General features: G+C 37.6%; 1 protein-coding gene and 1 long non-coding RNA gene across 2 annotated transcripts; both read left to right on the top strand.

Annotated features, from left to right (window-relative positions):
* The first annotated feature begins 32541 nt into the window (after nucleotides 1-32541).
* Nucleotides 32542-40786, top strand: LOC121980441 (arogenate dehydratase 2-like). Its single transcript, XM_042532474.1, has 12 exons — nucleotides 32542-32879; nucleotides 32963-33027; nucleotides 33139-33231; nucleotides 38352-38552; nucleotides 38656-38736; nucleotides 38918-39013; nucleotides 39093-39170; nucleotides 39291-39380; nucleotides 39469-39536; nucleotides 39621-39702; nucleotides 39776-39865; nucleotides 40617-40786. The coding sequence occupies exons 1-11, from the start codon at nucleotides 32618-32620 to the stop codon at nucleotides 39833-39835; spliced, it is 1176 nt and encodes a 391-aa protein (XP_042388408.1). The 5' UTR covers nucleotides 32542-32617; the 3' UTR covers nucleotides 39836-39865; nucleotides 40617-40786.
* Nucleotides 40787-48489: 7703 nt separating this feature from the next.
* LOC121980442 lies at nucleotides 48490-52787 on the top strand. The gene is made up of 4 exons (XR_006111535.1): nucleotides 48490-49307; nucleotides 49387-49542; nucleotides 49626-49684; nucleotides 52464-52787. It is a non-coding gene; the product is annotated as an uncharacterized LOC121980442 (long non-coding RNA).
* Nucleotides 52788-72089: the final 19302 nt, after the last annotated feature.

The following is a 72089-nucleotide window of genomic DNA, read 5'->3' on the forward strand; positions in this document are numbered from 1 at the left end:
CGAAGATAGAGAGCTGGCCAGCTTGGCCAGCTCGTCCGCAGCCTGATTTTCTGCTCGAGGGATCTTCTATATGACGACCTCCTGGAAGTTAGCCTTCAGCTTTTCAAAAGCCTCAGCGTAGAGCTTGATCCTTGTGTTACTTATCTCGAATGACCCGACCAACTGTTGAGCGGCTAGTTGTGAATCCGAATGAATTAGGACTTTGAGGGCTCTGACATGTCGAGCGGCATGTAGCCCGACTATAAGCGCTTCGTACTCGGTTTCGTTGTTGGTAGCCCGATAATTCATCCGAACGGATAGCTGCATCCGCTTTTCCTGGGGGGAGATCAGTAGTATGCCGATCATGCTTCCCTGCCGAGTGGACGATCCATCCACATATATTTTCCAGATTGAGTCGGGCTCAGGATTTTGTACCTCCGTGAGGAAATCCACCATGGACTGTGCCTTGATGGTCGCTCGAGGCTGATACTGGATGTCGAACTCACTGAGCTCTGTTGTCCACTTGATCAGTCGCCTAGAAGCCTCAAGATTGAGGAGGATTCTTCTTAAAGGACTATTGGTCATCACAATGATAGTGTGTGCGAGTAAATATGGGCAGAATCACCGAGCGGCGAGTACCAATGCGAAAGCAAGCTTCTCGAGAATAGTGTAGCGGGACTCAGTGTCTTTTAATATATGACTTAGGAAATACACTGGTTGTTCTTCACTGTTCTGATGGACAAGTGCTAAGCCGACAGCATGCTTAGTCGAGGATAGATATATTCGGAGCGGCTTACCGACAGTTGACTTAGCCAGTACAGGCAACAAGTTCAGATACGCCTTGAGTTCCTCAAATGTCTGATCGCACTCCTCGTCCCACTGAAATTTGGTGGCTCAGCGTAATATCTTGAAGAAGGGCAGGTTCCTATCGGATGATTTGGAAAAGAACCGAGACAATGCAGTTATCCGACCAGTGAGACGTTGGGCTTCCTTCAGGTTTCTGGGGGGCAGCATATCTTGTAGCGCCTTCAACTTGCTAGGGTTTGCTTCGATTCCCCGTTCGGTAATGATGTAGACCAGAAATCGTCCGCTCTTCGTGCCGAACAGACACTTGTTTAGATTTAGCTTGATCTCGTACATCCTCAGCGTCTGGCATGTCTCTGTGACATCTGCACATAGATCAACAGCTCGGAGGGACTTAATTAGTATATCGTCCACATATACCTCCATATTGCGATCGATCTGCCGCCGAAACACTTTGTTCATCAGTCTTTGATATGTAGCCCCAGCATTCTTCAGTCCGAACGACATAACATTATAGTAGTACGTACCGTCGGCTATGATGAAGCTGACCTTCTCTTGATCTTCCCGGGCGAGCGATACTTAATGGTATCCTTGATACGCGTCCAGCATGCATATCAACTCACACCCGGCAGTGGAGTCCACCAGCTGGTTGATCTGAGGTAGGGGTAGAAGTCCTTTGGACAAGCCTTATTGAGGTCCATGAAGTCGATGCAGACGCTCCACTTATTCCTGGGCTTGGAGACCAACACCACATTGGCAAGCCAGCTCGGGAACTGAACTTCATGTATGTGGTCGGCCTCCATGAGCTTTTCTATCTCTGCTCGGATGATCAAATTCTGCTCAGCATTGAAGTCTCTCTTCCTCTGCTTCATCGGCCAAGCGTCCGGTCGGACGTGCAACTCGTGCTGGGTGATGTTCGGGGAGATGTCAGGCAGTTCATGTGTCGACCATGTGAACATGTCGTGGTTCTGCTAGAGACATGCGATCAGCTCAGCTTTCTGCTCGGCCTCTAGATCGACGGCAATGAAGGTAGTTACTTCCGCTCGACTCGGGTGGATCTGTACTTCCTCCTTCTCCTTGTAAACCAAAGTAGGGGCTTTTCAGTTACGACGTTTACCTCCAGCCGAGGTGCTTTCCGTGCGAACTTTGCCTCCATCTTGACCATCTCGACATAGCAACGTCGAGCGGCCAATTGATCATCCTTTACCTCTCCTACCTGATCTTCCACCGGGAATTTGATCATCTGACAGAAGGTTGAGACGACCGCTCGGAATTAATTGAGGGTCGGTCGGCCCAAAATGACATTGTAGGCTGAGGAGGTGTCTACCACGATGAAGTTCGTGGCCTTCATCCTTCAGAGTGGCTCCTCTCTAAGTGATATGGCCAGCTTGATTTGGTCGATCGGTTGGACCTCATTGTCGGTGAACTCGTATAGCGGGGTTGTCATCGGCAACAGCTCGCCCCGATTGATTTGGAGTTGATCAAACGCCTTCTTGAAGATGATATTGACCGAGCTACCAGTGCCAACGAATACACGGTGAATGGTATGTTGGTGCAATATCCCTCAGGTCAAGGTTGACCTGGTTGACCAAGCCTGAGTCTTGGTTTGTGTTTCAATGCTTGACAATACAAGACTTCGATGATATGGACAAGTGCAGGTGCAGTTGTTCATGTGGGGAGATTGTTGGTGCAATTCTCCACTGATCAGGACTTGATCAGTTTGGTTGTAGAAGAGTCAAGTAGGTCAAGATTGATTGGATACTTGACTAGGAAATACTGGTGAGTGAAGCCAGGCAGATAAGAAATCCTAGTGAGTGAAGTTAGGTGAAAGTCCTGGTGAGTGAAGCCAGGTGAAAGACCTAGTGAGTGAAGCTAGGTAGTTTGGAAGTCCTGGTGAATAAAGCCAGACAGATGAGAAATCCTAGTGAGTGAAGCTAGGTGAAAGTCCTGGTGAGTGAAGCTAGGCAAGGGAAAATCTAGATGGATCAAGGCTGATCTGACATCTGGTGTTGGGAAGTCCAAGTAGGTCAAAGGATTGACTGGATACTTGGCACGAGGAAAACTAGATGGGTCAAGGTTGACCAGACATCTGGTGGAAGTACAAGTAGGTCAAAGGAGTGATCGGATACTTGGCACGAAGAGAAAAAGTCCAAGTGGGTCAAAGGGATTGACCGGACACTTGGTGAGGGAGTCCTGGCAGGTCAAGGTTGACCGGATGTTAGGCATGATGTACCAACAGGTCATGGATTGACCGGATGTTGGTTTAGGGTGTTTGGGACTTGGTTTTGGACAAAACCAATGTCTGGATCGATCAGCTGATCGATTAGCTGATGCCCAATCGATCGGCCGATCGATGGGAAGGTCCCCCCGACAAGCCTTGAGCGGGCAAGTCACAGAGCGCACAAAATGTCTCTGGATCGATCAGCCGATCGATCCAGAGACCCCAATCGATCAGTGGATCGATTGAGGTGGCGTGTTTTTGCACGATAAAGGCGGGATCGATCAGCCGATCGATCCAGGCATTTCCCGCAGAGCACAGAGGCACTCTGGATCGATCGTCCGATCGATCCAAAGCCTCCCCGATTGATTGGAAGCAATCCAATCGATCAGGATCCGACCGTTGGCGTCGTATTTAGCTACAGGCGTTCGATTCCTTCAGTAGAACTCTTGGCCACTTCTCTCGATCTTCACCAGCGATCACAGAGCTTCTCCACAGGGTTCTCACCGCCAGTTCTTAAAGCTCTTAGAGGTTTTTCCAAGTCAAGAGGCGGATCTACAGCAAGAGGAAGAAAGCTAGGGTTAGGGTTTTCTATACTCATTGTAAGCTTTTGCTTGTATTTGTGTATCCTTTCCCTTTCTTCTTGTAGTGTGAACTTGTAGGGCTTCTCCGCCTTCGGTAGTTACTGAAAAGGAGTGTTTATTAGTGGAGGTGTGTGTGAGTGTGTGGATCCTTGGACTAGTCACCTCCTTTGGAGGTGGATACCAAGTAAATCTACTTGTTAGCGTTGTGTGTGTTGTTTCTTGTATATTTCCGCTGCACATCTTTGAAGAAACAAGCAACACCGACCACGAGCACACGACGAGCTATTCACCCCCCCTCTAGCTACATAATTGGTCCCAACAAGTGGTATCAGAGCGAGGTCGCTCTTCACCGGAATCATCGTCGGAAGGGGCAACAAAGCTAGAGGGTGAAGAAGTTGAAGCAAATTCATCAAGTCCAAGAATTCAAGAAGCTCAACTTCAAATGGAATTCCGAGATGGACTCGGATTTGACACGAGGGTGCCTCCACCATTCACCACAATAAGCTTCGATCGTTGGAGATCAAGGATCGAGAATTTCTTGATGGTTGAGATAGAGCAATGGTTTGCTCTCATGGAAGGGTTCGAGGCTCCAACAAATTCCAAGGGAAAAGTCCTCAAGAAAAACAAATGGAGCCAAGAACAAATCCAAAGATGTGAGGCCAATGATAAAGTGACCAAACTTTTGGTCAATCTATTGTCTAGCCACATCCTTGGAAAAATTAGAGAGTTCAAGGATGCCAAGGAGCTTTGGAGCAAATTGGCGTCAATTCATGAGATCCCCTCCACTGTACCAGACCAAGAAAAATCCAAAGAGGGTGACTCATTAGATCAAAATAAAGAGCAAGAGGACTCCGAAGTTGAGAGATGCTCAACTCCCGAAGAAGAGGAAGTCCAAGAAGCTTCATCTTCAAAGGAATGCAATGAAGAAGGCATGGAGGGAGCATACTCCTTGTTCCATGTACAAGATGAGGATGAGGAAGCCTCCACCTCTAGGATTGAGGGGGAGCAAGTTTCATTGACACCGGATCAAGAACAAGAAGAAGCCTCCACATCCGGGTCAAAAGAAGAAGAGGATGAAGAAGCTTCCACCTCCACAAGTCAAGACAAATCTATTGGAGAAGTATTAAGTTCGGATCAAGAGGAAGTTTCTACCTTCGGATCCAAAGGAGAAGATGTCATCCCTACACATGAAGGTATAAATGTTTCAATTAAAAATAAAAATCATATTATATGTTTTGAATGTAGGGAACATGGGCATTACAAGAGCAAATGCCCTAAATTGGCTAAGAAGAAGAGCCAAGTGGACCTAAAGGGCAAGGAGAAACCCAAAGAGACCGCTCCGGGAACAAAGAAGAGCAAGAAGCACATTGTGTGTTTTTCTTGCAATCAAAAGGGACATTATAGGAGCCAATGTCCCAAGGGAAAGAAAGCGGTCAAGGCTCATGGAGGAAGCACAACTCAAGGGGGAGCCTCCAAGGTAAAAAGAAAGGTATCATTCATTGAGCCTATTTGCTTGAATAATGGTAAAAAGCATGCTAGTTCTAATTTTTATCATTTTAATGCTATTTACCATAAGAATAGAAAGCATGAGAGCTTTAAGGAAAAACTGTTAGCTAGAGCCCTAGAGCCAATCATTTGATGATTGTATTTTGGACTTGTTGTATCATATTTTATATAAATAAAGGCATTTGGTTTTTGGTTATTATACTTACTTGTATTGGTGCCAAATAAACTAAGTATAATAACATCCTTGAGTAGAAGGTTCTTACCTATATCAATCGATTGGTTGAATCGATAGTGAGATGCTATAGGGAATACTACTCTTAATCATTCCTAGTCGAGTATTAACATTTAGGGACAATGTTAATGCAATAAGACTAGCATGTAGGTCAACTCGATGACTTGATCTCACAAGTCATGGATATAGAGATATCAAGTTGACACATGGGTATGCATTAGAGAATGTATACTGAATGACCCGCCATGAGAAAGTATCATGGATCGTTATATGAGTGTCATATACTTTCTCATATGGCTATTAGTATGACTACTAGTCCTTAGACCTGAAGTCACCATGGTTCCCTATATAAGGAGTTATGTACTTTGGTTTCGTCAAACGTCACCCGTAACTGGGTGGACTATAAAGGCGATTACTGGGTATGTAACAAATTATGCGGAGGGATGTGAGTGATGTAGATGGGATCTATCCCTCCTATATGACGGGAGAGACATCGGTATTCTTGATAGAGTGAGACCACGAAGTGCATGCCATGCCCAAATGAGTCAATATGAGATATTGAGCTCATTTGATTTAGTGAGTCTACTTGGAGTTCAGGATTTAGATTGATCCGAGGATAACATGGTCTATGCCTTACATTGATCAATCTAGATGTCTAGGATAGAAGGACACTTGTCATATATTACGAGGAGTCACAATTAGTAGTCACAAGGTGATGTTGGATCTCAACATTCTTATAACTTGGGTAGTAATGATGTGTTGCTAGATACCGCTCATTACTTATGCTCCTAAATGAGTTTAGGGGCATTGGCAACGTTACAAGAACCTATAGGGTCACACACTAAGGACAATTAGATGGAGATTAGGTTCATATGATGAACCAAGAGGATTATATTCATTTGATGAATCAAATTGGATTAAGAGTAATCCTAATTGGGCTAATTGAGTTGGACTCAAGTTGATTCATGTGTTCAATGAGTCTAATTTAGATTATGACTCATTGAATCAATTTAATTAAATGAATTAGATTCATTATATTAAATTGGCTTGAATTAAATAGTTTGATTAGATCAACCATAAGAGAGATTAAGTCAAGTTTGACTTGACTTGAGAGGAAGATGAAGAGTCAAGTTTGACTTGACTCTATGCCACCTCATTGGTGAGTTGGTATTAAGTGGCCAATGATGAGGTGCCACATCATCATGTTTAGCACATGTGTGTGCCACCTCATGGAGGTTACAAATCTCTTAATGGCCACACTTAATGCAAAAATGGGGGTTACACTTTGGAAAGTGGCCGGCCACTTTTGTTGTGAATGAGAATTCATTTTTCTCATTCAAGGCAATTCACTTCATCCTCTTCCTCAAGCTCTCCCTCTCCCTCTCTTCCTCTACTATTGTCGAGACCCTTTGGAGAGCTAGCACACTCTAAGGCTCTCTCTCCATTGAGTTGTTCGTGTGGACACGTATAGAGAGTTGTCTACGTTGACAACTTCGAGATCCGGCAAGCCGTTGGACGAGCGGGAACGCGAAGGGCTTCGCTTCAAAGGTATAACCTTTTCCCCTTGTAGATCTAAGTGTAGGTCTAGGTAAACTCGTACTCGTAGTTTTTCGAAATTTTTCTTTGCACAGATTCGTTGGCTAGGGAGTTTCGGGGTTTCCGCGACGCGAAAAGCGGTTTTTGCGGCCCGAAAAATCCAACAGTGGTATCAGAGCCACGTGCGAAGATGAATACGAGTTTATTTTGGTTTTTATGAAAAATAAACATTCTGTGAATTTCTGTAATTTTAAGTTTTTAATGGTTTTTATGAGTATTTTTCTCGTAAAAGCGAAGCACAAGTGTTTCGACACTCGTAGGCTTCGACTACCGAGAAGAATTTTCCAAAACGGCATAGTTTAGCCCCAAAATTTTTTGGGACAGCAGGCTAAGGCGCTGTTGGATCGCAAAGGAACCCTCACGATGGTTAGATCGCAGGTAGGGGCGCTGCCCCTGGCCCCGCAAGGGGATTCGTTCCGCGATTGCGCCCGAAATCGCTAATCGGGACCGCCGGGAAAAATTTACTCATAAAAATTTGTAAAAATTATGAAAAATTACAGAAAATTATGAAAATATATAATTTAGAATTATATATTATTTTTGTGATAGTCATGGCCCAAAAAGACCCAATATGATTGAATTTATGTTGTAATTTATAATACGGCCTGCGTGCCGTCATGTGTTTGTGTGTGCTGTATTTGATACGCGACCTGCGCGTCGTGCCTCCCTATTTATATTCTGGTTGTAAATTAGATTTAGACTCGAATGTAACTCGAGTTTCAAAATTTAATGTAAATTTTGAAGCGGTGGAAGGTCCACTCAAGACAGAGTTACGAGGAGGGCGCGAGCAACACGAGGTGGTCAAAGGAAGGAGCTTGAGAAGCTGTTGACCTTAGGTTGACCATTTGATCTTCTCATTGGCTTGAGAAGATCGTAGTAGGGCCATGACATAATCACAAATTTTAGTTAATTACTTGTGTATGTGATGCATGTTTAATTAAGTAATTAATTAGTGCCTAACGATTAAGATTAGATCTAAATCGTGCACAAGATGCACCCTTACGATTAGATTAGATCTACATCGTGTACAAGATGTACCCTATCGATTAGATTAGATCTATATCGAGTATATGATACAACATCGACGTTTAGATTAGATCTAAATCACGTCAACTCTAATGTCTACCGTGCCATGATACCTATCACTACCTCAATCACATGTGTTGTTGAATCTGCCAAAGCAGAGCAACACATATTATCTTGGTAGGGTACGGAGGGACAATCTTGGTCCCGCTTATCAACGCATGGGCGAGTACAAACTCAATTAGATTGAGTATTCCTAGTTTACTCGGTTGGATCGAGTACAACTATAGGCATTCTTCCAACGGTTGGAAAGGTAAGACAAAATCACGTTTATATTAATTCTCGGGCGTATTAGCCAAAGCTAACTCGAGTTTTAATATCAATGCGGATCTTGATCCTATAAACAAGAGTTGCATAGAGATGTAATTGGTAATCATTACCTACCAATCATACTAAAACTTGGGCGTATTAGCCAAAGCTAACTCAAGGGTTAGTATGATGTGGATCTTGTCCCACATGAATTATAGAATTCAGTGGGAGCATCATTTAGTTAAAGGCCTAATTAAATGATTTAAAAGAATATGATATTTATTTCTACATTTATTTTTGTTGTAGAATTTCCATGACGTCAAACACGAACAACTTCTCTCTGCGTTCTGTCCTTAAGAAGGACAAGCTCAACGGAGCAAATTTCCTGGACTGGTACAGGAACCTGAGAATAGTTCTCACCCAAGAACGTAAACTGTACGTTCTGGAGCAGCCCATTCCGAAGGCTCCTCCTACCACTGCCACACGAGCAGACCGAGATGCTTACAAGAAGCATCAAGATGACGCATTAGATGTATCCTATCTTATGCTCGCGACCATGAACTCTGAGCTTCAGAAGCAACATGAGTTGATGGGCACTTACGATATGGTTGAACATCTTTGTCACCTATATCAAGGACAAGCAAGGCACTGGAAGAGAAATTCCAAAGAATACCTAGAAGATCTTAAGAAGAAGAGAAATAAGATTTCTACTTCATGTATACATGTTATAGAAGTCAACCTTTCTATTTCTTCATCATGGGTATTAGATACCGGATGTGCTTTGCACATTTGTACTAATGTACAAACGCTGAGAAATAGCAGGGCATTGACAAAGGGTGAGGTAGACCTACAAGTAGGCAATGGAGCACGGGTTGCTGCTATTGCTGTAGGAACTTACTATCTATCTCTACCCTGTGGGCTTATACTATAATTAGATGATTATTGTTATGTGCCTGCCTTGACTAAGAACATAATTTCAGTTTCTTGTTTGGACAAGAAAGAATTTTCGTTTATAATAAAGAACAAATGTTGTTCCGTCTATTTAAACGATATGTTCTATTGTAGTGCACCTCTGATGAACGGACTCTATATTCTAGACCTTGAGAGCCCTATCTATAACATAAATACCAAGAGGTTCAAGTCAAATGACATGAACCAAACCTACCTCTGGCACTGTCGCTTAGGTCATATAAATGACAAGCGCTTATCCCAGCTCCATAAGGATGGTTTGCTGGACTCATTTGATTTTGAATCATATGAGATATGCGAGTCATGCTTACGAGGCAAGATGACCAAGACTCCCTTTAGTGGGCACAGCGAGAGAGCGACTGATTTGTTAGGACTTATACATAGTGATGTATGTGGCCCTTTCAATGTCACTGCTAGAGGCGGTTATAGGTACTTCATCACATTTACTGATAACTTCAGTAGATATGGTTATGTGTACTTGATGACACATAAGTCTGAATCCTTTGAAAAGTTCAAAGAATTCAAGAATGAAGTACAGAACCAGCTTGGCAAGAGTATTAAGATACTTCAATCAGATCGAGGTGGAGAATACTTTAGCCATGAGTTTCGTGACTATCTAGCTGAGTGTGAGATTCTATCCCAACTCACTCCTCCTGGAACACCACAGTGGAATGGTGTATCCAAAAGGAGGAATCGTACCTTATTAGATATGGTACGGTCTATGATGAGTTACACAGATCTTCCGACATTCCTTTGGGGTTATGCTCTAGACACGGCAGCTTTTATACTCAATCGAGTTCCATCCAAGGCCGTGATAAAGACACCATATAGGATATGGACTGGGAGAGATGCCCAGGTGTCTTTCATGAGGATTTGGGGTTGTGAGGCTTACGATCGACGTCAAGTCTCAGACAAGTTAGGACCCAAATCTGAAAAGTGCTATTTCATTGGATATCCCAAGGAAACTAAGGGATATTACTTCTACATTCCCAGTCAGCACAAGGTAGTTGTGGCAAAGACTGGAGTCTTTCTAGAAAGGGACTTTGTTTCTAGAAAGACTAGTGGGAGTACGTTCGATCTTGAAGAAGTTCAAGATGCGAACAGTAGCACTGAAGCCTCGATGGAAGTTGAACTGGAACCACAAAGTGTTGTGGATGATGTTGTTCCACAAGGAGTTGAGGAACAACAACCAGTTCAAGTAGACATACCTCTTCACAGGTCTGATAGGGTACGTCGTCAGCCTGAGAGATACTCATTTCTCTTGTCTGACCATGATGACGTTGTGCTCATAGAGGATGAGCCTACCACCTATCAAGAAGCTGTGATGAGACCAGATTCCGAGAAATGGCTAGAGGCTATAAGATCCGAGATGGAATCCATGTACACCAACCAAGTATGGACTTTGGTTGATCCACCTGAAGGGGTTAAATCCATTGGGTGTAAGTGGGTCTTTAAGAGAAAGACTGACATGGATGAACTTATCTATAAGGGTCGCTTGATAGCTAAAGGTTTCAAGCAGATTCATGGTATTGACTATGATGAAACCATTTCTCCAGTAGCGATGTTTAAGTCCATTCGGATCATGCTTGCTATTGTAGCTTACCACGATTACGAGATCTGGCAGATGGACGTCAAAACCGTGTTTCTGAATGGAAACCTACTCGATGATATGTACATGACACAACCTGAGGGCTTTGTAGATCCACAGCATACTAGCAGAGTATGCAAGCTGCATAGGTTCATTTATGGACTAAAGCAAGCATCTCGGAGCTGGAATCTTCGATTCGATGATGCAATCAAATAGTTTGTTTCATCAAGAACGAAGATGAACCTTGTGTCTACAAGAAGGTTGTAGGGGACGTAGTTGTCTTCCTCATATTGTATGTGGATGGCATACTGCTCATTGGGAAAGACATCCCTTTGCTACAGTCTGTCAAGACTTGGCTAGGGACTTGTTTCTCAATGAAAGACTTAGGTGAAGCATCCCGCATTCTAAGGATACAGATCTATAGAGATAGATCTAAGAGATTGCTTGGCCTAAATCAGAGTACATACATTGACAAGGTACTTCTTCGGTTTGCCATGCAGAACTCCAAGAAGGGATTTCTGCCGATGTCACATGGCGTGAGTCTTTTGAAGACTCAAGGTCCCTCTTCTAGAGAGGAGAGAGACCGCATGGATCAGATCTCTTATACCTCAGCCATAGGATCGATCATGTATGTCATGCTATGTACTCGACCTGATGTCTCGTATGCTTTGAGCATGATGAGCAGATACCAGTTAGATCCAGGTGAAAGTCACTGGATAGCGGTCAAGAATATTCTTAAATACTTAAGAAGGACTAAAGAATATTTCTTAATATATGGAGGCAATGATGAGCTAGCTGTAAAGGGTTACAGTGATGCTAGCTCCCAGACTGACCAGGATGATTATCGATCGCAGTCAGGGTTCGTGTTTTGCATAAATGGTGGTGCTGTGAGCTGGAAGAGTTAGAAGAAGGACACAGTAGCTGATTCTACGACAGAGGCCGAGTATATTGCTGCATCAGAGGCAGCAAAGGAGGCAGTTTGGATTTGCAAGTTCGTCACTGAACTTGGGGTGGTTCCCAGTATCGCTGACCCTATTGAGCTCTATTGTGACAACAATGGAGCTATAGCATAGGCGAAGGAACCTCACTCACACCAGCGGACCAAACATATACTACGGCGCTTCCATCTCATTCGAGAGATTATCGAGAGAGGAGATGTGAAGATATGCAGAGTACCAACAGAGGCTAACATCGCAGATCCCTTGACCAAGGCTTTGGCACAGAGGAAGCATGATGGTCACACTAGGTCATTGGGGCTTAGAGCCTACATTGATTGGCACCAGTGCTAGTGGGAGATTGTTAGCTAGAGCCCTAGAGCCAATCATTTGATGATTGTATTTTGGACATGTTGTATCATATTCTATATAAATAAAGGCATTTGGTTTTTGGTTATTATACTTACTTGTATTGGTGTCAAATAAACTAAGTATAATAACGTCCTTGAGTAGAAGGTTCTTACCTATATCAATCGATTGGTTGAATCGATAGTGAGATGCTATAGGGAATACTACTCTTAATCATTCCTAGTCGAGTATTAACATTCAGGGACAATGTTAATGCAATAAGACTAGCATGTAGGTCAACTCGATGACTTGATCTCACAAGTCATGGATATAGAGATATCAAGTTGACACATGGGTATGCATTAGAGAATGTATACTGAATGACCCGCCATGAGAAAGTATCATGGATCGTTATATGAGTGTCATATACTTTCTCATATGGCTATTAGTATGACTACTAGTCCTTAGACCTGAAGTCACCATGGTTCCCTATATAAGGAGTTATGTACTTTGGTTTCGTCAAACGTCACCCGTAACTGGGTGGACTATAAAGGCGATTACTGGGTATGTAACAAATTATGCGGAGGGATGTGAGTGATGTAGATGGGATCTATCCCTCCTATATGACGGGAGAGACATCGGTATTCTTGATAGAGTGAGACCACGAAGTGCATGGTCATGCCCAAATGAGTCAATATGAGATATTGAGCTCATTTGATTTAGTGAGTCTACTTGGAGTTCAGGATTTAGTTTGATCAGAGGATAACACGGTCTATGCCTCACATTAATCAATCTAGATGTCTAGGATAGAATGACACTTGTCATATATTGTGAGGAGTTACAATTAGTAGTCACAAGGTGATGTTGGATCTCAACATTCTTATAACTTGGGTAGTAATGATGTGTTGCTAGATACCGCTCATTACTTATGCTCCTAAATGGGTTTAGGGGTATTACCAACGTTACAAGAACCTATAAGGTCACACACTAAGGACAATTAGATGGAGATTAGGTTCATATGATGAACCAAGAGGATTATATTCATTTGATGAATCAAATTGGATTAAGAGTAATCCTAATTGGGCTAATTGAGTTGGACTCAAGTTGATTCATGTGTTCAATGAGTCTAATTTAGATTATGACTCATTGAATCAATTTAATTAAATGAATTAGATTCATTATATTAAATTGGCTTGAATTAAATGGTTAGATTAGATCAACCATAAGAGAGATTAAGTCAAGTTTGACATGACTTGAGAGGAAGATGAAGAGTCAAGTTTGACTTGACTCTATGCCACCTCATTGGTGAGTTGACATTAAGTGGTCAATGATGAGGTGCCACATCATCATGTTTAGCACATGTGTGTGCCACCTCATGGAGGTTACAAATCTCTTAATGGCCACACTTAATGCAAAAATGGGGGTTACACTTTGGAAAGTGGTTGGCCACTTTTGTTGTGAATGAGAATTCATTTTTCTCATTCAAGGCAATTCACTTCATCCTCTTCCTCAAGCTCTCCCTCTCCCTCTCTTCCTCTACTATTGCCGAGACCCTTTGGAGTGCTAGCACACTCTAAGGCTCTCTCTCTATTGAGTTGTTTGTGTGGACACGTATAGAGAGTTGTCTACGTTGACAACTTCGAAATCCGGCAAGCCGTTGGACGAGCGGGAACGCAAAGGGCTTCGCTTCAAAGGTATAACATTTTTCCTTTGTAGATCTAAGTGTAGATCTAGGTAAACTCGTACTCGTAGTTTTTCAAAAAAAAATTTTTGCACGGATCCGTTGGCTAGGGAGTTTCAGGGTTTCCGCGACGCGAAAAGCGGTTTTCGCGGCCCGAAAAACCCAACAAAAACATGTGGCTCTACATGCTAAAACTACCACACCTAGGGTTAGGAAGGTAGATGAAAATCTAGGCAAGAAAACAAAGAATTTTAGGTATGTGTCTAGAAACAAAAATGCTCATGGATTCAATGAAAAACCAAAAACTAAGGACTTAATGGTGGAAAATCAAGTCTTGAGGTCAAGACTTGATAAATTAGAAAAGACCCTAAAAGGATGAAAAATATCCTAAAAGGGCAAATTGAGCATAGCCTAGGTCTAGGAGTACAAAAGTCATCCAATTGCCATAGAGGTTTGGGATATATACCTAAGGCTAAGAAGGATGTAATTTCTTACCATAGGGTTCCATATAGTTATGGAACCAACCCTAGGTTAAATGGTCAAGTCAAAAATATTAGGAGGGTTATTCCTAAGAGTATTTTTGCAACTAAGGTGACTAAGACTTCTAAGAAGTCTAACAAAGTCACTAAAAAGATCACAAGGGAAGAAATCCCTAGGGTTGCTCTAGAAAATGTGACCAAGGCTCCTAAGAAGCCTAACAAGGTCACTAGGAAGGTATCTAGGGAAGTTATCCCTAGTGAGTACCTAGAGCATCCAAGGAGCACAAATAGGTTTTGGGTTCCTAGGAGCATTTTCTCTATCCCATAAATGGGTTAGAGAGTGTCAACTCTAAGAAGAAGGGTAGTTAACCCAACTTTGAAGAAATTGACACTCAAGGAGCATTTTCAAGGTTATTATTAACCTTTGAAAATGAAATAGATTTATCATTTACTCTTTGGAAGAGTAAAATGTGCCTAATTCCGGATATATTGATTTTAATCTTAATTGGCACAATTTGGGAAAACATAAGAAATACCAAGTTGGGACTTTGGTATTTTCTTAGTAATTTAAGGCAAATCTAAGCCTTAATTTAAAGTGCTACTTTTGTGGAAAAATGAAATATGCCAACACTTGAGGAATATGCTTAATTTCAATTGGAATAAATTAATCAAGAGAATTAGAAATGCCAATTTAGGTTTTGGCACTTTCTTGAAGCACTTTGGACAAATCTAGGTTAGATTTTAAGTTAGCTAAGATTAAGGATACTTAGATAGGTAATCTAGGTATTTTATTTATGCTAGTTTGCCATGTTTTGTTTGCCCATTATATGCCATGACATCATGATTATTTTTGCATTCATACCTTATGATGAAAAACACAAAAATATCATGTCATGACATACATACATCATGTAGTTATAGGAAATTCTCTTTTGAAAATTATTTCTTTTTGATGTATGTCATAACATTATCATGCATTATGTTTATTTCCTTAAAATTAAGGACAAATGGCATTTATCAACAGGTGGTATCAACAAGTGACATCCTAGGTGGATGTTCAATATCCACAAAATACCTAGACAGATATGCATAATCCCTAGATTAGGGCAAAACCAAATTTTACATCTCACAAAGACCTATAAGATGACTTGTATGTGTTTTTTGCACAGTAGATACAAGTGAGATGTTAGGATGATGAACAAAACTCAACATGCTGATTTAGTGCATTTCCTTGAGTTTTAAGTTCATCAAAACACATAGTTATGTGTTTTCCAATCATTGGGAAAGCTAATGTACAAGTTATGTACATTGAGCCCAAGGAATATGGTTGGATATTGGTTTTGAAAATATTTTTAAAATGATTTTGGAAAACCTTGGTGAAGGTTACCTTTTGATAGTAATCACCATTGAATATTTAGACACAAACTTGAAGAAAACACTAAAGCTTTTGCAAGTTTTCAAGTTTGTGTCAATCTTTGAAAATATGATGTATTTTCATAGAAAACTATTTTCCATGATAAAGTATACCCTAAATAATGTCTACACAAATTTTCATGATTTTTGGAATTTTGTAGATTTTTCTAGGGGTTTCTGAAATTCACTGAAAGTGAATTTCAGAACTATCAAGCCTTCAATCGATCACCCGATCGATTGAAGGGTCTCAATCGATCGGGAAATCGATTGAGGGCAGGCTTCTCGCGAATAGAAGCCATCTGGATCGATCCACCGATCGATCCAGCCCTTCTGAATTGATCAGTGGATCGATTCAAGCTGCTTCAATCGATTGGAACCCAACTCCAATCGATCGAAGATGCTGATTTTGGCTGAGAAAATTTATTTTCATCATTTTAAACCTATTTTAGTCTAGGTAACCATTCCAAACGCCTAAAAATATATTTGTATACATAAAAAGGGTGTTTTCATGTTGAAAACAAGGATGGATTGATTAATGGAGACTAAGTAGAAGTTTACGTTGAGGTTGATTCAAATTTTGAACTTTTGAACCTCAAAACTTCTAAATTTGGGTTTCCTAAAGGTTTAGCGATTCCAAGTCATTGTTGGTGCAATGACAGAAGGTACGACCATGTCTTTAGGGGGAAGTACTCTTTAAAGACATGAAAACTATTTTTCATGAACCTTGGAAGGTGGTTAACCTTCTTTTAAGAACATGCTCAAGGTTGAGCGTTTGAACTTTAATGGGGAGTGGATATCTTCATTGTTCAAGTGGTTCAAGTTGGTATATGCTCATGGATGAGCATTCGATACAAATGAAGGGTATGAGACCTTCATTTGGGTTATTGGACCTTGTTAATGCTCAAGGGCGAGCATTGATGATAATGAAGGGTATTGGACCTTCATTATTGTGTTGATCACAACGAGTGAAGTTGTGAACAACGATGAACAACTCTTCAGGGGGAAAGTCTCAAACGGGAGAGTTTTTAACAAGTAAAGTTGTTTGATGTGTGCCAATAGGGGGAGAATGTAGGATTTAAGTTAGGCCTTCATTATCTAAGAGGGAGTCTACCTTCTTAGAGGGAGAATGTATGTTGTAACTCAAGCCTTCATTATCTAAGAGGGAGTCTGCCTTCTTAGAGGGAAAATGTAGGTTGTAACTCAAGCCTTCATTACCTAGTGGCATGAAGGAAGTTGAGGCGATGGAAATTAGCCTAACTTAAATGAGGTATTGTCAAACATCAAAAAGGGGGAGATTGTTGGTGCAATATCCCTCAGGTCAAGGTTAACCTGGTTGACCAAACCTGAGTCTTGGTTTGAGTTTCGATGTTTGACAATACAAGACTTCGATGATATGGATAAGTGCAGGTGCAGTTGTTCATATGGGGAGATTGTTGGTGCAATTCTTCACTGATCAGGACTTGATCAGTTTGGTTGTAGAAGAGTCAAGTAGGTCAAGATTGACTGAATAATTGACTGGGAAATCCTGGTGAGTGAAGCCAGACAAATGAGAAATCCTAGTGAGTGAAGCTAGGTGAAAGTCCTGGTGAGTGAAGCCAGGTGAAAAACCTAGTGAGTGAAGCTAGGTAGTTTGGAAGTCCTGGTGAGTGAAGCCAAGCAGATGAGAAATCCTAGTGAGTGAAGCTAGGTGAAAGTCCTGGTGAGTGAAGCTAGGAAAGAGAAAATCCAGATGGATCAAGACTGATCTGACATCTGGTGTTGGGAAGTCCAAGTAGGTCAAAGGATTGACTGGATACTTGGCACGAGGAAAATCAGATGGGTCAAGGTTGACCAGACATCTGGTGGAAGTCCAAGTAGGTCAAGGGAGTGACCAGATACTTGGCACGAAGAGAAAAAGTCCAAGTGGGTCAAAGGGATTGACCGGACACTTGGTGAGTGAGTCCTGGCAGGTCAAGGTTGACCGGATGCTAGGCATGATGTACCAACAGGTCATGGATTGACCGGATGTTGGTTTAGGAGGTTTGGGACATGGTTTTGGGCAAAAACCAATGTCTGGATCGATCAGCCGATCGATTAGCTGATGCCCAATCGATCGACCGATCGATTGGGTAGGTCCCGGCGACAAGCCTTGAGCGGACAAGTCACAGAGTGCACAGAACGTCTCTGGATCAATCAGCCGATCGATCCAGAGACCTCAATCGATCAGTGGATCGATTGGGGTGGCGTGTTTTTGCGCGATAAAGGCGGGATCGATCAGCCGATCGATCCAGACATTTCCCGCAGAGCACAGAGGTTCTCTGGATCGATCGTCCGATCGATCCAAAGCCTCCCCGATCGATTGGGAGCAATCCGATCGATCGGGATCCGACCGTTGGCGTCGTATTTAGCTGCAGGCGTTCGATTCCTTCAGTAGAACTCTTGGCCACTTCTCTCGATCTTCACCAGCGATCACAGAGCTTCTCCACAGGGTTCTCACCGCTAGTTCTTGAAGCTCTTGGAGGTTTTTCCAAGTCAAGAGGCGGATCTACAGCAAGAGGAAGAAAGCTAGGGTTAGGGTTTTCTATACTCATTGTAAGCTTTTGCTTGTATTTGTGTATCCTTTCCCTTTCTTCTTGTAGTGTGAACTTGTAGGGCTTCTCCGCCTTCGGTAGTTACCGAAAAGGTGTGTTTATTAGTGGAGGTGTGTGGATCCTTGGACTAGTCACCTCCTTTGGAGGTGGATACCAAGTAAATCTACTTGTTAGCGTTGTGTGTGTTGTTTCTTGTATATTTCCGCTGCACATCTTTGAAGAAACAAGCAACGCCGACCACGAGCACGAGACGAGCTATTCAGTCCCCCCTTTAGCTACATAATCGGTGCCAACATGGTATAGTTTGCAATTACCGTTCGGATAATGAGAGTGTCGTCGTGCGGCGGCACTTCGACTCCTTCGAGATCTCTAGGGCTGAAGCTGATCTCGGGCCCGCTCGCATTCTCTCTGCTGCAGTGAACGACGTGGATCTCCAGCCGCCGAACCTATGATTTTTGGGCTCGGTTAGAGTCTCCGCTGGTCGGTTCGCTACTATAATGTTGATCTCGCCTCGCGCCGCGTTGCTCCTGTTCTCCTCCTCCCGAGCGAACGGTCTGCTTCGCTCGTGTGCAGCTCGATCGGGCTCGATGCTTCTTCGATGGGGCTGCTGCGATGATCTCCTTACTTCCTCTCGTCGTTCGGCACTGTGGTGCCCATGTCGCCGGTCAAGAGAGGGAGACCGGCGACGATAACTTCTGGGCGCTGGTTGAGTGACCGAATTGAATCTGCGACAATCGCGGGTGTTGTGAGTTGCTGACTGGTGGAAGGAACAGAACATAGGGGTCCATACCTTTCCTTTTGGTTTTGGACGCTCGGAGGCCAGGTGTTGAACAGCGTGTGGCCTTGCTTCTTGATGTGGTTGTGCTCCCTCGGCCCGAGGCTTGTGTAGTGGTTGATGGCTGACCGGTGGCCTTCGTTCGGTTGGCGCTGACGACTCGGATGGTGTTTCCTTTCTTCTTGCCGCCTGGGCCTCTTCCACGTTTATGTATTCATTGGCCTTTTTCAACATGTGGTCGTAGTCCAGAGGCAGCTTTCGGATGAGTGCCCGGAAGAAGTCCCCATCTACGAGCCCTTGGGTGAAGGCGTTTATCATGGTCTCCGAGGAGACTGAGGGGATGCCCATGGCCACCTGGTTGAAGCGTTGGATGTATGCCCGGAGGAACTCTCTGGGACCTTGCTTCATGGTGAATAGCCTAACGCTCGTCTTTTGGTAGCACCTGCTGCTAGCGAAATGATGTAGGAAGGCCGTCCGAAATTCCTTGAAGCTTTCGATGGACCCGTCCAACAGCCTTCTAAACCATCGTTGTGCTGAGCCGAAGAGCGTGGTGAGGAAAACTCGGCACTTGACTCCCTCTGTGTACTGATGAAGAGTAGTAGCGTTATCGAACTTACCAAGATGGTCGTCCGGGTCGGTCGACCCGTTATATTCTCCGATCGGCAAGGGAGCGTAGTGCCTTGCCAGCGAATCTTGTAGGATTACCTTAGAGATCAACTAGCGGTTGATATGCTCTGGAGATGAATCAACTCGGGGCGCCTTACCTTTCCTTGCGTCTCGCACGGGTGCTTCATCTGAAGAAGAGTCCCTTCCTTGATTGGCTTGAGCAATCTCGCAAGGCTCGGTGGAATGGAATAAGCACGGGTGGAGCCTCCCCGTGAGTGTCGGTCGACCCTTTATTCTGCCCCCAGATGGAAGATTGCTCCGGTCAGTCTTCATGGGCCGCTCGGTCTCCCGAAGCCGATGTTGCTTATTGAGCCAGCCGATCGGCTAGCGCTCTTTGCTGCTGCTGCTTGACTAATTTTGTCGCTCGCAATTGTACAAGTGCATTGAGCTCCTCTTGAGTGAGCGTCACCGTGTGAAGTCGTCTAGCTTCTTCCATCTTCTCGGCTCGGATGCAGGTGCGTTCTCATAGACGGCTCCAAATTTGATCCTGTCCAAGAGTCGAGGTGACGGACATAGGGGATGTGGCGCTTTTGTTGACCATGCATGGACCTCCGATGAGACTAGTCTGCAAGCACAAAAGCGTCAGTGCTGAGGCAGGGAGTGGTTCCCGGGCGATGGTCCTTCGACGCTCAAGTCAGATTTCTGGCGAAAACAACAAGAAAGCAAAGAAGCGAAAGTGGCAGCGTAATTGTAGCTATAGTAGAATCCGCCTACCTTCGTCGAAGCTTGGGGTCCTTTATATAGAGTTCCTAGGGGTACGCGTGCATGCTCCTTGAGGTGTGCATGTTGGGTTTTTCGGACCGCGAAAACCGCTTTTCGCGTCGCGGAAACCCCGAATCGCCCAAGCCACGGATCTCGTGCAAGGTAAAACTTTCGAAAAATACGAGTACGAGTTTAAAACACGATCGACTCTTAGATCTACGAGGGAAAAACATTTATCCTTGATGCGTGCCCTTCGTAATCCCGCAACGTCCAAAGGTAGCCGGATCTCGAGACCGTCAAGCGAACGGTCCTCTAGCGGTATCCACACGAACAAGGAGTGGTCTTCTACCACTCAAAGATGGAGAGGAGAACCCACAAGTGTGCTAGCACTTTCTAGGGCTCTCGGATTGGATCTAAAAGGTGAGAAAAGAGAGAAGGGAAAAAGGAACTCATACACTCCTCTAGGTACTCTCCTTTTATGACCTTCACACCACCTAGTTGCTTGGAATCAACTCTCACTTCTTCTCCACCATGAAGCCACGACCAAAAGCAAGCTTGAGAGAGGGAGAAGCACCCAAGGAAGAAGAAGCATTGAACGCCATTCAATTGCCACCAAATGAAACATTCTCCTCACTTAGTGTGGCCGGCCACACTAGTGTAACTCCCACATTAATGTGGCCGGCCACATTAATGCATTTGGTGTGTAACCTCCATGAGGTGGCACACCATTAAATGAGGAGATGATGTGGCTAATGATGTGGCTAGATTGGTCATACCAAGTAGGATGAGTCAACCTTCATGATGATGTGGCAAGACATCAAGTCAAACTTGATGTTTCAACTTCCATTTGGTCAAGTCAAACATGACCAATTTTCTTCCTTGTTGAGTTAAATTCAACCTTTGATTCAAGTCAATTTTAATTTAATGAATCTCAATTCATTAATATAAATTGACTCATGAATCAAATTTAAATTAGACTAATTCAACAATTGAATCTAATTGAGTCTAACTCAATAAGTCTAATTTGAATCCAATCTTTGATTCATCATATGAATCTAATCCTATTGGTTCATCATATGAACCTAATCTCCATGCACATGTTCTTTGTGTGTGACCCAATAGGTTCTTGTAACGTTGGTAATGTTTCTAAACTCCTTTAGAAACATAAGCAATGAGCGGCATCTAGCAATACATCATTGCTACCCAAGTTACAAGAAATGTTGAGATCCAACATCACCTTGTGACTACTAATTGTGACTCCTCACAATATGTGACAAGTGTCCTTCTATCCTAGACATCTAGATTGATCAATGTGAGGCATAGACCGTGTCATCCTCTGACCAATCTAAATCTTGAACTCCGAGTAGACTCACTCAATCAAATGAGCTCAATATCTCATATTGACTCATTTGGGTATGGCCATACACTTCGTGGTCTCACTCTATCAAGAATATCGATGTCTCTCCGTCATATAGGAGGATAGATCCCATCTACATCACTCACATCCCTCTGCATAATTTGTTATATACCCAGTAATCGCCTTTATAGTCCACCCATTCACGGGTGACGTTTGACGAAACTAAAGTACATAACTCCTTATGTAGGGATCCATGGTGACTTCAGGTCTAAGGACTAATAGTCATACTAATAGCCACATGAGAAAGTATATGACACTCATATAACGATCCATGATACTTTCTCATGGCGGGTCATTCAGTATACATTCTCTAATGCATACCCATGTGTCAGCTTGATATCTCTATATCCATGACTTGTGAGATCAAGTCATCGAGCTGACCTACATGCTAGTCTTATTGTATTAACATTGTCCCTGAATGTTAATACTCGACTAGGAATGATTTAGAGTAGTGTTCCCTATATCATCTCACTATCGATTCAACTAATCGATTGATATAGGTATGAACGTTCTACTCAAGGACGTTACTATACTTATTTTATCTGACACTAATACAAATAAGCATAATAACCAAAAACCAATGCCTTTATTAATATACAAAATATGATATACATGAGTCCATACAATCATCAAATGATTGGCTTTAGGGCTCTAACTAACAGTGCACGCATCTCAAAGCTTTTCCCTGATAGGATGTGTCAGAAAAGTGTACTTGATATCATACCTCAACAGTCCGAGCATATGCTAACAAGACAGTGGAAGCTAGGCTATTTCCACTATCTAGGTTTGCTGGGTCAGGTCTGCACTTCACTAGCTGTGATCTGATCTGTGGTCGATCCGGATGTCTGCCCCGCACATGCCCAGTCGCTGAGCACATGACTTGTCTGTCGGCGCCTGCTTTGGTGATAGTCTTCGAGCGTCGAAGCTCGGTGCGAGACCGAGCTGTAATAACGTCGAACCGGTCATTCCTTAGTCCGACCGGCTGATGGGGTCGCCAGGTCGGACGCTAGCCTGGGGGCATTGACCGCCTTGACCTTGACCTTCCACGTGGCGCTGACCTCCTGCGGGGCGGAGCCCTACCTTACCACCGAATCACCACCAATCGAACAGGGGGATTCTTTTTTCAAAAATAAAATTACATACGTTAAACAAAATTACGCCTTTCATTTTTTCCTTCCAAAACTATTTTTGAAAAATTAGTTTTCATATTTTCACCATTTATTAGTATTGATAAAATATCACATTTAACAAAATTTGAAATAATATTTTTTATTAATATTTTATTGTTTTTTTCTAAAATTAGTGAATTGTTATTTTTATTTTTCTCCCACACTACTAATCCAAGACCAAGTCTTGGAACATTTGTCATTATTTTTTGTATGTGCGAGATTTCTTTAATGGCCTACCATGAGGGATATAATACTGTATGCCCTCTCCTCTTCACTAGCGAAGACTTCGGCTACTGGAAGAGTCGAATGGAATACCACCTCAAGATGCAAGTCAAAATATGGATAATCATCCAGACGGGATTCGCATATCCCACCGAAGATGGAGTCCTTATCCCATGCGACAAATGGGATGCTCCAACAAGAAAAAGGATCGAGGCTGACGCAAGGGCTACCTAGACTCTACAATGTGGCCTGACAAAAGAAGAGCTGAACCGAGTCAGCCCGTTCTCAAGCGCGAAAGAACTATGGGAGAAGTTGATCGAGTTGCACGAGGGAACTTCGGATGCAAAGGTAAGCAAATGTGATTTAATTTTAAATAAACTGTATAACAAAAAAATGCAGGAAGGTGAGTCAGCAAGCCAACTTCACGTGTGGATTCAGGACCTGCTGAACATCCTTCAAGCAATTGGTCAGAAGGTGAAAAACCATGATATAATTAGGTATGCACTCAATGCATTTCCGAGGAACACCTTGTGGGCATCCATGGTAGATGCTTACAAAGTATCCAAGGACCTTTCCTTAATAAAATTAGATGAATTATTTTCTGAATTCGAGCTTCATGAACAAACTAATACTACTCAGGTCGAGAAAGGTATTGCTTTTATTATAGGAATGAGCAAAACGCAGGAATCAAAAGCAAAGTGCAGAACTAAACCCGAGTCCGAAGATAAACTTGTTGGAGGATCGGTGGCCGGCTTGAAGGGGGGTTGGATAGATGGCACCCCCAAATCGTTAGCTTCCTACGTATTCGTTAGTGCGCAAGCGGAAATACAAATACTAATTACGAATACGAAAGCTAAAGACAAGGAAAAGAAATGGCAAACCAAGCTAACACGTTCGTTTACGTGGTTCGGAGATAACTTGCTCCTACTCCACGGCTGTCCGTAAGGTGGACGATCCCTCAATCCGTCGGTAGATTAATCCCCGGAAACTCCGGCTAGCACAATCCTCCTTGTCGGTGGAGAAACCTCACCACAACTCGATCAAGAGCACTTGGATTGCTAGGGCACTAGTTGACTACTAATTAGAGGTTACCCACCACTAATTTCGTCAACTTTGGCCGGCCAAACCAAGCTCCCTCTTATAGAGCTCGGGGAAACAGCCATGCTGTTTTGCCCGTTACCAGTCGACTGGTCCATGCACCAGTCGACTGGTGCCAGCCACAACGGCACTCCAACGGCTATCTATCAGTCGACTGGTCCCATGACCAGTCGACTGATCCCAGCCATTTCGGGCACAGAATGCTTCTGTGCTCACCACCAGTCGACTGGTCCCAGTACCAGTCGACTGGTACAACCCTAAACTTAGGGTTTCCCATCCCGAGTACATTTCACTCGCACTCGGACCCTCACGACTCACTTGACTCTTCTTTGCAGCCTTGACCTCTTGCCTTCAAGCCTACTTCCTTTGGCTCTCGTCCCTCGGATGCATCCAAGCCCGCGGCTTGTCTCCAATGCCATCCTTCGCGTATGCCTCGAAGTCGCTTCCCTCGGCCCTTGTCCTTGCTGCCTTGTCCACGATCCCTCAGATGCATTCAAGCCCGCGGCTTGTCCTCAATGCCATCCTTCATCGGACCCGAAGCCGTCAACCTGAGTCACATGTGTCACCTGCAGTCCTGCACAACTCAAGTACACATATCAAATAACGAGGGTAATCCTAACTTAAACCCTTTGCCCAAACACCAAAACACATGGTCCCACGAACCATTGGGATTGCTCCAACAATCTCCCCCTTTTTGGTGTTTGGCAATACGTTTAAGTTAGGGAAAACATATAGCAAATAAGCATGCTAAAAACAATGGACTTACGATGCCAAGGCTACACACTTGGACTTACACCGCCGAATGGACTTACGATGCCAAGGCTACACACTTGGACTTATAACGCCGAATGGACTTACGTTGCCAAGGCTACACACTTAGCAACCGCCGAATGGACTTACATTGCCAAGGCTACACACTTGGCAATCGCCGAAACAAGTATCGGGACCTATCACAAGGCTCCCCCTACACCTACGCTCCCCATTGAGCTAGGATTTTACCACGGGCTTTTTAAGAACCTATCCCAAGGCTCCCCCTACACCTAAACTCCCCAATGAGCTAGGATTTTACCACGGGCTTTTTAAGAACCTATCCCAAGGCTCCCCCTACACCTAAACTCCCCAATGAGCTAGGATTTTACCACGGGCTTTTTAAGAACCTATCCCAAGGCTCCCCCTATACAAATGCACTTAAGGTTTTCCCAATTTAAACCTTACTTCTCCCCCTTTGCCTAACATCCAAAAAGTTCTCCAACAATATCCCAATTGTTGAAAACTTGTCATCTAAACTGACCCTAAACTCATGTATTAATCCCCCTTGGATCCCATACATCTACGCGAGTTGACATGGTCAAGAACAGCGCTGAAAAACACTTTCAGGCTGGTATCAGTCGACTGCCCCAAGTGCCAGTCGACTGCCCCCTTCGACACAACCTTACAGAAGCATTCTGTGGTCGAAAAACACTGTTACCAGTCGACTGGTATCTGTACCTATTTCTGAAAAAATCAGCCTTTTCAGGCCAACTTCAGAAATGCACCAGTAATTCCCTAGACCTCCAAAAATTCCCAAATTTTGTGGAGAGGTCTATTGTACCCTTGTCTACTTGGGAAAAATACATTACAAAATGTATCTATCACCAATCCCAAGATTGACACAAAATCCAAAACTAGCTAAATGGTTCAATTGAACCTTGACCTAAAGTCCTAGTTTTGCCTTCCTTTTGATGTATTTGCCCATACTAACCCACAATGCATCCCTAGCATTGGTTTATATGGCATCTATACATCCAAAACCAATTATCATGCTATATGACCCCAATGCCATATTTTCAAGCATGAAACACAACCCATGTGTGCCAAATCCCTAGGTTTGAGACTCAAATCCATCTCCAAACCTTTTGGCACACTCCATGGCTCCTCTAGACCCCCAAGTAGAACCCACCTGAGATCCATTGGCCATGGGTCCCAAATTGACATTTGGAGCTCCCCCTAGAGCTCTTTACCTTAGTCACCTCCCTAGGTGACTCATCTATTGTGACCAACCCACAATGATGTCCCTTAGAAGATCTCCTTATCTTCTTGACCTTGGACACATCATCCTTGCCATAATCATATGCAACCCTAGCATATTTATTTTTATTGGCCTTGGATGACTCTCCCTTGCTTTTATCATGTGCCACCTTAGCACATGGTCTCCTTTTGACCTTGGAGACACTAGATCGGTATCCCAAACCCGATCTATCATTGTTGGGTTTTTGACTCCCCAACACCATACTTAATCCCTTAGATCCAATAGTGAATCTCTTAAGGAATTTCTCTAAACCATCAAGCTTTGCCTTCAAAGCTTGATTCTCCCTTTCTAGGTTCCTAAACCTAGAGTCAACATGTCCACCTTGGACATTCCTAGACCTACCCTTTCTAGGCATATGTCTCCCCTTCTTGGGATTAATGCCTTGGGCCTCCTTAGGTCTACCATTCCTAGGTTTTTCATGAATTGGTCTCCTAGGGTTTTGATCTACATTAACCCTATTCCTATCATGATACTTAAATCCAAAATTTTGCATTGCTACATAATGATAATCATTATTTTTCCTAGCATGCATGAGAACATAAGAATTTGCATTGCATTTCAAATTAGGGTATACCTCCCTTACCCTTGAAGCTCCCCCTTGACTTAAGCTCCTCTTCTTCTCCCATTTCTTTAGATGCGCTAGCTTCTTAATTTCTCCCTTTTGGGGGCATTTGGTGTGGAAGTGACCCTTCATTCCACATGTGAAGCATACAATGTGCATCCTCTTCTTTTGGGTTTCTTCATTCCTACCACCCATGTTAGCATTTAAAATAACTTGATTGGGTTTAGGAATTACCTTCTTACCCATTGGACACCTACTCTTGTAGTGTCCCTTCTCATTGCATCCGAAGCACACAATGTGGTCCTTTGACTTTGCTTCGGTGGAGGTGCTTGCTAGATTAACCACTTCCAAGACCTCTTCTTCTTCTTCACTTGCCTTGGAATTTTCTTCAATTCTTGAGGATGTAGATGATGCCTCATCTTCATTCTCCTCCTCGGATGTTGAGCATGGCTCAACTTCCGTTTGCTCCTCTTCAACTTGAGCAATTAAACCCATCTCCTTGGGTTCTTCTTCTTCTTGTGTAGGTTTAGGTTCTTCTTGTAGAACCATCTTAACTTTGCTCCACAACTCATGGGCGTTCTCATATTTACCTACACCACTTATCACATTAGGAGGCAATAAATCAATTAAAATTGCTATTACCTTTGAGTTTGCCTCCGATCGTGAGGTTTGCTCCTCCGTCCAATGTCGTGTTCGGAGTCTTTTTCCTTTCTTGTCCTTTGGAACTTTGAATGGCTCCCTTACCACCATCATTGTGTCCCAATCCGTGTTGAAGAAAACCTCCATCCTCATCATCCAATACGCGATGTCCCCAAGGCTTCCTCCTTCGAACTTTGGAGGGATAATCAACCCGGCCATCTTGTGCTTCCTTAGCGGTTAGTCCAACGGAGAGCGTCCTCGCTCTGATACCACTTGTTGGAGGATCGGTGGCCGGCTTGAAGGGGGGTTGGATAGACGGCACCCCCAAATCGTTAGCTTCCTACGTATTCGTTAGTGCGCAAGCGGAAATACAAATACTAATTACGAATATGAAAGCTAAAGACAAGGAAAAGAAATGGAAAACCAAGCTAACACGTTCGTTTACGTGGTTCGGAGATAACTTGCTCCTACTCCACGGCTGTCCGTAAGGTGGACGATCCCTCAATCCGTCGGTAGATTAATCCCCGGAAACTCCGGCTAGCACAATCCTCCTTGTCGGTGGAGAAACCTCACCACAACTCGATCAAGAGCACTTGGATTGCTAGGGCACTAGTTGACTACTAATTAGAGGTTACCCACCACTAATTTCGTCAACTTTGGCCGGCCAAACCAAGCTCCCTCTTATAGAGCTCGGGGAAACAGCCATGCTGTTTTGCCCGTTACCAGTCGACTGGTCCATGCACCAGTCGACTGGTGCCAGCCACAACGGCACTCCAACGGCTATCTATCAGTCGACTGGTCCCATGACCAGTCGACTGATCCCAGCCATTTCGGGCACAGAATGCTTCTGTGCTCACCACCAGTCGACTGGTCCCAGTACCAGTCGACTGGTACAACCCTAAACTTAGGGTTTCCCATCCCGAGTACATTTCACTTGCACTCGGACCCTCACGACTCACTTGACTCTTCTTTGCAGCCTTGACCTCTTGCCTTCAAGCCTACTTCCTTTGGCTCTCGTCCCTCGGATGCATCCAAGCCCGCGGCTTGTCTCCAATGCCATCCTTCGCGTATGCCTCGAAGTCGCTTCCCTCGGCCCTTGTCCTTGCTGCCTTGTCCACGATCCCTCAGATGCATTCAAGCCCGCGGCTTGTCCTCAATGCCATCCTTCATCGGACCCGAAGCCGTCAACCTGAGTCACATGTGTCACCTGCAGTCCTGCACAACTCAAGTACACATATCAAATAACGAGGGTAATCCTAACTTAAACCCTTTGCCCAAACACCAAAACACATGGTCCCACGAACCATTGGGATTGCTCCAACAAAACTGACTTAGAAGACAACAAAGACGAGATTACATCTGAACTTGTTAACCTTGTACGAAAACTCTACAAAAAGAAGAAAGGATTCACCAAGAAAGGCATCAAGAAAGTGATTCAATCCAAGATGGTCCAATCAAGTCCAAAAGTGAAGTCCGAAGTAACTTGCTATGTCTGCAACAAAAAGGGACACATCAAAGCCAACTGTCTGAACCAAAAAGAAATGAAGAAGCAAAGGAAGAAGAAAGCACTACAGGCGACATGGGATGAGTCTTCTTCAGAAGACTCTAATGAATAACTCGAACAGACGAGCTTCCTCGCGCTTACAGCCCGAGAACAAGTCGACGAATATGAAACTGAGAGCGAGTTAGAAACAGAATCTGAGAGAAGCCGTGGATCCATATCCATTTTTGAAGGGCCTAACCCCACTGTAAGAACTTCTCAGATAGATAAATTGCATAACTTAGTTAACTACCTCATGCGTAAGTTAGCCAAATCCAACCTCCGAGTTAAGTCACTCAAAAAGGAGGTAACAATCCTTAAGAAGGAGACTAAACTAAGTCTTTTGACTGAGCTAGTTCAAAATGGAAGTTCAACTCAAGTCCAACAACTTGAGGAAGAAAATTTTAATTTGATAACTCAAGTTAAAGAACTTAAGGACACGTTGGAACAGTTCACTGTGGGTTCCAAAAATCTTACATTGATTCTTGGAAAATAAAGCTCCGTTTATAATCGATCCAGACTTGGATTTAATCCGGTTATTGTCTGTAGGTAGCGTTGACCAGAGACCTTCTGATTTATTTTCTTCATTAAATAGATTTAATTTGATTTTTAAAAATTATAATTGTTTTTTTTAATTTTTATAATAAATTCATTAGAAGGTGCAAAGCTTATGTAAGGTTTAATAATTTAAACTATTAATTATTACAAAAATTCTTTGATGTTTGTAGGACCGTCTTAAGATTCTTTGAGACCCTAGGATAAAATTTTTAAAAAATAAGGTTCTTTAATATATTTTTAAAATTTTCTTAATATTTTTCGTTTGGATTTGGAATCCAAAGTGATAGGCTTAAAAAATTGTTTTTTTTTAAAAAAGTTAAAGATTATTTTTTTAAAAAATAAATGTTTATATAAAATTTAGTTTTTGGATATTTTGATAATATTTTTATTTTTTATTAATAAAATTATTAAATTATTTAATTTTTTCAGTAATTGTTGAATGTAAATAAAATTTTATAAATTTTAATTTTAAATATTCGATTTTTACTAAAATATTTTACTTTGTGTTGTATGAATAAAAAAAAATCTTTAATTCATATTATTATCGAGAAAGAAAAAGAGAGAGCGAGAAAGAAATATTATCGATAAGGAAAGAGAAGGTCGTTTTCTAAAAGTATCATCGGCGAGAAAGGAGAAAGAATCCTTGATAAGAAAATAAAAAGGGCGCGAACACTGATAAATATAAGATATATAATTGAATAGAATAGTGTTGCTAAACGAACTAGAAAATGAACATAAAATATTTCATTTAATACATATCATCTTAACTAATACATGTCAGGTCAGCTTAAAAATAAATATAAAATATTTTATTCTAATTGGTTAAATTCTTATCATTTAACATTATCCTTAATTAAGGATATAAGATGCAAATTAGCTTGACATTTATAAATAATTAATATTAATGATGTCAATTTAATTTTTTCAATATCTTTAATTAATTAATTAATTAATGGATTCCAATAAAATTTGAGACCCTAGGTACGAGCCTTAATGACCTATACATGTTGCCAACGGTGGTTCAATGTACCAATGTTTGGTAAAATAAATTTTCTTACTATTAAAATTAGTGTTTACTAATTTTTATTTCATCTTTATATTCTTTTATAAATTATTTTTCTCTTTGAAACATTTGAAAAGCATACCCTTTTATATTAATTGCCTAATTTTTTTTTAAAAAAATATTACTTTGTCCTTAATTTAGAATTTTAAAATGATCAAAATGAATAGAATTTTTAATCTTTATTTTTTTTTATGGATGAAAGCTCGACTCAACATAATGTATACATAATGTATGCTATGAGCTATATATTTAACATATGAGTAAATATATCAAGTTGTGTCAAATAGAGCTTATAATATAAATTCATACTAACAATGAGGTAAAAGATGGGAGACTCAGCTTAACCTCATATTAAATAAAAAATGTTGGATTTCTGGGTTAATCTTTATGTACTTCTTGATTTATTCTGATGATCGGTAAAAAAATTTTGTGAGATCAAATCGATCATCCCAAAAATAATCAATGAGCCTAATTGAAATTATCATTTTTATTTATTTTATAAGTAGTCCCAATCCTAACACAGATTTAACTCAACATTTTTAATATAAAAATTAATTATTAATATTATATGTTTTTTATAAATAATATCTAATAGTAATTATTTTAAATTTTATTAATGTTTTTAAAATGTGTTGTTACTCTTATATAGAATAAAATATTGTTAAAGTAGGTTTTTTTAAAACTTTTTAATAATTTAAAAAAAATTTAAGAATTATTTTGAAAGAAACAAAGTAAAAAAAAAAAAAAATCCACGCATTCAATCGGGTAAAATAGGTGGGGCCCGGAATCATAATCAGTAGCCAATTCAATTGATCGGAGCCAGCTAGAGATGGGCCTATTTTGGATTAGGTCTAAATTTAATTAGTGAATGGAAGGGTTCACTCGGTGGTTCAATTGGTCGTTAATAGTTGGTTCAATTAGCAGTTAACAATAGTTTAAATCGTCAATTCAATCTATAGTTAATCGTCGATTCATGTATATTTTTATAAAAATATTTTTTTTTATTTTTTTCGAATCTCATATTTAATAATATTATAATTCGATATAAATCAAATCTTTTGCTTTAAAATTTTCATAAGAGACTATTCCACCTTTTCATCTAAACTAATTTTTTTAACTTATTTATTCTAAATTTCTTTTATACGAGACTATTTCATGTTTTATTAAACTAATTTTTCAACTTATTTCCTCTTAATTTTTTAATATGAAACTATTACATGTTTAAATTATTAAATTTATCACTCTTATTTAACTCTTTTAATAAGTGATCTTACTTTATTTTTTATCCATTCAATACCTAACTAATTAATTTCTTAACTATTCCTAGTACCGAATATGGAAAGATTTAAATATAAATATACAGGTCATAGGTACATCATGAGATAAATCTTTAATCATTAATTTCTAAAAATCAATGTCAATATACTAGAAATATCATGTGTCTAAAAAAACAAAACATAATGCATATCTAAATAGGACAACTTAAATAAGTTCAAATATTTTTAATTTTTTTCATATTTATAAATTTTTAAACTTGTTTAAAAAATAAAAATATAATTAATAATCTTGAGTCGTCATTAATAGTAAATCGAATTATAATCATGATTTTGAACGGTTAATAATAATCATCTTGAAAAAAACATTAAGATTAAGGATCAACATTTTTCTATCCATCGAATTAGACCGCTGAACTATTATTGATTCTTCTGAACCATGGTGCCGTGTAGGTCAATTAAATAACAAAGGTTTAAATAAAATATTTGTAAATTTGAAGATTGAAATAAAACAAATGATAAAACTTTTTAGGGGTAAAGTGAATATTTCTCAATCAGCCGTTTCCTCCGCTGTCCGCCCTCGCTCGCCACTATAATCTCAATCCGCCTGGAGAGCGGACGAATCTCTCCATGTATTCTGCTCCAGTCGCGCGCGGGCTATCGTTCCAACTACGGTTTGGGTCTGACGGCCGCCGGAAACCCTTCACTAAGCAGCCTTCCCAGTTCACGTCTGGCCGATGCCTGAAAGCCCTCTCGATGGCATCGAACCAGGGAGGTGCTACCGCTGCTGCCGACAATGGAGGGAGACGAGACTCCGGGGCTCTCGATTTGAAGCCGATTTTGGATGAGATCCACGTCGATTATGCCTGCAAGGACCCCCAATCTCTGCGTAGTGGGTGCATTAAAAATCTCATTTGGGCAATTCTAATTCTTTCCTCTCCCTTTCATTTGGATCTTATTCTCTTCTTCGTTTAGGGCCTCTGTCCATTTCCGACTCATCTGGCTTGTCTGAGGGAGCACAGTTTCGTGTTGCATACCAGGTTCGGATTGTGATTCATGTATCTGTTATTTATCTTATTTTGCAATTGGTTGCTTTGCTTCCTTTGATCTGTTGCTATGTGCTTTGTTGAAACTGCATTCATTTTCCTTAGGGCCTCCCAGGGGCTTATAGCGAAGCTGCAGCAGCAAAGGCATATCCTAAATGCGAAGCAGTTCCGTGCGAGCTGTTTGAGACTGCTTTTGATGTGAGCTTTGCCTTATTTCATTTTCCCCCCAGAATTCTATGGTGTTTTTCCAGAACCATAAATAATGATCTTGCAAATTTTGTGCAATGTTATCCAATACCTTCATTTTTGATACCTAAATGGAATTTCCATTCCTTTAAAAACTTCCTACATTTAGATTTCAATTGTCATAGATTCTCACAGTCCTCCAGAAAACTGTCCCAAAAATCGGATGTTGTGGTGGCGTGTTTAAAAAGAAAAGTCAATATTATGATACTAAATCATGAAAAAAAAATCAAAGGAATTCCCTTCTTGTTTTGAAACATCAAATAGCAAGCACCCCCCTTGATTTATCATCAAAAGAACATCCCAATAGAATGGCATATCGTCTGATTGTGGAAAAGCCTTAAATATCTTTAAACCTATAAAATCCATCACCCGTTTATCCAAAAGAATCAGATGGCCGACCCAACTAGCCTAATGTGTGCCCCTAGTCTAAATGGAGATATTTAGCAATTTTGTCAAATTGTTAAATTCATCTAGAAATGTTACATTTACATTTCAATCATAATTGCTTTGAGCATCTAGTAGTTTTGACCAATGCTGCATGAGTTATAAATTTTAAAATAGAATTACCATGAAAAATATTTTTTAAAAAAAAAATAAATTAGCATAGGAGTGTTATAAAATCTATAAATTTAAGAGTAAATTAAACATTTTTAAAAAAGAAGTGACATATAAATAAAAAAACTATAACATATTTGGTAAAAATTGTCAACTCTTGTGGTCAAAATTGGTAAAATTATATAATAGTTTTAGTTCTAATTGCTAGATCCATGGAAATTTTTGCAAAAAGTGTTACAAGACTATTTTTAAGTCATATAGTCACTTAACAATGACTAGACTTTAACTTGTTTGATCACTTTAAAGCACCTATTAGAGTTTGTCTAGGAAGTTAAAGTTTTAGGCTTAGTATAGTAAAAGAGAATAAATGAAGTTTAAGTTTAGTAGGAGTAAACGTAACAAGATAATTGTTAAGATAGGAGATGACGAATTACCTGTAACTAAAAGTTGTAAGTATCTAAGATCATTTTTGCAAAAGAGTAAAGGGGTTGATAGAAATATTTTATATAGGATACAAGCATATGGTTGAAATGGAGGAGGACGTCAAGTGTTCTTTATAATCATAAGGTACCTCTAAAGATTAAAGGTAAGTTTTATAAAACGATAGTTAAGACCTACTTTGTTATATGCAGCTGAATGTTGAGTTAGAAAGCGAGAAAAAAGAAAGGGCAGCCTGGTGCATGAAGCTCCCTCTATGCGGGGTCCCGGGGAAGGATCCATTGTACGCAGCCTTACCTTGCTTTTTGCAAGAGGCTGTTTCCAGGATTCGAACCCGTGACCTTTTGGTCACATGGCAACTTTACCGTTGCGCCAAGCTTCCCTTCTGGGTTAGAAAGTGAGCACACAAACAAAAAATGTGAGGATGATAAGGTGGATGCATAGACATACAAAAATAAACAAATAAAAAATAAGAATATCAGAGAGAAAGTAAGAGTTGTACCTATTGATGGAAAACTCTGAGAGACATGTTTAAAATGTTATAGACATATACTTAGAAACAAATAAAACATTGTATTAATTATAAATAAGTAAACTCATGATATTTTGTTAAGCAACGATTCTGTTAAGTCAATTCATTTAACATTATGTTGTATCCAAGTTATAAATTTTAATGTATGCGGGATAATGAGTTATGATACATTATAACCCTCTCACACTAATATTGTACCTATAGCAGATAGTGACCATATGATTGTTTTATTGCTTTTTTTTAATGCTTCTACTGCTACTTTTAGTTAATCTCACCTAGTGGGATAATACTTTGTTGTTATTGTTGTTCTGCTGCTACTTTTTCTTTTTATTCCTTCCGCATAATCTTATAAGATCTTTGTTTGAGACATGTATATTTATCATCTTGGCTTAAACTTTAGTTTCATGCTAGAGTTTCGGTATGTTACTTTTTTCACTGTGTTGTATAGACACTTTACATGGATTTTACTCTATTAATATGTTTCATATATATATATATATATATATATATATATATATATATATATATATATATATAACATCAAAATTAAGAGTATATTGACATTTTTGGCATTTGTTAAACCGTAAAGGGAAGAGTTTTAGATGAGATTTACTCATTTAATCCTTTGTATTTGTTTTTTTAATGATACTATATTAATTAGATATTTGAATTAAAAAGCAATTGCTCATTTTTATTTTAATGTGTTTTTGATAAATTCATATAAGTTTTAGTTCATTTTTATGTAACTTATTTACTTTTAAAACTAAAATTTTGCAACTACGCAATTAGAAAATCACTTGAATTAAAATTTTAGAGAAAGGACAGAAGAAATCCTTTTGTCCATCCCTACACTCCAATACCTTGCAATAATTGAGAATAAGATTGTACATTAACAATCTTTAATTAGTCTACAAATTATTCTGCTTCTTTCTACTCAATATTTGGTTAAAATAAAGGAGTATTCTTTATTTGAAAAACATTGAGAAAGGGTGGGATTTGCAACAACTTTTTGCCTTTGTGGAAGACTGCTACAACCACTATCAGTGGTGCTGTCATCCAACATGGAAATGTGACTTCCCATTGATCGTAGTTCATTGGTTCCATCTGGGGAGCATCACCAATGAAGACAATGTTCCACACCTTGCTGGTGTAGCCCTCTTGTAGTTTGTACTCTTCAGGCACCCCACACAAACCCAACAACGAGGAGGGAGAGAGAGAGGATTGGATATGATTTAATTGAGGATGAAGGAGAGGTGGGCAACGTAATTTGAGTTTTGATAAGTGTAATTTTGTAATTGTAAAGATTGTGGCATCCATCCATTTTGGGCTAACAAAAACAAGACGTAAGATTATCTTTTCTGATTCATCTAATTTTCCAACATTCTCAATCTATTGGTCCTTGTAGCAATCTATTGGCCCTAGTAAAGACCAGGACAGACGAATAATCTAAGTAATCCATTCTCAATCTGTTGGTCCTAGTAATGACCAGGATAGACGAATAATCTATGTAATCCATTCTCTCTATCATCCATTGCTGACTTTTCCGCCCAAGTAAACATACCCTTAGTGTAACAAAATAGCAAAGTTAGTTTGAGGAATTTAACATGTTGGAGCATTAAGGAAGACCCTAGATTGTCTCTCAATAAATTGGTTAATGGACTTTAGTCAGATCCATAGAGAGAGTCAAATCATTCTTATCACTGTAGAATTGGCTTTTCTATGTTTCAAGCATAACTTGCTACCTCATCTGAGGAACAACCTGCTATCACTTGCCTTATAGTAGATACTAGTTATCACATCATTCCACAATATAATAGAAGATGAAAATGCCTAATTCTCAAGTGATAGACCATAACAAGTAATATCTTTTTGTCATGGCATTCAATTTTAGTAATAAAGTACAGAAATAAGGAAGATTGTGAAGATCTTTTAAATGAATAAGTAGTTTATCCTATAGGTGAACATTCATTAAGAGATAAAGACAAAGAAGAACTTTGAATTTTAAATTATGATTTATTGTAACTACACCGACATTAACAGACATAGGAAATGCATTGGTATCTTCAAACAAGAATTACAAGATTGTCATAGATGTAGTTACACGAATGTAATCTTCACCTTGTAGACTGAAAAAAGTACATTATGGGATTTGGTATGCCTAAGACAAGCATTTGTCCCATCTACAAAAACATTCACTCTCGCCATACCAATCTATATTGTGAGAAGAAATGATTTTAATGCTTAACTGACATAAACATTAATTTACTTCTCAATATAGAGGAATTGCTATCTTACTGTATGGTATTCGAGCATGTACCTGTCCATTGATTTTATTGTAGATTTTATTCTTTCAGTTATAGTTATCTCTAGCATTGTCAAAAATTAAGGGCATTCATGTTAACCCCCAATCTTATTCAATGGAATGGACAATCATGGATGATAAGGCAAATATTCTAAAAAATTTCACTTTTAGTCATTTTAAGTTGAATTTTCCTTTGGAGAATGATGCAAATAAAAACAAATGACTTCAAAATATATTATCTACTAAAATAAATTGGTTTTTTTCCTGAATTTTTCAATTTATTTTGTTCTTCTTTGCTCAATTTTAATATTGTAATATTTTTTTTACTATTTCTAGGTAACATAGTTTATTTTACTCAAGTTCTATGAGATTATATATTGCAATTCACTAATTTGTCAAACTTATGGATTAGATTGTCATCTCAGTGTTGTATTCATTCAATGAATAGGTAATTCTTTTGTAGAATATTTTCTTCTCTCTCATAAGATTGCTGATTATGGCATGCAACATTGAGAGATGTTGAACTGCATGGATCTATTGTCACTCTACCAACATTCCCTTCAATTTAAGCCTGCTGCAACTGTATTTAGTAACATTTGCCATGGCTCTTACATTTCATTTTATTGTAAGGCATGGCTTATTTTTATCTTATCTGACATCCTACCTGAACTAATTTGGTTTGCATTTATAGATTTGCTTGAAACTGAAGTTTACAGTATCTCACTTAACATGAAATATGAATGAACTTTGTCCTTTTTAACAGATGAGAAAGTCCGAACAAAACTTTAGTTAATGTAACAAATAATGATTTAATTAAGATAAAGGCTTGTGTGTAGGATAGGATCCATGTTGCCTATCTCAAATTGGAGAGATAATGGTATGCTTCAAATGAGTGGAAAGCATCATGGGTGGAAATAGTCTTACACAAAGCTAAACATTAGATGTGATGCTACACTTCAAATAAGAGAAGGGCATCGTGGGCAGAAATAATGATACAAATATGAAAGGTAGAAATTCTTTTAATATGCATGCAACTATCCAACCAACAACCAAGCCTTATCCCACTAGATGGGGGCGGCTATATGGATCCTTTTATTCTTGTTGGTAATCAAACTTTACTATTCTGGGATAATATATACTAGAGTCCTATCAGAGGACACAATAAACTACTAATTGAAACGATTTAATTGGCAATCAAAGAGTCTGCGTTACCTACAAACTGATCTTCCTTTTATGATCGTGTAGGCAGTTGAACGCTGGCTTGCTGATCGAGCAGTTCTACCTATTGAAAATTCACTTGGCGGCAGCATCCATCGCAATTATGACCTTTTACTGAGATATAATTTGCACATTGTTGGGGAAGTTAAACATGCTGTTCGGCATTGCTTACTAGCCAATCATGGTGTTAAGAAGCAAGATCTGAAAAGAGTTCTTAGTCATCCTCAGGCACAACTTTCTTTTTCCCTCTCTTGTTTGTTTTTTCTTGATTCGATTGTCTTTTTTTTTTAACGATAAAGATATTATGTCATGATAACTTTAATGTTTTCAGGCTCTTGCTCAATGTGAGAATACACTCGCAAAACTAGGAGTCATCAGAGAAGCTGTCGATGATACAGCTGGAGCTGCAAAGGTAAGAAGATGCCTATGCTTCAGTACTTATCCATGTTTTCTTTTCTTGTTCCTCTTTTTGGAGTCAGTTTATAAAGCACTAGGTTACTAAACATTGAAAGGGAAATTAAATTTAGCTTTGTAAGTTAAACTTGACTATTGCAAAACATGGGCTAATTTCAATTTATGTGAACTTTGCTCAGTTTGTTGCTACCAACAAACTTCAAGATGCTGGGGCTGTTGCCAGTTCCTTGGCTGCTGAAATATATGGGTTGAATATCCTTGACCAAGACATTCAGGTGATAATGTTTGTTTCTCATTGATTTGTTTCATATATTTAATTGCTGCACAACTGATTCCATCTATTCATCAAATTAGGATGATCCTGATAATGTTACTAGATTCTTGATGCTCGCCAGGGAACCCATAATTCCAGTTAATGATAAGCCATTTAAGGTAATGATTTGGTGACTCGAAAATTGAATAGTACTTCATGCCAAATGCACCACTGCATTCTCTATATTGGGTTTTTGTAGATTAGACTATTTTATTTTTATTTTTATTTTTGTGTGTTAGACAAGCATAGTTTTCTCTCTTGAAGAAGGCCCAGGTGTGCTTTTCAAGGCACTTGCAGTTTTTGCTATGAGGGATATCAACCTAACAAAGGTTTGCCATATCGCTTCAACTTATATAGCCTTGTTTGAGTTTTGTAATATCTAGTTGACATATAACTTACCAGTGATTTGTTTTCCAGATCGAAAGCCGTCCCCGGAAAAACCAGCCTTTCCGTATATCTGAAGATGGCAATAATGGGCGTTTAAAGTATCACATTGCAGTAATCATGATTTCTCATTGCATATTTGTTTCCTGCATAGTAAGATATTGAGAATTTTGTTCGATTTTTAGGTATTTTGACTACCTGTTTTATGTTGATTTTGAGAAATCAATGGCTTCTGAAAATGCACAAAATGCCCTTAGGCATTTGAAGGTATTTATTTTTCTTTATATTGCGTATTTTCCTTTCCTCGTCTAAAACTTAGCTTGGACTTTTTCCTTTACAGGAATTTGCAACATTCTTGAGAGTGCTAGGAAGTTATCCTAGGGACTTGAATGAGGGATAACTTGCTTTATGAAGATGATGAAATATTATGGTAATGATAGTTGCATCTTAAACTAAGTTTTAACCATTTCTTCATGAGAAAAATATAATGCTATGAAGAGGATGAAAGATATTATGGAAATTATAGTTGCATCTTAAACTAAGTTTTAGGCATTTTGCCATGAGCGATATAATAGCATTATCATATCACTTTGTTATGCATGTTGATGTGGTTGTATTATCCTAATATTTTTTTTTTTTTGTTTTAAGAAAAACTAATATAGCAAGCATGAAACTTTTTCCCAAGTATGTACTAAGAAGGGACATAAAATGACTATGATAAATCATAAAGTTCTAAATGCGTAAGAGAAGTAATACAAAGTAATTAAACCAATGCATAAAGTTCAAAATGTTGGAGGAGGAAATTTGATGCCATGATGGCCAGGATTTATGTCGACCCGCGCAAAGGAACTCCACCATTGATAGTAGAATCACCTAGTTCGGCTCAGGTTATTGAGGAAGGGATGTGTCATATTTGCTCTGAGTGGGAGGGGTTAGCATGAAGTAGGGAAGAAGCGTCAATCTTAGGTAAAGTTTTAACTAAATAGAGATCGGATCCAGGTTAATGAGTTTGATTTGTGCATCACCTGTACATGCGCCTGTGTCAGATGTAAGAAAATTGGTAAAATTTTACTCCATACTTTGCCTGTATCCTTTAACATCTGCTGTATATGATTACATTTCTGTGTACTAAGCCAGCACATTTGGATAATATTTGAATGTTCATGTTTTGTGTCGTGCAGGTACAGTTGGTGTCCATCGTTCTTGTTGCCTATATGAGCAAGATTTTGATGGGTTATCTTTGAATAGTAGAATGGCAGTTTAGTATGTAATAAAGCAGCACTTCTTTCTTCACTAATTCTCTAAATAATGCATTTATAAATGCTTCTTCAGAGTTTATTCAAGTTTGTTTGAATGCTGCGTTAATTTCTTTTCCTGAAAGTAGTCCTAAGGTAGTAAAGTCTCTTGCCCAGGGAATACTAAATATATATGAGGAAAACAAAGACTCACCTCCAAGAGTGTTGAACCTCTGGTTTGCCCTTGGAAAACATCAGAGTGATCCAAAACTCTGCTGTTAATAGGAGTAAGATTCCAGCCAACTAATATGCCAACCACAACATAAGACCCAAGCATTAAGGGAGAGTGACATCAAGACTGTAGCTCATTTTCTAGTTTGTTTTAGATATCAACTGAATCTTGAGCTAACAATAGCACACTAATATAACCATATAGCTGACTAGTTACGATTATTTGATTATGGTGGTTTCCAAATCCCATCCAGTGAAGCTTCAAGGTCGTGTTTGTTGTCTCATTGGAGCTCTGACAATTGGTCTTGAGGCTGATGTTGTATCAGTCAAAATTCTTGTATTTCATAGGCAAATCTTGATATGAACACCCAAACTGCTCAGCTAACACCTCTCCAGCTTCTTGCTTTCTCCGAATGGTGAAAGCAGATTTACTAAAAAGAATAGTAACTCTAAATTCCTAATGAGATAATTATTTCTCTTTAGTTCTATACAATTGATGATGCAGAGATTAAAATAAATTCACAAAGAGATATGTTGAATTGCTTTTAGTGTTAATATTTAATGTTCAATTTAATAGTTAATTTTTGAAAAGAAAATTCTGCTAAACCCATTTATAAACTAGATTTAAACTTCAACTTTAAACATTATAATTTTTGCAATTGGTTATTTGTCTGTACCAGTCCTAGTTAATTTTTGAAAAGAAATTGCTGTTAAATCCATTTTATAAACTAGTTTTAAATTTTAACTTTAAACTGGACTATTAAGGGAAGTATAATTCAGTTTTCTGTAAAAAATAATCCAACTTTATTCTAATTTATATAATTAATAATTACTCCATGTTAAAAACATGGGTAATTAAGGATATTAATTTGAATTAAGTTGGAGTAAATCAAATTAGATTAATAAAATAAAAGTGAATTAGATGAAATTGAAAATCATTTTAGAATTGAACCAAAAAGAATTAACATATAAGTTAAACTGCAATTGAATCAAATTACCAATTTAATTTAAACTCAACTAAATTCATGTCAATATGCATTGATAATCGCTTTTAGATTTCTGCCTTCTTTTATATATATATATATATATATATTAAATTTAAATTCTTAAATTGGTGTACATAAACTGATTAAATTTTAATATGCATTGATAATCGCTTTAGATTTTTGCCTTCTGTCATCTCCGTGTCCAGTTTCCAATCGATGATCAAGTGCTAGATTAATTGACTATGCCTTGTGACGTGGGGTCGAGATTACTCTACGACTGTTCTGGGTCATCTTTAATGTTGCTATGACGCTGGGCTGTCATCTTTAATAGTGTTGCTATGACCCAGGGCATCGCATTATAAATCAGATAGTTTTGAAATGAACAAAGGTCTAAGTTCGGGTGAAGCTAATAGAAATAATTTTTTTAGGGGATGGTTTGTTTAATTTTTTGATTTATTTCTTTGGCTGTGGTGCTAATCATATGGAGCGTCCGAAGTTAACATATGACTTTTTTAGAAATTTAATAGTGTTGTATTACCTCCGGATAATGATACAGCGGTAGCATGTTTTCTTAGTTTTTTAAATATCTAAGGATCATTTTAATAAATTAATTGATAATTTTTTTAATGGATGATTAATTTAAAAATACTAAATTGATAGTTTAATGATGTTTAAATTTTAAATTTTGATATATAGATGTACTTCAGGAATCCATCCATACACCAACGACTAAAAAGCAATTATATAACCATTTCAATCTAAAATTACATCATGATCATTCTACTTAAATTTTAAATTTAAATATATAGATAGAATGCATGAGATCACTTAAATCTATTCATGTTTTTAAAGTGATCAAAACCCCATAAATAAATTTTTGGGTAATGGGTTAACATGGATGACATGCACATGGCTGTTTTCGCATCAACTATTACTTGTTGTTTCTCAACATCTTTATCATTCGGTGTTATAATTGATTCTTAGATATATTGAATTAATGTTGGAGTCCATATGTCACAATTAGATGATTTTCATTGTCAACTGTGGTTGTTAATTTATGCATGCATCTATTGAAAAATCATCTAAGAGAATTATTTGCTATCTTAAATGTACTATCTGAACACCACTTCTCTTATATATAGTGTCACTCAATATGTGAGTTACATGCCTATCGTGATACAAATAAGGCTACTTCTCTTAAGAATACATGCTCCACTTAGAATTAAGTATTCAATTAAAATTAAATTGAATTAATTAAAATTAAATAAATCAAAATTTTCTGAACTAATCAAATTAAATGATTTTTTTAATAAAAATCAAATAAATCAAACTAATAAAATATCGATTAATTCGGTTGAAAACTAATTTAATTGAATTAACTAAATTTATAAAAAAAATATTGATTAGTTAGGGATTTATTAGTTCACTTATCTAGAAATTTATCGATTACTTTTTTTTTATTTTAATTTATTAGATTTAATTTTAAAATTGAAATCGAATCGAACTAATTGATATAATCGATTTTTTTAGAAAAAAAATGAAAATTTGAATTAACCGAATCAAAATTTTAAATTCGATTGCAGTTTGTTTGATTTAACTGAACCTTTGGCGAACTCTAACTCTATCAGTGGATATGCAATATATTTTAGTTGAATAGAAGATCATGATATTTTAAAAAACAGTCTACTATGTTTAAATCTAGCATAAAAATTGAACACAAAGCTAGTGTGAGATTATTTGACTTCAATTTTTTCTATGTGTTAGATCTATTAACTAATAATATGCCTAAAATTCAATCTTTTATCCTTGCACATTAGAAATTTATTTATCACTTTATTTATGAATATGTGGCAAATCTTCAATTGTGCGTCTCTTGTATCTCCATCCATGCATGATCAATTAACCAACATATTAACCAACCATTAAACCATACAATGGTTCACATTGGTGATCAAAACTCAATGTGTATCATCTTCCATTGAATTTGTAAGAGTCATGACAACAATAATTATAACAAAAATAGCAATTAGCATAAAATTGATTCTAATCAACAAAAATAATTTCAGTCAATTAGGGTTTCACATATGATGCATATCCCATGTTACAACAATTGCCCTTGTCATAATTATTAATACTATATTTATGATAATGTATATATAAAAATCTATTCAACTACAACAATAATATAACAGAAACTTATATAATTTATCTCGCAGCTTTTCTTTCCTCTCTATTTTTATAGGGTATTTATGAAACTAATGAATAATATTAATTTATAATCTTGATTCACTAAAATCTAATTTGACCATAATATTCTATAATTACAATGGAAAGAGTAGTTGAGGCTTGAGAAATGATAAATTGATCTAGGAAGTTATCAAAATTTAATATTGTTGACTAATCTTAATATTCTAGATGTTTTCATTTTGTACAACAAATAGGAAGCTTTAGTATATGTGAAAGACAAGTGAGAAAGTAACAAAATTAAGAGAGAAAAATAATTGTGTGTTGTAGCTGCTCTTTAAAAATTCCATTCAAATTCATATTTTTCTTAAATATTTATGCTTCTTCGATTCTAAAAAGTCTAATCGGTCAAAGTTAAATTTGCAACATATTTTGGGAAAACTTGTACAATATCCTTTGAAGAAGGCAAAAATATTGTTTCTAAGTCAACATGAAAAGTCAAGCCTTGAAGATTCAAAGAGAAAGGAAAAATAATTCAGCAAGTAAAATAGATTTCTCTTTTCAGTTTCATTCATTAATTGACCTAATGACATCCACTTTATTCACATTCTCCATGTTAAGTACCTATCTTTGTAGCAAATATTATAAATTTTGGAGTACACAAATGCAAACATTCCTCATCTCTTAGCACCTCTAGGATATTATTGACAATGACGGTACATAGCTCCAACCAAAGATGATGATGATTATGAAAAATTGTTAAAATAATAAAAAAGAGATGCAATGGCGCTATGTTACATTCAACAAGGTGTGGGGAAAACTATTTTTCCTTTATCTTTGATGTCAAGAAAGCCAAACATACTTGGCAAATATTAAAATAAGATTTTCAAGAAAGAGAGAAGACAATTGTGTTAAAGCTCCAATCTGTGTGGAAAGACTTTTACAATTTAAGAATGCAGAATGAGAGACCATACCAGAGTTCTTATCACGAGTCTTAAATATTGTCAATCAAATAAAATGATGAGGATGTAAGTATAAGAGTTAAATTAAGAGTTAATTGACTTAAGATATATTGTATTATATTTATTAATAAAAAGTAATGTTATAGTTATTATATTACTTCAGATCTGTGTCAGATGAATGAGTATAATAATATCGTAGGGTAGTAGGTTTTATTTTATAATATATCAATTGGTTGAATTGATAGTGGAAAATTGTACTAGTCAAGCACTAATATACAAGGATAATACTAATGCGTTGAGACTTGCATGTAGATCAATTGATGACTTAATATCATAAGTAATGGATATAAGATATCAAGTTGACACACGGGTATATATTGGAGAATATGTACTAAATTGACCTACTATAAGAATGTTTCATAGATCATTATATGAGTGCCATAAACATTCTTATAGTGACAATTGGTATGAATAATCCTTAGATCTGAAGTCACTACGGTTCTCTACATAAAGAGTTGTGTACTTTGGTATCGACAAATATCACCTATAATAAGGTGGACTATAAAGTCGATTACTGGGTATACAATAAGTTACGCGGAGAGATGCAAGTAATGTAGATGAAATCTATCCCTTTTATATGACGAAAGTGATATCTGTGGACCTCTTGATTAAGTAGGACTACTAAAATGCATGACCATGTTGGTGTAGGGTACTAGACAATCGAACCTGAGTTTTGATAATCACAAAATGTTCTAAGTTAAGTATTATTATTGTTCTAATAAGTTGAACTAAATGTGCAGAAAAGTCCTAAGTGATCTTAGGCAAAGTGAAAGTCCTAGTTGAGGTTAGGTAAAAGGTGGAAAGCCCTAACTGTAGTTAGATAACGAAGTCCTTATCTAGAGGACTAGGCAAAGTCTTAGCGGGTCGAGAATATTGGGCGAAATCCTAAGGTCAAGGATGCTAGGTGAAAGTCCTAGGGGTCATGGACACTAGGCGAAAATTAGACATCTAGCGAAAAATCTTGATGTCTCGGATGCTGAGCAAAAGTCCAAACAGTCTGGAGGACCGGTTTGGCAAAAGGCATATTCTCTTGAGAGGAGTAGGTGAGGACACATTTCTCAAAGAGGGAATAGTAGACGTCGGTCCGACTTAGAATTTCAACGAAACTCAAAATCAGGACCGAACAATCCAGAGGCTATCAAAATTATTCCTTATATATATATTGTTATCTGGACTAATTTTTTTTTTGTAGAAAGACAAAAACTAGAGAAAGGTGATCCAAGCACTCAGAATTACTCCAGGCGCCCGAGTAAGCTTCGACTAGGGAGTGCCCCTAGGCGAGTACTTGGCCAGGTATTCGGGAGGTCTGAGCTCCCAGACAAGAAAAATCTCATCATCATGCTAAGTTGGACCGCAACGACTGACCGACCTACGTCAGCGGTCCAAGCGCCCGGAGGGGGGTCCGGGCGCTCGGACATGGATAAACTTCAAGGATGGAGTTTTGATAAGAGTTCGTCATATCAGCATAGTCCAGGCGCCCGAGAGGGGATCTAGGTGTCTGGACGGGGCTATAAAAGGAGAGTTCAACCAGTAGTTACAAGACAACAATCTAAATGACTTTCTCTCTTGCGCGTTGCTCTAGAAACGACTATACAAGGCTGAAACGCTGCTCTAACGACTGAAGGTATGATTCTTCAAATCTGTAATTGTTGGTACATTTAAATTATTACAGTTCTTTAAATATTGTAAATCTTTACTTGTACTTAGTCAAATTGATAGTGATTGTCCAACGAAAGTGATCGACGATCATGGGACTTAGAGTAGGAGTCACCACAAGCTCCGAACCAAGTAAAACTTGGCCATGTTAGCGATGTGTTTCCTTTCTCTTCTATCTTTATTCAACTGCTTTTTACTCTCTGAGTTTTAAACGAATGTCAAAGTCATGAGCACTATTCACCACCCCCCTCTCTAGCACTTTCAATCCTACAGACTATGTTCAAATAAGTCAATATGAGATATTGAGATCATTTGGTTAAGTGAGTCTACTTAGAGATCAAGAAACACAAAGATTGATAAGAGAATAACATAGTCTATGCCACATTGATCAACCTAGATATTGAGGATAGAATGACCAAGTTATACAAAATAATAGATATAGAAAGGTTAGGTTGGATCTCAACATTCTTGTCACTTGGGTAGCAATGATGTATTGCTAGATGCCGCTCATTGCTTGTGTATTTAAAATGATTTTAGAAACACTACCAACGTTACAAGAACCTATTGGATCATACACAAAGAACATGTTGGTTTAAAATATTGTGTTCATTGCTACAGATTCAATAGTCAATTGATAAACTCATTAATCGACTGAAATTGTAGAAAAAAAAATACTATAACAGAAATCCTCAATCTATTACTACAGTAAACTCTAAAAATAATATAGAACCCCTAATTTTTGGGGTTTGTGATTTGTAGAAAACCCTAAACATTGTAGCAACCCTAATACTATAGCAAACCCTAAATTCGGGGTTATAGTCAATTAGTCGATCTATACATTTTATCAATAGATTGTTACTTATATTTTAGCTTTACCAAGGTTGAATTCTCATCTTGCTTGATATATAGCCTCAACTTACCAAAACTTCCTTTTCCAATATTCACTTAATTCTTGACCTAAGTACTTCATACTACTAGCATTTGGTACCTTTGACCTACCAGGATTTCTCCTATGCCAAAATTCAGTTTTTCTTAACCTATTTGGATTTCCATCCATATGCCAAGTGTTTGATCTTCTATAATCCACTTAGACTACATTCATCTCATGCCAAGTGTCTGGTCTTTCATAACGCACTTGGACTTCATTTCTCATGCTAAGTATCCAGTCCTCCATGACTCATTTGGATTTTCCTTCGCATGTCAAGTGTCCATTCAACCATGACCCACTTGGGCTTCTCATCTCATGTCAACTTTCTATTGGACTTCTAATTGCCAAATGTCTAGTCAACCATTGATCTACTTGAACTTCTTTACCATCAAGAATTCAGTCGCCTTGGACTTACTTGACGTTTCACTCAACCAACTACTATATTACTCACCATATTTCTCAAATATCGAAACTCAATATGAGTCAACTTAAACTTGCATTACAAGAAAATTCTCATTTAACAACACTTAAAAGACAATGGTTTTATGCCAAAATCATTGTTTTTTTGCCTTTTAATAATGATTTTAACATAAATCGTTGTCTTTCAGCGATTTTTTGGGGCTTATGATAATAATTTTTAAAAATTATTGTCTATTTGTACTTTTTTAGATTACGATAATGATTTTTGAAGATTGTGACAATGGTTTTTAAAATCATTATCTATTTATGTTTTTTTTGGATTACGACAATAATTTTTAAAGGCTATCTATTTGCGCTTTTCTAAAGCTTACGACATGTTTTAAAATCCTCTTTCTTTTATTTCTTTCCCAAAACCCTCGCGACTCGACTCTCTGCCTTCCTCTCACCTCGACTCGCAGCTTGACTCTCTGCCTCCTCTTTGCCGCCTCGACTTTCCATCGCCTCCTCCTCACAGCCTCTTCCTCGCCGCCTCGACTTTCCACCATCTTCGCCGCCTCATTCTCACTGCCTCTTTATTTCTTTTTTGATTGCTTCATAGAGAGTCTTCCTGCGGTGAAGACGACGGCTTTTACAAATTTTTTTCTATGATAATCATCTTATCGTTTTAAAGGTTCGGGCTTTTTGTGACCTTGCGAGTTCTTAAAGTTGAGCAAAGAGGAGTTGTGTTTTTTTAATCTCCTTCTATTCGAGAGGAATTTTTTCCTCGGGGAGGGATGTGGTGACTTCCAACAAGGCGAGATGTAGATCTGGATCGAGGTGAACTAGGCCGAATTGGGAGAAGAAATTTAAAAAAAAAAAGAAGCGAATAAGGGATCATTGAATTCCCCATGGTCGAGATCCTTGTTAGGGTTTTATTTTCTGATATGGTTTTGAAATCTATGGACAACTTCTCCAAAACAAGTTTTGTGTGTGTGTGTGTATTTTGTTTTGGTTGTTGTTCCCTTGAAATAGAAAAATAGTGTTTTTTATAATTAAATGTACAACGTAATATTTATCCCAATCTAATTTTAGATGATTTGATTATGAATTTGAAATGAGGCGGAAAGATGTTTGATCATTTTGCTATTTTTTCAAGATAGAGAACTCAATTAATGATTGGGAAGATCAATCTCAATTTCTAAATCTGGAAAACCTGGGAGTTCGTCAAACTGTGAGTATGAATATTTATATGACAACTTTGTCTTTGTGTTTTATTTTTGTGATAAAATCTTATGATCCTTTTCTTGTAGGGCATCTATGAGAATCCTTCACTGGTCTACACCGGCTATGGTTACAGTCCTCAGATGCCATATGACCCATATTCACGTGTCACAACACCTCTACCTTTGATTAATGGAGATGATATCTTTACTCCACTTAGCAATTCCAGTTCCCAGAGATTGATGGTATTTTTTTTTTTGCATTTTATTTAGACTAGTTGAAATCCCCAGAGCTAAGAAGGTTGCAATTCCATTATTATCACCTGCAGTTTCACCACAATCTATTGGTGGTCACTCTTTTGGGCAAAGCACAGTTCCTTTTGGAATGGTAGTTTCTTATTCATTATTTGTTATCTTACTTTATGAAATGGAAACGGTGTAAATATGTGGTTTCAACATTCTTTTTTTTTTCTTATGCTATTGCAACTTGAACTTTTTTTTCAATTTGGTCTAATACCTTTTATTTGTTAGGAAAGAGACAAATGAACATTTCATTTGCATGAAAGATATTAAGCCTAGTTGAAATTTGAAAATAATTTAGTATTTACAAATTTCCTTGCTGTAAGTTAATATTGGATGTGGTCACTGCACTTAGTCCTTTCTCTTCTTTTAATCATGGTACAATCACTAAATTGCATGCATTAATATTGTAACACAATATCGAGGTTTTTAGAAATCTTATTCCCATACTAGGACAAGATTCCATCGTCCATGACTGAACTTTTTTTAATATTTTTTATTCCGCATTTTATTAATGAGCATCGGTCAAAGTATGAATCTTTGCATTTTAGGATTTGCATTGTCACTATTGCCACTTAATTATGTTTTAGCTAATTCGGGTGTGATTGTCATTAATTCTCTGTCTATCCTTTTAAAATATACAGAGATTGAGTTTATACTATCTTACAACTAGTTATTTATGCAGAGGAATTTTCTTTTTAAAAGTGTATTCACTTTATTATTCTATTGATTCAGGATTTGCAATAGCAGCGATCCTTATATAGTTTTGGATCTTTTATAGATTCTGTTGATATAGGATATTCTCATGCTGGTGTATATCATGGCAATACATTTCTTTTACAAACTCAAGAATTAAGGATTGGGGAGCAGTTACTATAGAGAAATGTAGAAAGGCAAGGAATCGGAAGTATTCTGTTATGCAATTACAATGGCACTCTTGATTTCCTTAATGAACAAAACTGAGGTCCACGAGAAAATAGGGCAATGAATTAGATGAATGAAAAGAATCCTTCCGTGGACAATCCAAATATCAATTTTGCAAGAATCGATCATAGTCTTTATAATAGCCCTGATTTTATGATAGACTATAAGGATGCCAAAATTTTCATAATTAAATCGTACACTGAGTATAATATGGTGTTTGGGAAAGAACTTCAAATGGGAATCGTAAGTTAGATTCTGCATACCATGAAGCAGAGAAGAAGGAAGATCCTTGCCTAATTTTCTTATTTTTCTTGGTAACTTCTCGCGCTCTCCTCTTTGCTCTATCAAATTTCAATACTAAATTTAGTGATTTTTTTGGTAACTATTTTTTGTGCTTTATTTATACTTACATATTACTAATTGATGTTCAAAATATTAATAACCATAAACAGGTAAATGCAAGTGCGTAATTTTGCGGGGTAGCTGAAATGATTGGATCAGTTGATTTTGAAAAAAGTGTAGATTATTGATAGCAATCTTGAACTAATCTTTTATGCACACAAGTGAACACACTACCAATGTGAACAAGTTCAGAGATGCAAATGTGCCTCAATTTCAATTTTTAACTTTCAATGAGCATTTTCGTATTAGAATAGATAATGCAGTGGCGAAATAGATAATCTTGTTATGGAAGTGCTAATATCATCTGATTTTGCAGCATGAGAAGTACAAAAAAAACAGATTTTTTTGTGAGGGATAGCCATGTTTACCAGTGGGTACATATGATATTCCTCACAATGGATCTGTAAAGATCTACTGCCCTAAATGTGAAGATATTTACCTTCTAAGATGCAAATACCAGAGTAGTATCCTTCATCTTGTATTCCATTTCATTTGTCTTTTTTTGGTAGAATTTATAGAAAATACTCTCTATTCATTGACTCACCTATTATGAGAGAATTAATATTTAGGCTTTCAAAAACTATCCACAAGTAAATTGCTATCTGATTGCATCCTTAGTTACTGTGAGCTTTCCTTCAACAAGTTTGTGATGCATTTGAAATTAATTTCAGGGATGATTTGAGGAAATGCATAAAAGTGTACATTATCTTTTCCTTATGTTAAATATTTAAGGACTTAGGACTTTTAAAAAAAATCCAGAATTGTGTGATTGAGAAAAGAACTGCTTATAGTACTTCGAGAAATATTGAATAATATATGACTAAAAATACCACTCTCATACTTTTTGTACTAAGTTAGGGCAAGCTGGCATGATGAAGTTGGTTATGAATTGGATGTACCATACATAAACTTAAAGTTGGTCCATGAGATATGTTTTTATATAGGCTACTTTATATAGTAGCATTCTATAATTTCTTTTTATTTTTATAGATTTGCCCGGCAGGGAGAGTACCTTGAAAAAGTTATTTTGTTGGATGATAGATAATATAGATGGTGAAGCTACCAAATATTTTGTCTTGATTTTGTTTACAAACTGTATTGCACGTGTATTGTGGCATCTGGTAGAATTTGCATTTTGGTACTTCAGACTCAATCAAGAATTGGTACAATAGCATGTTCCAATTTTCATGTACTAGGAGAAAATTACTTAGCATATTAGTTTCTTTGGTATATCCTATGAAATGCTCAGTCCTTATTTAGTTAGAAGCTGCATTTTTCTAATATTTTTGATACATATACCTGCCTAGTTTTCTACACAACATTAGATTATGGTTTAATATATACATAGAGATTGCTCATTTATCAAATCATTCATGTTTCTTGAACTGTGATAAGACATTGCTGGTGCATGCATTGACACAACTTTTCCTCACCTATTTCTAATGACATTCCCTTCAGCAAAACCATCAACAAACTTAGTGTGTTTCCCTACATGATATTTTAAGTTTTCTAATGTAATTGTGTTGAACTCTCTGAAACAGGGAGTGAAGAGTTACTCTGTGAAGTTGATGAGGACTACATATTAAGGACTGAATTTATTATGAAACTGATGATCAACAATGTTGGAAAAGGTTGACATGAAAGAATCAGTAAGTGAGAAAGAGGAGTTCAATGAAATCCTACAAGTTGAAGATTGTGATGGGACTTGGGTTGACAATAAAGTGCAATTCTACCAGGCAACAACCATCACAAGTTTTTAGTCTTTTAGCTATTGTTCATTAGTTGTAAATGGAGTTTATTTATTTATTTGTATTGGGATAAATTTTATTTGAATATGACACATGTTTATTCTTTTGTGATTGTAATTCTTGTATAAGTAACATTTTGAATGACATTGATATGGAGAATATTCTTTCTTTTGTGATTATGATTTTTTATTATATATTTATATTGAAATATGATATATTGGTATTAAAAGATAATAGTTTAAAAGTCAATGGTTTAAAACCATTGTTGTTGTCTATCACCCTCAAAGATAATGGTTAAAAATCATTGTCATAGCCCCAAAAATCATTGTAACTGGTAGTGTTATTAAAAGTGCTCTAAACAATAACGGTTTTAAACCATTAATTTTTCATTCAAAGATAATGATTTTAAATTGTTGTAAAACTGTTGTTATTTTATTCAAAGATAACGGTTTAAAATCGTTGTTGTAGTCCCCTCTTCTAATAGTAGTTACAATAGTTTTAAAGGGCCTACGATAATGGATAAAATCCATTGTCTTTTAACGTTTTTGTTGTAGTGTTAGTTAATCGAGATTGGTCAATCTGGTCAACCTTAACTAAAGATTGATTACATCATCCAATTGCAATAATAATCTTCCTATTTTTAATAGTTGATAATATGTTTAAATTAAGTTAACTCATTAGCCAAACATTCTACTTCTTATGCCAAAACATAAATGAAGGTTTTTTAACTTAAACCTTTCATTCTCTCCCTTTGACTTATATCAAAAATTCACCTTAAATTTCATATGCCAACATCTCAATGGAGGTTCCTTACTTTCCATTTTCTCCAATGCTTAACCTTGATCATATAATCCCTCAAGAATACATATCTCTTTCTTCATTCATCAATACTTAAAATCATTCATTCTCTCCCTTTCATACCTAAGTCATTTCTCATGTCTTTAAGGTGAACCTCCCCCTTAAAGCATACTCTACTTCAATTATTGCACTAACAATATTTTAGACCTTTAGGAATTTTCAAATTCTATATCATGAGATTAAAATTTTAACTTTGAATCTTAACCAACTCTCAATTTTTAATCTTCTCACTTTTAGCTCCCCTCTTCATTTACACTAAGAAATTTACACCTTTGAATGTTTATCCAAGCATATCAGAGGGTTCGGGGTAGTTAAAATATCTAAGATTAAGTATAATTGATTGAAACAATCCTATTTAAGTCAAAATCCTAATTATCCGTTAACTAATTGTTAGAGTGTATACTAAAAGTTTAATTTTTTGTATAAAACATTCATTTAGAAATAAAGAATCACATTGGTCAATTGTCTACATTTATAAGTTAAGTGTAGTTGTTTGATTAATTTATATTGTAGATAATATGGTGTGTGGTGTCACACACAGAAGATCATGTTATCAATTCTTTATAAATTATAAACAGTAGCTCACGGCTGAGATGGAAATGAACAAACCATTGGAATAGTCGTAGTGTAATTAGGTATTAGTTTATCTTGACTGATAAATTATACTAGTACACTCTGAGTTGTATTGAGCAGGACCATTTAAGGTAAGTTCTTTCTATACTGACTTAATAAAAGAACAAGACCTTTGTTATTATGGAAGTGTGTGCTTTTAATTCCGATATAATAACAAGCACATGTACTTAGTATTTATTTCTTTGACTTATCAAAGGGTGAGATTTAGCTCGATAAATCAATAGACCCGATAAGTTGGGAAAGGATATTACTTATAGTGTGTGTTGTTGATTATAGAAGGAAACTGTGTCCTAGTAATGTAGGTTGATAATGTCCCCAAGAGGAGCTCATAAGGATTGTCATATTAAACCCTACAGGTGGACTTTGCCCGACACGACAATAAGGTTGAGTGGTACTACTCTTGGACTAAGATATTAATTAAAGTGAGTTGTCAGTAACTCAATTAATTAGTGGACATCTGACATCTTAAATACAGGGAGATTAACACACTCATAATAAGAAGGAGCCCAAAATTTAATTTGGGATTGGTGCGGTAGTTGAATAATAATTTTTTAGTGAAATGAATTATTATTGATGAACTTGAGTTGGGTGTTCAGGGTGAACACAGGAAGCTCAAGCTCATCGGGAGACCAAAACCAATTCATCCTCTCGGTCCCTATTGTAGCCTCTTATATAAAGCCTAGTATCCACCTAAGCCCAGCTTCTTACCCAAGTAAAGGGGGCCGGCCTAGCCCATCTTGGTGTCCAAGATGTGGCTGGCCACTTGAATTACTTGGTGCCTAAGGATGGGCCGGCCAAGCTTGGTGTCCAAGCTAAGGGGGCCGACCACATAAGACTTAAAAGGAAGTTTTAAAAAAATTTTTTGTAGCCATGTATAATGATTTGAAAGAAAGATTTTAATTTGTCAAAACTTTTTTTTTAACCATCCAAGTAAAGAAGAAAAAAGAAGTTTTATTTTGTTTAAAATCTTTCCTTTTATAGCCATCCACAAAAGGATTTTAAAGAGATATTTTAATTATAGAACTTTCCTTTTTTAGATCGGTTACAAAAGGAAATAAAAGGGAGTTTTTATTTTGTTAAAAATTTTCCTTTTATGATTCATTCACATGATTTTAAAAGAGAGTTTTTAAATTTTAAAATCTTTCCTTTTATATCTTTCTACAAAAGATTAAAGAGAGATTTGAAATCTTTCTTTATTTGTAGTGAGAAAGAAAAATTTTAATTTTTGATAAAATTTTCCTCGTTTGTAACCATGAATTAAAAGAGAAGTTTTATTTTAAAATCTTTTCTTTATAGATATCCATAAAAGGATTTAAAAGAGAGAGATTTTAATTTATAAAACATATCTTTTATAGCTTTCCACAAAGGGATTTTAAAAGAGAAGATTTTAATTTTTGATTGAAATCTTTCTTTGATTGGTGCTTGATAGGGTGGCCGACCATGACATGGAGAAAAGAGAGTTTTAATTTTTTTTTAGCCATGTTAAAGAAATAAAAGGAAGTTTTAATTTTTGTTATAAAACTTTCCTTTTTTGGAATCCCCAAGGATTATAAAAGAGAGGTAGAATGTGCCTTCATGGGACACACAACCTATTCTATTCCTCTCTTCTATCCTTGGTGGCCGACCCTTTCTCTTTTCCTTCTATCTTCTTGTGGCCGGTGGCATTGATCCTTGGAGAGGCATTGGTGGTCGGTTTTGCTTGAAGGAGAAGAAGAAGGAGTGAAGGAGGTATTGCACCCTAGCATCCCTTGGAGGTGAAAGGTGGCCGAAACTTGGATTGCATAGGAAGAAGGCTCGGGTGGCTTTGTATCTTGGAAGATCGTCGCCCACACGACGTCCAAGAGGTGAAGAGGAATACAATAGAAGATCAAGAGGTTATTGCTTATAAAGAAAGGTATAACTAGTAATTATTTTCCGCATCATATTAGTTTTCTTTGTATGAATTCCAAACAGAAGATGCTAGTGATTCTAGATTTTCGGATTAGATATTCGAAGTTTTGTTTCTTTTGTTTTATTTTTTTGAATTTGTGATTTGATTGTTCCTTTTGGTTAAACCTAGAGTTATATAAGGAAATTAAATATTAGGTTTCTTTAAAAGGCTTTGTCTTGGTGGTGGTGGATGATCCCATATCCAAGAAGGCCTAGTGCCTCGCCAGCAGTCCTGGAAGCTAATTATAGAAATTAATATTTAATTGAGTTTGTAACATAGATGGATTTGGATCAATAATGTTAAGCATCGTTTGCGATCTAAGTCTAAACCATTAAGAACAGATAAGTTAAATTTGGAAATGATAATGTTAAGTTCTGTTTGCGATTTCGAATTTAATTTCTAAAGAACACAATAGGTTGTTAGGAAAGATTCAGGACTTGTACAAAATTTTTGTACAGTGGAACCGGTACGATCTTCCTAGAACCAACCAACAATTGGTATCAGAGCTAGGGTTTGCCTCTGTGTGTTTGGTTTGATAGTGGGATCGGTTTTCTTATTATTGAATCTCTCACAGATGATCGATAAGATGTCGTTCGGCTAGAGAGGGTGCTCTCGGGTGGTGGGCAACTTGTGGAGGGTGCTGGTTCTGAAAATGCTAATCGGTAACTCAACAAAGTTCTTTGGCATATTAGTGGCATTCCCAAGTGGTATGGGTGTTGGTTTTGTGATAGGAGCATAAAGTTGGTATCCGCTGATAAGGCTCGACAAATAAAGTCTGAACCACCTCCATAGTCTTCCTTTGTACCCTTACTTGGTACTCTTTGTTATGTAAAGGAGGTGGAGGAGGCTTACATTCTGATTAGAAAGCGAGGATTGGAGCAGGAACTTCCTTTCGTCAAGGTACTTGGGCTTCTTCGACGTTGACATCCTTAACAGCCCGACCCAACAAACTGCCAAAATCTATGGGGACTTTTTTTTTAACCAAAGATTAAAAGAAATATCCATCTATGAAGCATTGGGAAAATACACTCATCAGGATGTCGAAAGTTGTAATGAATGTTGGTGCAATATCCCTATGCTTGAGTCTTGATATTTGGATTTCGATATTTGATAATACATGGAGATTGCAGATGTAATCATCCGTTTGGAGAGATTATTGATACAATTCTCCTCTAATCAAGGTTAACTAGTTAGATATGAAGAAGAGTAAAGTAGGTCAAAGGGTTGACTGGATACTTGACTGGGAAAGTCCTAACTGGAGGTTAGGCAGTTAGAAATCTTGGTGAGTGAAGCTAGGTGAAAGACCTAGTGAGTGAAGCTAGACAGTTGGAAAATCCTAGTGGGTGAAGCTAGGTGAAAGTCCTGGTGAGTGAAGCCGGGCAGTGGGAAAATCCTGGTGAGTGAAACCAGGTGAAAGCCTTAATGAGTGAAGCTAGGTGAAAGTCCTGGTGAGTGAAGCCAGGCAGATGGGAAGTCCTAGTGAGTGAAGCTAGGCATATGGAAAGACCTGATAAGTGAAGCCAAGCACGTGGAACTCCTGGTGGGTCAAGGTTGACCAGATACCTGGTATTGAGAAGTCCAAGTAAGTCAAAGGATTGACCGAATACTTGGCACAAGAAAATCCAGATGAGTCAAAGGTGACCGGACATCTGGTGGAAAGAAGTCCAAGTAGGTCATGGAGGACCAGACACTTGACACGAGACGATAAATCTAAGTGGGTCAAGGAGGACCACACTTGGTGATCAGAAGTCCAACGAGAAGTTGGCAAAGAGAAAGTCCTGATGGGTCAAAAGTTGACCGAACATTTAGCGGTCGTAAGTCCAATAGGGAGTTGACATGGAACTAGGAAGTTCGGACGTAATAAACTTCCGAAGACCATAACTTTTAACTCGGATATCATACTGAGGTGGTGTCAGATGCGAAAGGAAGCTCGTTTCAAGCTCTACATATTTTTCTACTTGCCAATCGATTGGGGGGGGGGGGGGGGGCAATCGATTGGTTGATGTGATTTTGTGCAGAAACTATCTTGATCAATTGGTAATCGATCAAAACTTCCCCCAATCGATTGGTCAATCGATTGGGAGAGTTTCTGAGCAAACAGTGAGCTTCTGAATTGATTAGTTGATCGATTGAAACCTCCAATCGATCAGTTAATCGATTGGGAAGCTGGAAATCACGCGATAGAGGCTGAATCGATTGAGCAATCGATTCGACATTTTCCAAAGAGCACAGAGGAGCTCTGAATCAATCAACTGATCGATTCAAAGCCTCCCCAATCGATTGAGAGTCACTCAATCGATTGGGATCCGTCCGTTGCGCAGGTTATAGCCGTTGGTGAGCGTCTTCTTTCGGCATTCCTCTCCAGCGACTAAAGGGCTACCTCAGCGACGATTCACAAGCTTCTCCACACTTTCACAGCTAGTTCTTAAAGGCTCTTGAAGACAAGTGTAGTTACACTTCCAAGGTTCAAGAGGCAACAACAAGTAACAAGTAAGCAAGAAGAAAGAGTTTCCATTTGTATCATTTGTATTTTCTTCTTGTGGGTGTTGTATATTATTATGTGAGTTTGTACGAGGCTTCTCCGTCTCCGGCTGTGATCGAGGAGTGTTTTTATTAGTGGAGAGCATGTCGTGTGTGGATCCTTGAATAAGCCACCTCTTCTTGAGGTTGATACCAAGTAAATCCTTTGTGTTAGCATTGTAAGTTTGCTTCGAGTTCATTCTACTGCATATCATCATCAAAGAAGCAATCAATCAAGCGTGACGAGCTATTCATCCCCCTCTAGCATATTTCGACCCTAACAGTGGGAACATTGATAATGAGTATTTTTGTATATTATTTTGGCTCTTAGACTTAGCATTTTTACCTTCTCACATGCTTAATTTGGTGTTTATATTATATTTTGTGAGTAGGAATTCATTTTGGACTTAATTGTAAATTTTCTATAAATTGTGGAATTTAATTGTATATTTTGATGTGGTTTTATAGGAAATCAAAATAGTCATGGATTAGGGTCGAGCTGGATCAAATTTGGCCTTATTTGGAGGTCAAATGAGGGAGATCAAGATGAATTAATATGGACCGTTGATCCTGATCCAGTGAGATCCTGCTCCTTCACTTAGATCTAGTCATCCAACCCTCCATCAAGATTTAAAGCGATTTGGACCGTTGATCTAGAGCTTAAGACATCCAAGGGTTCATCCAAGAAGTGGAGCTCCAATTCAAACTCAATCCAAAAGTCCACTCTTCAAGCCCAATTTTAAAAGCTCAATTTCATCCTCTTAATGGATTCGGATCCCATTAACCCAAAACCTCAACTTCTCAACCCAATATCCAAAATCCAAAAGCCCACTTTTAATCCTATTGGTTATTGGATTCAAATTCCTCTCCTTAACCCAAAACTCGAACCCGTTAAGAACCCATTCTCTTCTTCTCTTCACACGGCACAGTAGCAACCCGGATTCCTCTCTGGTCTGCACAATTCTCTTCCTCGGCTTCGCTAGGGCACGCAGCATTTCTCCCTTCCTTTCTTCTCCGTTCTTCTCTCCGGCCGACGGCTTCTTCCTTTCCTTTCCCTTGCTGCCGGCCGACCATCCACAGCCAAACTTCTTCTTCTCAGATTCCAGCGGTGAGCGACAACACTCTTCCAGGCGGCAGCAGGCCTCGATAGCGACTCCGACCACCTTCACCTCACTGGAGGGGTTCTCCGGTGTGATCTCCACCGTCAAGCTTCTTCCTGGCAGCTCTTTAGTTTGGGGTCCAAGCGACAGAGCAAGGAGGAAGCGGCGGTGATTTATTCCATTCCATTTCACAGGGCAGCAGTCCAACTTCACCTCGCCAGAGGGGTTCTCTGGCAAGATCCGTTCACCATCATAGTGTCGACGCAAGCAGCCACCAATAGAGTGGTCTATCCATCGGCTTTGGGAGTTCCGAGCCGGGTCTTTCGTGTGACGGCGAAGGGTAGTCGTTGGAATTGGTAGTTGAAGTGTGAACTGTGGTGTATATTTTCTTGGTTTAATTCTGTTTCTTTTATCATTGTTGATGTTTGTGTTGAATTGTGGTTGAATGCTTGTATTAACTTGATCTTCCATGCTTAAATTGCACGTACTATGTTCAATTTGATTAATGCTCACAACATGTTCAATGAAATGCTTCAACCAATAATTAGGTTTATTTGGATGCATTTTAGTTCGATTAATTCTTGCTTTGTCTTGTTCTTTCAATTTAGTTGAGTTCTAATTTCGATTGAATGCAATTAGGATAGATTAGTTTAGGTTTTGTTTCATGCTTTAAGCTTCATTATATTCTTAGTTTCGTTAATGCTTTATTTCATGTTATGCCCATTGATAGATAATCTTGTATCGTAATGTGACAATGCGATGTAGGAAAATCTTCAATGGTTAGTTAGGATAGATATAGTTTTCTTTACTTGCATTGTCTTTCATTATTTAGATTAGATTTCATTTGATGCTTCGTTATTTCATTCCCTAGATTAATCGTGTTGATAATTAACCCATAGCGTAGAGTGACAATGCGTTGTGGATTAATTATTGACACCTAGTTAGATTTCATTCTAGCACTAGATTAATTTCGTACTTGTTCTGCTTTTAATTTGTTAAATTTAGAATAAAAAACCCAACCCCCATTTCAATATTGAAAACCCCAAAAAATAGAAATAACATACAATCCTAGATTATTATCCTATCGGTACTTTCGTTGGCGGACGACTCGAGTCATTCCTATGCTACATTAGCGTAGGAGGGGTTTGGTACTTCATTGTTTGATACCCAATTCACGACAAAATTGGGCGGTAATCAAATTGGTGCCGTTGTTGGGGAACAAGTTGTAGTGTTTGGTAATCTTAGGATTGTTTTTTCTATTTTCTCTCTTTTCTTGTTTCTATTTTTTTGTGGTTACAAAAATTAAAAAATATTGTTAGGGGTGATAATCTACAAAATCTAATTCAAGATATGACAAATGAGGAAAAACACGATAGATATAATTAGATGTTAAAAAAAAATACCTGGAGCAGAAGATGTCGATAAGTTCATCTTTGTTTCTGTGAGAGAAACCTAAACAATAGAGAGGAAAAATAGAGAGGAACTGCTCCTATCACCCGAGTCGACAAAAGTACGTGTTCATCTCAATGGGGCGACAATCCACATTTAAAATAAGGGTTAGGAGTAGGAGTCTCTGCAGAAATTAGGAAATAATGGGCCAAGCCTACCCATTATAGCTAAGCCCAATAGCATCCTATTAATTATGCTAGTCCACATAAATTATCTAACATTCTCCCACTTGGATAGCATAATACATTCAGATTAATCAACAATATGTGACCATAATAAGATGCCAAAATAAGTCAACACATAACACGAAAAGGTCCAAAATGGAACTATAAGCATCTTAATAATACAGAAAATCACATTCGAAGGAATAATGATATCATGCATTGTAAGATACTTATATCCTGTGACCCAACAACAAAATAGAATATGGATAAATGGGAAAGCCCAACAAAATGACATGCCAAAATTTGAATAAAATGCTATTTCCCAGTAAAATGACCCAAACATCTGCCCAAGATGTCATATAATAACAACAAAATTGAGACTGGGTCCGAAATGTTTCCACAATACACAATATGCCATCACAATATATATACAACAGTAGTTATTATTTGAGCAATATCTTAATATTGTTCAATGTCTCAAATATTATAAATATGAGGTCATAAGAAAACATAATCATAAACTCCCATTAACCCAAAATATCAAAAGGCCTTACTACACCCATACGGGTTACATGGTCAACAAAAGCTTTAACAGTTATGCCTTTGGTTAGAGGATCAGCAATATTAAGCTCTGTAGGGATATGCTCGACACGAGTTTTAAACTCTTGAACCTTCTCTCTCGCAAACATGAATTTTGTGTCAAAGTGTTTGGTCCGCTTTGAGCTCTTATTTTTGAGAGAAAAACTCACCACGACAGAGTTATCACAATATATAGTGAGAGGCCTAGAGATACTCTCCACAAAATCAAATTCAGCAATAAAGTTTTTCAACCATATCGCTTGACATGTGGCCTCATAACAAGCTATGTACTCTGCTTCCATGGTTGATGTAGCTGTAAGAGTTTGTTTGACACTTTTCCAAGAGATAGCTCCTCCAGCTAACATGAATATATATCCTGATGTGGACTTATGATCATCTGGGCAACCTCCATAATCAGAATCAGAATAACCTGTTACCTCAAGATGATTTGATCTCCTATATGTGATCATATAATTTTTGGTACCTTTTAGATACCTCAAAATACGTTTTACAGCCTGCCAATGTGCCACGCCAGGTTTACTCAAGTATCTCCCAAGTACACCCACAACAAAAGCAATATCAGGACGTGTACAAACTTGAGCATACATAAGACTGCCAACTGCAGAAGAATATGGAATTTTCTTCATATTCACCATTTCACTTTCAGTTTGAGGACACTAGTCATTAGATAACTTTTCACCCTTTTGAATGGGCGCAACACAGTGCTTACAAAATTGCATATTGAACCGCTTCAGAATTCTATCAATATACCCTTGTTGAGACAAACCAAGGATACCACGAGATCTATCACGATGAATCTCAATGCCCAAAACAAAAACTGCATTACCAAGGTCCTTCATATCAAAATGAGTTGTAAGCATTTGTTTAGTGTCATTCAGAAAACCAACATCATTACTGGCCAAAAGAATGCCATCAACATAAAGAACAAGAATGATAAATTTTCTTTCACTCTGTTTTAGATAAATGCACTGATCAACTGCATTTTCCTCAAAGCCAAGAGAACTTACAATATGGTCAAACTTCAAGTACCATTGTCTAGAAGCTTGTTTTAAACCATAAATGGATCTTCTTAATTTGCAAACCATGTGCTCTTTACCACTTTCAACAAAACCTTCAGGTTGATCCATATAGACATCCTCAAATAAATCACCATTTAAGAATGCTGTCTTAACATCCATCTGATGAAGCTTTAAATCAAAATGAGCAACTAAAGCCATCACAACACGAAAAGAGTCTTTGGTAGAGACAGGAGAGAACGTCTCTTTATAGTCTATGCCTTCTCTCTGGTTGTACCCTTTAGCAACAAGTCTGGTTTTGTACCTCTCTATCTCACCTTTAGCATCACGTTTAGTCTTAAAGACCCATTTACAACCTACTGATTTGCAACCTTCGGGTAATACCACTAAATCCCAAACATTATTCTTTTGCATAGAAGCTACTTCATCTTCCATAGCAATCAACCACTGTGAACTATGAGAATCAGAAACGGCTTCATAGAAAGTAATAGGGTCAGAATCCCCAACACTAGTAAACTCATGTTCCTGCAAATAAACAACATAATCCTTAAATCTAGTAGATCCAGTAGATGTGGGAACACGCTCAGATCGCCTTAATTGAGGCACAACAACATCAGGATTCTGAACATCATGATCAACATGCAGATCAACATTTGCACCAACAGTAGAATTTGTGGTTTCATCATGAGTGAGAACGTCTGGCATAGAATTAGGCAAAAGAGCAATGGGTACAGGAATAGCGACACGCTCTTCTCCGAAGCTAACAACACGTGACTCCTGAGTTACAATATATTCTGAATCATTTTCAAAATAGACAGCACGATCAGATTCAACAACTCTAGTGGTATGATTAGGACAATAAAATCTAGAACCCCTAGAGCCAACACAATATCCTACAAAGAAACCACTAATCGTCTTAGAATCAAGCTTCTTTATTTCTGGATTGTAGAGCCTAACTTCTGCCTTACAAACCCATACACGAAAATGTTTTAAAGTAGGTTTTCTCCCTGTCATAAGTTCATATGGAGTCCTTGGAACTGACTTACTTGGTACATGATTTAAAATATAAGTTGCTGTCTTTATGGCTTCTCCCCACAGAAAATCAGAAAGAGTTGAATGGCTAAGCATACATCTAACCATCTCTATGAGTGTACGATTTCGCCTTTCAGCAACACCATTTTGCTGCGGAGTCCCAGGCATAGTATACTGTGCCTCAATGCCACAATCTTGTAAAAACTTTACAAAAGGGCCAGGATTCCTACCAGTTTCAGTATACATTCCATAAAATTCATCACCTCTGTCAGATCTAACACTCTTAATTTGTGTGCCAAATTTCAACTCAACAGCAGCTTTAAAATTCTTGAAGACATCTAAAGAGTCTGATTTTTCACACAACAAATCAATCCAGCCAAACCTTGAGAAATCATCAATAAAGGTAATAAAATATCTATATCCTCCTAGAGCAATGGGAGTAATTGGCCCACAGATATCTGTATAAATCAACTGCAGTATTCCTTCACTCCTTGCAACTCTATTCTTTCTGACTCCAGCAGTAAGCTTACCCTTTACACAATCAACACAAGTATTGAAATCCGAGAAGTCCACATTATGAAGAATATTCTCCTTGATCAATCTCTCCATCCTTTCTCGGGATATATGTCCCAACCTCTTGTGCCACAACATAGAAGAGTTTTCAATAGCTCTTCCACGCTTTTGCCCAACAACATTATTAATATTGGAATATCGTTGTTCAGTAGAAAGAGGATCAAGAGTTAACATATACATGTTGTTCAACTTGACACCATAACCAACAATAATAGATGCAAAATATATGATAACTTTGTTTGAACCAAAATGGAAAGAGTAACCACAATCATCCAAAACAGATATTGAAATCAAATTTCTTCTCATAGAAGGTACACAAACAGTATCTTGCAAAACCAACTCATGTCCACCACTTAATTTCAAAACAACTATTCCTATGTGCTCTACTTTGACACTCATTCCATTTCCAACTGCAACAGACACCTCCCCTTCATTTGGCCTTCTCCTGGTTTTGAGCTCCTGCACAGAATTTGCAATATGAATTGTTGTGCCATAGTCTAACCACCAAGTATGAGAAGGTACATCTACAAGATTAGATTCAAAGCACACTAAAGCGAGATGAATACCTTGCTTTTGCTTCTGCTTCATTTCTAGCCACTTCTTAAACTTAAAACAGTCAGATTGTTTGTGCCCGAACACATCACAAAATTTGCAATTGCCATTAAATCTCTTTTTAACTCTAGATGGTTCACTATCTTCATGAACTACAGAAGGTCCTGATTTATCATTCCATTTTTTCTTGAATTGAGGCTTGTTATTCTTAAAATATTTCTTCTTATTATCATTACTCTTATGACAAACCAACTGAACAACTTGAGCCTTACCCTTCTTCATATTTTGCTCCTCTTGATTAAGAATGGCTACAAGTTCATCAATAGTCCATTCCTCCTTTTGTGCATTATAAGAAGTTTTTAGAATATCAAATTCAGAAGGAAGAGAGTCCAATATTTGCCAGACCAAAAAATCACTTCCCAATTCCACTTTCATGGATTTCAACTTGTTGTACCAATTGGTGAGCTTCATAGCATGCTCACGAACCCCCGACACACCATCATATCTAGTCTTTGTCACTAATGAAAGATATGAAGCCTTTTTCGTCTTATCAAATTTCTTGAATTTCTTGCCTACAGACTCAAGAAACTCCTTAGCACTATTCGTCTCAGGGATATTATCTTTGATGGTCTTATCCATAGTGAACTTCATGGTCATCAGACATACTTTATTAGAATGAGCCCATTTTTCATGTTTTGTTATAACAGCAGCGGAAGATTCAGTTGTGGGAACATCAGGCTCATTCTCAGTAAGGGCAGCATCAACATTAGAAATGGCAAGGAATAACTTAACAGAGTCAACCCAGTCCTCATAATTGGTTCCATTCAGCTTTGGTAAAGAGTTCATACTCATAGGCAAAACTGGAATTTAAACATTAATGGGAGATTATTGTCGAGCATATCCAACAAAAGAAATAGAGCTTATGACCACAATAAAGTTATCTCATGCAAATGCAATCCCGCCGAAGGGTCCCGAATTACAATGCATAAATTAATTCTCACATCACATAAAATAATTATATTCTTAAAGTTAATATCGAAAGGATATTGAAAACTTTAAAATATAATTACCAATCATTAGAACTATATCAATAAAGACAAACCGATAGGGTAAGTGCATTATTAAAATAATTCCTAATGCCACATTAATAACAATTTTCCAACAATAATATTTTATCATAATCCGTCTCGCGAAGGCGAGCTCACAACTATGAAAAAAAATATCAACAACAATATAAAATTGGTCTTAAATTTAAAAGACTTCTTTTAAATTATTCTGTGGACTATTGCAGTTAAAACTGAAGAAGATGGTTCTTCCATCAAGCGCTGTGCTAAATGCGCACGATATAATTTATTTATTTATTTATTTTTTTGAAGATTTATAATTATGTTATAATTATAAATACGATGTTGACGAAAGCCATGATATTAAATATTTATTCGATCGTGAATTACTGTTTAATAAATGTTTAAATAGTTAATATGCTGTTAGGAAAATATCAAAAAAGGAATCATATTATTTATATGAATAGATACAAGTGATGTGAAGGCAATCATGTTCTTCATGAAGGTCACGGAGGAACTCGCCCAATGGCCGGAGATGCATCAAATCGCAACGCGATGATTTTCTCCAAATCACAAAATCAATTTAGGGAAAAGAATTGATTGAAGAAGGAAAAACTCATTGTCATATTAGAATTAGTTAAACCTGGCTCTGATACCAAATGATAATCTACAAAATCTAATTCAAGATATGACAAATGAGGAAAAACACGATAGATATAATTAGATGTTAAAAAAAAAATACCTGGAGCAGAAGATGTCGATGAGTTCATCTTTGTTTCTGTGAGAGAAATCTAAACAATAGAGAGGAAAAATAGAGAGGAATTGCTCCTATCACCCGAGTCGACAAAAGTACGTGTTCATCTCAATGGGGCGACAATCCACATTTAAAATAAGGGTTAGGAGTAGGGGTCTCTGCAGAAATTAGGAAATAATGGGCCAAGCCTACCCATTATAGTTAAGCCCAATAGCATCCTATTAATTATGGTAGTCCACATAAATTATCTAACAAGGGGCTTAATTATTTCATCTCTTGTATGCATGTGTGCTACCTTGTCTATTTTCTTGTGTCTTTTGATGGTATTTGCATGAGTGTTTCAGGAAAGACCAGGAAATCTCTTGTGTGTTATTAGTAGTTTTAGTGTGTTCAGAATCTCAGATTTGATGAGCAACATGGAGAAGAACACTGAAAAGACTCTCAGAGAGCTTTGGGCATCAGATTTGTCAGTTGATTCATTTTGCATCAAATATTCTGATTTAGAGGCAGACTTCGAGTTATGGAAAATTGTATATCTATTACCGAAGTTTCATGGGCTTTCTGGTGAAGATCCCAACAGACATCTGCATGATTTGGAGATGGTTTGTTCTTCATGGAACCCACTTGGCATATCAGAAGAAAATGTTAGACTTAGAGCATTTCCATTTTCAGTAGCAGATTCAGCAAAAGATTGGTTGTACTGTCTCCCACCCAACTCTATCACTAGCTGGATCGAGATGAAGAAATTATTTCTGGCAAGGTTCTTTCCTGCTTCTAGGATTGCAGCTATTCAGAGGAGTATTTGTGGAATCCAACAATTCACAGGAGAACCGTTTCAAGATTATTGGGATAGATTTAAAAGACTTGTTGCTAGTTGCCCTCAGCACTAGATAAGCGATCAACTACTGATTATGTACTTCTATGAGGGATTGTGTCCCATGGACAGGAGTATGGTTGATGCAGCTAGTGGAGGGGCTCTAGTGAATAAGACATCTACTTAGGCTAGAGAACTTATTGAGATTATGGTTGTAAATTATCAACAATATAGGACTAGACTAGTGATTGCTAAAAATGTTTATTCCTTTGCCAGTGTACTCCCTACTAGAATCCAGTATTACTAGCCTAATCCTCAGTATTATCAGACTCATCAGCAGGACATGTATAATTTAATTGAAGGATTCAAGTATGGGAATACACAACAAGGGAATTCTAATTGATCCCAACATTACCAGCCTTACTTTCAGCACCGTCAGCCTGAGCAGCATTTTAGGGAGCAGTTACGACAATTTTTGCAACATCAAGAAACTCAATTTCAGCCAAGGACATATTCATCGACACAGTTACAGTTGCATTCAGATCAACCTACTGCATCAATTCCTGAAGAGATAGATTGTAGAGTTTGTGATATTCCTGACTTTTATTCTACTTCTTTGCATGATTCTTCTAGCTTTTTACATTGTGATATTATAATTGATCTTGATAATTTTGTTGTTGATGATATTGTTATTCTAGATAGTCTTGATGTTGCAGTTATAGGAGATGATGATGGAAGTGTAGGGGAGACCCAAGAATCGCTTCCGATGACTATTTTACCAGTTGAGTCTATTGCTATTTTACTTAGTGATGATGGAAGTGTAGGGGAAACTCAAGAATCACTTTCATTGATTGTACCTGATCCAGAGCCAGGTGGACACTCCAACTGAACCGTCTTCGGCCACCGGAGAAAATTTTTAAGGAGGCGAAGGTGGAGGGAGCATTCTTCACTTCACCTAAAACCATTCCACTTCCAGAATGACTTCTTGAACTGAATCGACTCCGACCACCAGAATTTCAGGGGAGTTTGTTCCATCTCACTTTTACATTTTCTTTTTGCTTGTATATATTGTTGGTTAGTCCTAGGAAAACGTACCGGTTCCACTGTATAAAAATTTTTGTACAAGTGTCGAACCTTTCCTTAAATAACCTATTGTGTTCTTTAGAAGTTAAATTAGGAATCGCAAACGGAACTTAACATCATTGATTCCAAATTTAACTTATCTGTTCTTAATGGTTTAGATTTGAATCGCAAGTGGAACTTAACACTATTGATTCAAACCTACCTAAGTTATTAATTCCATAAATATTAATTTCCAAAATTGGCTTCCAGGACTACATGACGAGGCACATGGCCTTCTTGGATATGGGAGCAACCACCACCGCCTAGGCAAAGCCTTTTAAGGAAAGCTAATATTTATTTCCTTAAATAACTCTAGGTTAACCAAAAGGAACAATCGAATCACAAATTCGAAAAAGAAGAAAACACAAACTCGAAAAACTATTTTGAAAAATTAGATCTAATTGCCTCTTGTATTTAGAATTCTTACAAAGAAAATAACTAGTATGATGCGGAAGAAAATTACTAGTTATACCTTCTCTTTGTAAGCTAATGACCTCGAGATTTTCTGCCGTATTCCTCGCCTCGCCTTGGACGTCGTGTGGGCGACGATCCTCCAAGATGAACACCACCCAAAAGAGCTTCTCCTCTTCTTCTAAAATCTAGCCACCACTACCACCAAGGAGAAGAGAGCAAAGGGAAAGGGAGAAGGGAGAGGGTCGGCAACCAAGAGGTCTCCAAGCAAGAGAATAAGAGTTGTATCTCATGAAGTCCCCTCATCCCTTCTTTTATATTACTTGCCCAAGGCAAATAAGGAAAAAATTTTACAAAAAAATAAAATCATCCAAGAGTTTTTCCTTTTTCCTTTTCTTTCCTCTTGATTGAATCAATCACCAAAATTAATTTTTGTGATGATTTTATATTTTTTATTATGGCCGGCCCCTTGCTTGGGCACCAAGCAAGGTGGCCGACCACCTCATCAAGAGGAAAAAGGAATTATTTTTTTTATAAAATTTTACAAGAAAATTTTTTAATAAAATTTTACAAGCTCTCTTTCCTAAAGTAGGAGTTAAAAAAGGAAAATTTCTTAAAATTAAAATCATGTTTTAAAATTTAAAAACTCTCTTATAAAATTTTCTTTTTTAACATGATGATAGAAAATTTTAATTTTAAAACTTATCTCCCTTTTTTTCTTAAACCATGAGGATGGTTAAAAAAGGAAAGTTTTAAAACTTTTAAAACTCTCTATTAAAACATGTGGCCAAATTCAAATAAGGAAAATTTTAAAAAATTAAAAACTCTCTTTTAAAACTTATAGTTTTCTACAAAGAGAAGATTTTAAAAATTTAAAACAACCCTCCTATTTGAATTAATATTGGCCGACCCCTACAAGCTTGGTCACCAAGCAATAGGGTCGACCCCTATAAGAGGATGTGGCCGGCCATTGCTTGGTCACCAAGCAATGGTCCGACCCCCTTCTTGGACACCAAGAAGAGCCTTACATTTGGATGGACTTGAGGCTATAATGAGTGTACGATAGGGACCTACAGGAGAAATTGGTTTTGGCCTTCCGATGAGCTTGAGTATCCCTTTGTTCGCCCCGAACACACAACTCAAGTTCATCGATAATAACTCATTCCACTAGAGAGTTATTACCACACTACCACACCAATCCCAAATTACATTATGGGCTCCTTCTTATCATGAGTGTGTTAGTCTCCCTATGTTTAAGATTACGAATGTCCACTAATTAAGTAAGTTACTGACAACTCACTTAATTAATATTTAGCTCCAAGAGTAGTACCACTCAACTTCATTGTCATGTCGGACTAGGTCCACCTGCAGGGTTTAACATGGTAATCCTTATGAGCTCCTCTTGGGGGCATTCTCAACCTAGATGAATAGGACACAGATTCCTTCTATAATCAACAACACACACTATAAGTAATATCATTTCCCAACTTATCGGGCATATTGATTTATCGAGCTAAACCTCACCCTTTGATAAGTCAAAGAAATAAATATTAAATATATGTGCTTGTTATTATATTAGGATTAAGAGCACACACTTCCATAATAACAAAGGTCTAGTTCTTTTACTAAGTTAGTACAAAAAGAACTTACCTAAATGGTCCTACTCAATACACTTAAAGCGTATCAGTGTAATTTATTAGTTAAGATAAATTAATTCTTAATTACACTACGACTATTCTGATGGTTTGTTCCTTTCCATCTTAGTCGTGAGCAACTGTTTATAATTTATAGAGAACCGATAACATGATTTTCTTAGTGTGACACCACACTCCATGTTGTCTACTATATAAATTAATTGAACAATTACACTTAACAAATAAATGCTCATATTGACCAATGTGATTCTTTTATTTCAAAAATAAATGTTTACAAAAGTTAGGTTTTTAGTATACACTCCAACATATATCATCTTAGAAATTGTGAAAGTCAGTTAAATTTGATTGTCTAATTTGATGATTTATTGTCATGATTGGATTCTTGGATTGGATGTGGTTACAACTTGGTAATGGATTTCATGTTGGTAGATTGAGATGATAATTTTTTATATACCTAGTGAGGATATTTTTAAGCCTATTATTCGTATTGATGTGTGATGCACTTGTGGTTAATGTCACTCTAAAACTTGCTTAATTCTTTCGAGATCACATTATCATAGGTTTGTATAATTTTTATGAAGGCTATCTCACTTTCTTTATTCACTCCTTTTGTTATCACATGCTTTTTGAATAAAATCCATATCATCTATTATATCATTCTTTTCTCTCTTCCATTCATTTTCATGTATTTCACTCTCTTATTCTCATGGATGTGGATATTTTTGGATGTACATGATGAGTTTTTTGCCCGGGACGGTCAAAAGTTTAAGTGTGGGGGAGAGAAATAGCTTAGTGAAATTTAGGAGAAGCATAGGTGAACCATGCTTGATCGTCATAGGTAAGCTATGCTATTTATCTTTTTATTTGAGCTATTATTGATGATGTATAGAAAATGACATTAACATGTTGGAAAAATTTTTTGAAAAAAAAGACAAATAAGAAAATGAAAAAAAAAGCAAATGAAAAAAAAGCAAATGAAAAAAAGCAAAAAAAGTGGAAACAGAAACATAAAAAAAAGGAAAAAAATAGAAAAAAGGAAAATATTTTTTGACATGTTGTGCTATTTTATATCCATTTGTGGTAGAATTTTTGTGAGTGACATTTTTTACTTTAGCGATATTGAGATATTATTTTATATCATGTGTAGATTTTTAGTGTGAAATGCTAGAATA

The sequence above is a fragment of the Zingiber officinale genome, chromosome 5A, assembly GCF_018446385.1.
Source record: "Zingiber officinale cultivar Zhangliang chromosome 5A, Zo_v1.1, whole genome shotgun sequence".
Classification (NCBI taxonomy): Eukaryota; Viridiplantae; Streptophyta; class Magnoliopsida; order Zingiberales; family Zingiberaceae; genus Zingiber; species Zingiber officinale.

What these genes read in the sequence shown, in the direction of transcription:
- LOC121980441 (XM_042532474.1), top strand. Translation starts at nt 32,618, where the DNA reads ATGTATTCTGCTCCAGTCGCGCGCGGGCTATCGTTCCAACTACGGTTT. An exon ending in GGACCCCCAATCTCTGCGTA is followed by an intron (nt 32,880 to 32,962) that starts GTGGGTGCATTA and finishes TTCTTCGTTTAG; the next exon opens with GGCCTCTGTCCATTTCCGAC. An exon ending in TCCTTGACCAAGACATTCAG is followed by an intron (nt 39,014 to 39,092) that starts GTGATAATGTTT and finishes TCATCAAATTAG; the next exon opens with GATGATCCTGATAATGTTAC.